We start from the raw sequence: 72,089 nt of genomic DNA, 5'->3' as shown, positions 1-72,089 counted from the left end.
CTTTCACACCCTTCTTAGCACCTCCACATGACCCCAGCTTCCCAGTAAGCCATGAGAGGGCACGGCTATAGGAGGTTGAAAGGGTCTAAACAGGCAAACAATAGCAGCACATTTCTGGAGATCATCCTTGTCATCCAGTGTAAACAATACACCAGAGAAACTTTTCCTGCTTTCCCACTACATGCTGTGGGTGGCTGAGGAAGATATCGGTAGAGCAGAGGTCTTCAAACTGTGGGGCGCGCCCCCTTGGGGGGACGTGGATAGGTTCCCAGGGGGGCGCAAATGCCTCTGCAATTGCATGTAAATGAAGATGGCCTGGAAGTATGGCAATGTTTATTTGCTGCATTTCCCGGCTGTCTCCATTTACTTCGAGACCTTGTGAGAACTGTGATCAAAGTGCCTTGGGGGCGGGGATCAGGAAGTGTGCTAGCAGGGTCAAAAAGGTTGCTAAGAAAACACAATCATTTACAATGCAATTGGTCTGGCATTTGTGAGAGTTAACGCTATTCCATTGTAAATGATGTTTCTTGACGAATTGCTGAAAGCAAAAGACATTTATGTATTTTTATTTTTGCCCCATTTCAATTCCTGACCTATGTGAGGATTGCTCAAGAATATATTTAACTAACATCCTGCTAACAGCAAGAGTACCAAAATAAGTGCTTCAAAACCCATTGAATATCATTGAGTTAACAACTGGCTGTATTTAATGTGATGCATAAACATCAATAGTTAGGCCTTTATTACAGAAATTTCCATAGTCCTGAATATTGTAGAAGCTGTTTTTTTCTGCTTGAATGATGATTATAAGACATGTGGTAATTACAGAACCACACAGTATTGGTAAATTCAATTGTTATTTCCTATGAAGTTTAAATGCACACCACACACTGAGGGACTTGCAGGGCAATGGGTGGATTGGTAGGTACTGCCCTATGCACCCCGGGAGATTTGGGAGTGGTAATTGTTTCACAGCACTGAATTCACAACTGAGCAGTTACTCTAGGGAAGCACTGAGCCTACCAGTCCACTCTGGAATATTGGAGTCAGGAGAAAGGGCAAAAAGGTTCGCCACTAACGGAAGTTGTCAAGTTAAATAAGAAATTGTTAAAGGGGGTGGGAATCGTTTAGCGGCAAAGGGAATAGTTAATGTTTCTTCAAGTGCTGTGAGGACATATTAATCTGCGCAGCAATAAGCAGATGGTTGGTTTTATGTACCTGAGCTCAAGCGGCCTTATGACAACAGCAACAAGGTGTCTGTGGTGATCGTATCTCAAAGTAGTTTTGGGATCCTGAATGACTGCTGAATCCATGCTCAACATATTTAAAAAACAATGGCAGAAGACCAAAAAAGAAGGGAATTGTGCAGCAAAATAAACCGCAACATACATAGAACTAGGTTCACTTAAAAACATAAGTGTGCAACAAGAACGCATTTGTCTTCCTGTACTGCACAATAAAGCAGAATTATCGAAAATACATATATCTGTCCTCCAGAATAGAATGTTTGTAAGTACTAGTTTACAGCACTGAAGAATTGGATATGCATTACTATGCAGCAGATGATGGATTATGTAGCAAATGCGGTAATATAAGTGGCCTTTTCCCCCCCTTTTTTTACTTTAAAAGCAGGTACTGCAGTCAGATATGTAAGTGGTCACTACTGGTTATCAATATTTAAGCAGATGCAGCAAGACTGGAGCCCATCGGTCTGAGGGGCGCACTGCATCACAGTTATCACTGTCTACCTTTAAAAAAGGGCCATGGGAGCTTATTTTTCTTTTTAGCATTAGCAGAAAAAAAGGTAAACAATGTGTGGGAGCTTTATTTTTTTCTGAAAGGGACAGAGAACCTGATTCAAAATCGGAGTGATGGTCCGGGCATGGTTAGGAAGAGGTGAAAGATGCAGAGGAGATAGCCTGCTACTCAGGACTGCTGTTATCAATAATACAGCAGATGTAGTTGCATTGGGGTCCAAAAGTGTGAGAGGGTTACAACACCCTAATTATGGGGAGCAGTATTTTTGAGACCATGCATGTTTTTGTTTGATGCATTTGCTGTTTTACAAGTATCAGACATAGGGCCTCATGTAGGTACCTCAATACCGGTCGGTAACGGCCGAAAATCGGTAAATATCCCGTTACCGACCGGTATTGAGGCACTTGAGATGTAGGTGGCTGATTTCTGGGTTCGGTATTTACCGAATCAGAATTTTAAGAAATCGGTAAAATACCAATTCAGTAAATACCGAATCCAGAAATGCAATGTAGGGGGCACTCAAGTGAGTGCATTATTGGTGTCTGGATTCGTTATTTACCACCAACTACAAGTTGATGGTAAATGACGAATACCTTACAAAAAGCATTTTTGGGCTATTTGTAAAGTGCCATGTGGCAGACATACATGCCCTTAGGGCATGTATGTGCGCCACATGTGCACACATGCACGAATCAGGGGTGCAACAGGGTGTCAATGTGACACCCTGCCACCCATGATAATGCCTCCCCTATTACCGATTCGGTATTTACCGAATCGGTAATAGTAACTGGCTTCCCATTCATTCCTATGGGCCTCCAGGCCCATAGGAATGAATGGGAAGGGATGCATTATTACCGATTCGGTAAATACCGATTCATAAATACCGATATTTACCGAATCGGTAATAATTACCGATTATTTACCTACATACTATTTACCGATTCATAAATACCGAATCGGTAAAATTCGGTATTTATGAATCGGTAAATAGTATGTTACCTACATATGGCCCATAGTGTGGTTTATGAGCTATAGAAAAAGTACTCCTGAAATCGTCTCAAAAGCCCCTTCCCTTGCACACAGCCATGTCCCTCCCGCTCCCCCAATCATTGCCTTAAAGTTTTGTAGGGGGGCCCGACCTCAAAACATTTTGCTATGGGGGGCTCAGAGCAAAAAGGTTTGAAGACCTCTGCCGTAGAGGATGGTGCATGAAGGAAGGTAGAGCTGTACCACTGACGGGGAAGAAGGAGTGTCGTGCCCAGCAATCCTCAGGCTCCGGCAAGCGTAGTCCAATTCAGGGGGATGGGCAAGTGAACAGCGTTCACCTGGCTTCCTGTAAGTGACCCACACAGCTTACTGAAGAAATCTCAGTTTAACGTTTGATACAAAGATCAGCAACTCCTACCCTGATTGTAGCCTTGTACTCAAATTATGCCAGCTCACAGCTTGCACCCACACTAAAGAGGACCTGACTGTGCCAGGGGACTCTGTGACACTCTCCATCCCTTTGCCTCATACTCAAGGATTCCCAACTTCAAATTCTGTGGCGAGACTCAGTGAGATCTTCCCTGGAAGAGGAAGATGCATAGCTCATACTTCCCATACTCAAGCGTCCCCTGAGTGTCTGCGCCCACACTCTCTTAGTTCCTCTCTCTGCTAGGTGTGGCCGAGCAATACTCCGCCCGAACGCGGAACTCTGCAGAATTCCACAGAGTTTTTCGGTGACTTCTCAGATTTCCACAGGGTAAAACTCTGCGAACTCTGCCCAGCCCTAGACACTACTGGGATTTGGGTGACCTCTTTTTTAAATAGCGGTATTACAATACTTCTTTTCAATAAGCTTGGCATATAGCCAGGTTTGTAGCAGTACAAGTGTAGGGGAGTTATGATGTTTCCCCATGCCTCTGGATCATCATTCAAGGCTAGGACTGGAATTTGATCTGGGTCCAGTGTGCCAGAATGTCTGGCTCTTTTTACATAGGTGGCTAATTGCTTGCATGCAGGTGGATAAACTTGTGAATACGTAATCAATTATTGAGCATGTATAAGCTTCGTGGTTTCTTGGGAATAGTGATCTGGGAATATTCCATATTCTATCACTTTGTTTCTGTAGTTGTTCAGGGTGATATTTTTGCTTTAAAGTCACTATTAAAATCTGAGATCAATTCAAATGTACTAATAAGTATCAAGGTATTTCGCCGCCCTGGAGGTAAATAAACATTAAACAAGAGGAGAATATTTTTCTGGTAATAATAATGTTTCAATAATTGTATTTTGATACATTGTACGTTATTGCTGGGAGGTGATAGAATCTCATAGTTCCAAATGTAGTCCATTAATGTGACTAAGCCTCCTTTTGCGTGACCTTTAATTGAACAAAGCACAGGGTTGTTAATTATGTACCAGGTATCTGAGAGAAATATTTTGTAGACCATGTCTCTTGCAATCAAATGATTGATGATCTTACATGTTTTCAAGACAGAAGGAGCAAACTTTTTTTAAAAGGGCAACTTAAAATCTCTCTTCGACTTATTTTATTTTATCTTTCCAGATAGCCAAGACCAATATATCTATTTATCTGTTATTTTCTGGGATGTTTGTTCACAGACATTTACTTTTCAGCCTTCCAAAATGACTTGGATGATCACTGAATTTCTAGACTCACAAGAATTTGGTGTGTGGGTTAACTTGGCACTGTATGATATATCATTTATTTCTGTTGATACAAGTACTCCAGGTTTTACTTGTTTGAATTGTTCTAACACAGGAGAAATAGCATATCCTCTCCGGTAAAGGAGGTCACAGTCATTTAAAATTATTGTTGAAACCAACATACACCAACATTACATTCTTGCAATAGATTATCATGTTTTCAGAAATATTTATTAATTGCTGTGGGTGGTAAATGCGTAGGACCCGATTCACAAAGCTAAACTTACACTTTTGTGTAAGTTTACTACTTTTCGGTATTCACAAAGCTAAACTTAGCCCAAAAGTCTAAGTTTGCTACTTTTTAGTATTCACAAAGGAAAACTTAGATCAAACTTCTAACTTAACTACTTTTTGGTATTCACAAAGGTGTACTTAGACCAAAAGTCTAACTTTACTCCTTTTTGGCAATAATGAAGATAAACTTAGTCCGAAAGTCTAACTTTACTAGTAGTAACTTACCTTTGTGAATACTGTAAAGTGGTAAAGTTAGACTTTTGGTCTAAGTTTATATTTGTGAATACTGAAAAGTAGTAAACTTACACAAACGTTTATGCTTACCTTTGTGAATCATGCCTATAATAGTTATACACATTTGTGTATGTTTAATAGACTACTGTGAAAGAGATCAATCTTCTGATCGAAATAATGGTGCTTAACGATTTAATCCTTGAGTAGTTTCTTCTTCAAACTGCCTTGTTAAGGCTCTAGGAAGTTGTGTAATTTGATGTGGACTTGACTGAGATATTTTGTCTGAGCCAATACTAGTTCTGGTACCTTCAGTTGTTTTAGGGAATTTGGCTACCATCAACTCCGAGTTAAATTTAATGTGTCATGGTATTTTTTTTCTGAATCTTTATTAACATAAAAATAAGAATAATAATAATAAAGGCATTTATTGAGTGCACAGCTACCCCAAACGGGGTGTCCCGGCGCTGTAGCAGACAGAGGGCAGGGCAAAGAATTGCGCAGAGGCTAATCATTCTGACTAAAGAGCCAGGTTTTCAGAGACTTGCGGAATTCCTGTTCAGACTGTACCATACATAAATGGGAGGATAAGTTATTCCAACATTTGGTGGTGCCCACCTCAAATGATCTGCCTCCCAATCTAACTTTCGAAAACCGAGGGGGGGCAAGGAAGTGTTTATTGTTAGACCTTAAAGATCTGGATTGTTGATAGGGTCGGAGTCTCCTCCTTAGATATGCCGGGCCTCTTCCTTATCTGCCCGAAATGCGAATGTCAGAGCCTTGAATTCGATTCGTTTGGCAATTGGCAGCCAATTAAGTTTTCGAAGGTACGGGGAAATGCGGTGTCGGAGCAGGACACCGCAGACTAAGCGGGCTGCGGCGTTTTGAATGATCTGGAGTCTATGGAGCAGGCCCAGCGGAAGACCCAAGTATAAGCCATTAGCATAATCAAGGAGAGAGGTTATCAAAGCATGGACCTCGGTTTTACGAGTTGCATTAGGCAGATAGGTGATGAATTTCCTAATCATTTTAATTTTACCAACGCAGGCAGCCGAAACCATTTGATCCTGCGTCGTGAGGGACAGATCTTTGTCCCATCTTACGCCCAAATTCTTGACAGAGTCCTTAGGTGAAGGGGCATTGCCCAATTCATAAGGCCACCATAAATTTGAAGGGGGGGAGGGTTGGGTGAAAAACAAGACTTCGGTCTTATCCACGTTAGGTCTTAAAAAATTGCGGTCCATCCAGGCGGCAATGTTCTTGAGGCACTCTTTTAGCGGGTCAAAGGTGGAGGCAGCCACCTGACTAAAGGTGAACAGTAATTGGGTATCATCGATGTAAGATGTTACTTTGATCACAGTTTTGGAGATAAGCTCTGCGAGGGGTGTTAAATAAACATTAAAAAGGAGCGGGATCAAGGCTGAGCCCTGGGGAACACCCCACTTAAGAGGTTTGACGGGAGAGGTGAAAGGATGGGTCTGGACCTGTTGTTTACGGTCAGATAAGAAGGATGATAGCCAGTTCAAAACAGTTATCTGGATACCTATGCCCTTAAGGCGATTTAAGAGGATGGGGGAGAGACTGTGTCAAATGCTGCAGATGAATCTAACAGCACTATTATAGCCTTGGAGCCTCCATCTACAGCTCGTCGTATCGAATCAGCCATTTCAATAAAAACTGATTCCGTACTGAAACCAGGGCGGAAGCCAGATTGGGATTCGTGGAGAAGGCTGTTGGTCTCAATGAACCCAGCCAGTTGCTGATGCACTCGTTTCTCTAAGACCCTCGCAGGAGAAGGAAGTAGAGAAATGGGTCTGTAGTTACTAGTGATTTCCGTGTCGGCGTTGGCTTTTTTTAATATGGGTAAGAGAAAGGCATGTTTCCAAGCTGCGAGGTACGTACCCTGTCTGAGTGAAGAATTCTAAATGACGTTTAGATGGGGATTAAGACACTCCGCTAGGACGCTATATTGTTTGGCAGGCCATGGATCGCCAGGGGATCCTGATTTACAATTCTGTAATTCAGTCAATGAGGCTTCAACTGAGATCTCAGCAAATTCTGAGACAACTGGCCTCGGTGTCTGCTCCAGATCGGGATCATTAATCGTCTGGGAGACGTCGAGTGAGTCAGGAAAAGAAGCATAAATCAAAGCGATTTTCTCCTTGAAGAAATTGGAGATTTTGTTGCATAGTATCTGTGAAGGAGGATGGTTGTGGGTAAGTGCAAGTGGATTGGTGAAAGATTTCACAATTTTAAAGATTTCCCTGGAGGAGTTCCTAGCACTATTAATCAGTTCGGCCAGAAAGTCTCTTTTTTTCTCAGTACGTTACTTGCGGTACTATTTGAGTGCCGCGCTGTAGCATGTTCTACTTTCCACAGAATATGCAAGTCTCCAGCTACGTTCTAATTTTTTACATTCAGACTTTTTTGTTCTAATCTCTTCCGAATACCAAGGTGCGGAGGGGGGACGATCTAGGTGACTTTACTGGTTTACAGGGGGCAAGGGAATCAAGAGCATCACTAATCCATTTATTTAAATTTGAGATGCTAGCCTCAAGATTATTAGAAAAAGAGGGCTTGGAGTCCGTTAAATGTTGCGAGAGAGACTCAGAGGTAACCCTCCTCCAATTCCTTCTAAAATCTTTGGGGATAGAGGTGGCTCTTGCCGTGCTTATCAGATGAAAATGGAAGGGGATCAAGAAGTGATCTGACCAAATCACTGGCACAGGGGGATGGACTATGATGTCGGGAAGGTTGGAACAAATCAGGTCCAGAGTATGGGCTGCCTTGTGAGTTGGATGGGATACATATTGTATTACATTGCAACCGGCTAGTGTGGAAATAAAGTTGCAACGATGCGGGCAGTTAAAATCGTCCACATGTAGGTTCGGATCGCCTAGGATCGTATAGTTGGAATATCGTGTGCTAGCCTCGGAAATGCAGTCCGCGAGGGTGGGCATAAGTTTGAGACAGGAGTTAGGGGGTCTATAGAGCAGAAGCCCTGAGCAGGAAGAGGAAGCCGAGAGTTTAATACAAAAGGGCAATCCTTCGATGTACCATAGTACAATAAGATTATGTGTGTGTGGGTAGATTTTATGTGTTCTTCTAAGAAAAGTTTTCCTACGAGGAAAACGTCCTTCTTATCAGATTGTATTAGCTTCTTACTCTCACTTACATATGATTTGTCAGCTTGGGCTACCTTGTTTCTTTGGTCGGCTTTAGTATAATGAGTTAATTATGCACCCTTCGATTGTTGAGCACTGAGTTCCATATTTCACTTCTTGCTTGAATCTTGTACACATTGTAGAATCACTGAGGGGGAATTCTTGCTAATGGTGGATTTTATTATGGTTTTTAACATTTCTAGAAAGTAGTACGAGTTTGCTGTTGTGTTTTCCAGCAGCAACTGAATTAACAGTAAGATTTTCAGTAGAATTTTCATGGCCTCAAAAGGCACAACATAATCCCCTGCAGGATGCAAGGAGAAATTTACAGGGTACCAAGTTGTATTTGAAAGTTCATTTATATTTATATTTATATTTGGTGTGGTCTTAAAGGGTTGTGGTGTATCCCTTACCCCTTTTTTATTTGTAAGGGGGGTTAGACGACCCATGTCGATGTTGGATAGGGGATAATCCATTGGTATTAGTGCCAAGGACTTGTCATTGTGTATTTTAATGTCAATTAGCTACCTTTCATTGGATACAGGGGAAACTCATATTTTTTCGTACTGGTGCCCATCTCAATTTTTGTTATATGATGTTCTTGGTTCGTCCCTTATTTTAGTTTATGTTGATGGCTTTATTTCTAAGCCACTTAATTTCTGAAAGAATGTTGAAATAGAGGGAAAGACCACAAGCGATCGTACATGAAGTGATATTTCCCCCTGCCTTTTACTGTTTGCAATGTTGGTTGCATTTTATTTGAAGCAAGCGGTGCCTTCGTTTCTTAATTGTCATGGTATCAGGGTAACTAAATGCTGAGCAATATTTGTAGAGGGTCGGAGCACAGGAAGTTATATTGAAACAAGCTCCGCACAATAGTGTATGTGTTACAGTTTATAAGATTACTGAACAAAACCAAGGAAATAGTATTGGAGCGAGTGGATCTTATAATTTTTAGAAGGTAATTTGCCAAGGATGATTAGGATAAAATAGGCTAAAATTCTGTGGAAAAATACTCTTCGATGTAATTATAAAGTATTGTTAAAAGTGTGCATGCTAGTAACGATTAATGATGAAATATAGAAAATCAGAAACTGTACTTCCATCTTGTATGTCCATGAATTAAGAAAATGAAAATAAAAACTAAAAATAGGAATGAACTGTAAAAAATAAGAATAAAAATATCCAGATTTTGCTCTCCTCCTTTTTGGCGACCGATGAATCAGTCACCACCTCCAACCAAAGGAAAGCCACCACAAAGGCAAGATGTACATACACAGTGCTTAAACTTTCAAAGAGGAAGTTCAGTTGTTTCAAGTGCAGTTTTCTGGGGGGGAGGCAAAGGTACCCAGCTAAATCCTATTTTCCAGCTATTCACCAAGTTGCCTTCTGACAGCCTCAAACAGGGAACCGCCATCTGCTGTACCGAGTGAAAGGTTTGTGTTACAACCACGGTACGAAGACGTCATACAGTCACACATATATAGAGACTCTTTGCTGTGTGACTGCGTTTTGAATGCCTATTACAGGGTTGAGCACCATCGGGGACTACAAGTCCCAACAAATCACCAGGACACACCCAGACTGCAGCCGCAACTCCCGCTTATATAAGGCACCGCTCTCGGACCGTCAAATGCTTGACAATCCGAGTCGGTGTCAGATGGGGGTCTTGGGGGTCAGCTGAGCATTGGGAGATCTGCCCCCCGGGATGTTTGGGGAATGGGAGCGGCTCAGGCTTCTGCTCCGCCCCTTTTGGGCTTCTTGGGCTGTTTGGGCTTGGGATATTTATGTCGCTATTTTGGTGCTACCAGCCACCATTATGTGGTATTCCCGGTGGCTGGTCGTAGGCAGGACAGAGTTTTTTCTGGGTAGAAGGGTTGAGAATTCGTTATAGGGATTTGAGATTTATTTTGTGTCAGGTTAAATTGGTTCAGAGGTGGCTAGTGAGTGCTTTTATTCTAGTGGTGAGGAGGTGTGCATGACTTCCCCCTCTGCCGACGAGATCAGGGCTGCGCTCCAGACTTTGGGAGCGGCGGGCCGACATGACCTCCTGCGATCTGGAGTGCTTGACGAAGTGTGAATGGGCATGGCGTGCCCTGCGCACCTGGACGCGAGCGGGGTTGCTGCTGCGGTGGCAGCCTGCCTCCTGGAGGACAGCGGAGCGAGAAATACGGTCGGGCAGCGCAGGCGGGGGAGGGGCGGTAGACGTGGGGACAGCGACGCAAGCAAGGGAGGCTGGCGCTCTTGCCTCCCAGCCTGCATACAACATGCTGACCCTCTCCCCCGGCGCCGGTGACTCTGAGGCAGCAGCGGGTGGGGCTGGGGCCCGGCAGGTGCGTGTCGTAACGCAGCAAGCAAGGTGGAAGCCCAACACGTAATGGTAGGAGGCAGGATGAGCACCCACGTGGTGCAGTCCCGCAGAGAGCAGGAGCAGCGAGACCACCTCCATCCCAGCACAAAAGGGCTGGGGAACAAGGCCCCCCTCAAAAAGCTAAAAGGCCTGGTGGGAAATAACCAGACAGTGTCAGTGGGCCATGGGAGTATGCTGGAGCAGGTGGAGCCGCAGCCATCAATGTTCGGGGACGGAAAGGTAAGCCAATAGATGGGCCCCGGAAGGATATCAAGGCACAGTTAGGGAGCAGTGCCGGCTAGTCCAAGAGACGGAGGCTTGCTGATTCGCTCTGTACAAAGCCTGTGAGAAGGCAGAAGCAGCCAGGGCACAGGTGAAACGAATAAAGGCAGGGGAGGGTATAGATATTAGGCGAGATACTGGGACCAGAGGCCAGGGAGGGTGCCAGTGGCTTTGTGCGCCAGCCGGAGGGAGGGGGGGGCTTAGAGATGACATTGGGAAATAGGAGTATAATTTGGGCAAGCACCCAAGGGGGGTTAAGGTATTTAGGGAGGGGGGTATGTTTCTCCGCACGGTATGCCGGGAAAGAGACATATCGGGATAAAGGCAGGGACCAGCACACCGGACCATATATTTGCGGCGGGTTCTTCTGCAGCGTTCCCGACACGGGAGGGCACTGTACGGCTCCATTACCCCGTGGTGAAGAGAAGGCTGAGCCCAGTACGGCCAGGCTGGAGCGTCGGGGGCCCACAAGATCACTGCCCCACGTAGGCCCCGTACAGCTTCGGCGGTGCACCAGGCCAAGGGGGACGGTACTCCTCCTGGCGAAAATCGACTTGGAAAGCAGCTTCTAGGGTATGGTATGGCTGGAAGGTTGTGGACCACAAGCTCACTGCACCACGTCGGCCCCGTACAGCTTCGGCGGTGCGCCAGGCCAAGGGGACGGTACTCCCCCTGGCGGAAATTGACTCAGACGGCAGTTGTTAGGGTAGGGTATGGCTGGAAGATTGTGGACCACAAGATCACTGCCCCGCGTAGGCCCCGTACGGCTTCGGCGGTGCACCAGGCCAAGGGGGATAGGACTCCCCTTGGCGGCAATTGTCTCGGAAATACAGATAAAGGTGATGCGCTTTAGAGGGAATTATGGCACAAAGGGTAGGTAGTGTGCCGTTTTTGGGTCACAGGTTCAAAGGATAAGAGTTTGTTTCCTGTTGATGCTGTCAAAGTATTTTGAGGATGTGCAGTTAAGTACGGGGGTAGGCGGAAGAGGTTGCCCAGCATGGGGGCAGACACATGGATTGTCAAGACCCGACCTACGAGGGAGTGTTTAGTAGAAGATAATTAGCAGGATGTACTGAAGGGAGGGTGGGGGATCTCACCAATTTGTTCATTACATTTTCCAGGTAAATTCAGCAGGTAAGCGGCAACAGAAAGGACAGTGGCATCAGGACAGCAGTGGAGAACCCGACAGGAGGAGAACAAAGGGGGACAAAGGGCAGGCTACAGAATGGACACCGGTTCTAACACCAGGTCAAAGTGCAACAGCCTACTCTCAGTGTTGGGTGTAATTGAGGCAGGAGCTTCGGTGCGAGAGTTCAGGATGGGGGTTGAGGTATGGAGGAAGGAGAATGCTGAGCTTGGGACCAAAGGACTACACTACGGGAAGGGCCTGTAGCTGTGGGGATATGGCTTAGGCTGGCAATTACAGAGAAAAGCTGATGCTGTTGGTGCTGGTCGGAGCCTTAATACTGGAAGGCGCACCAGGTATTTCTGTATGTAGGCAGGCAGGCTTAAAGGCCCCGGGGGGACACAGTCCCTTACCATTTATTATGGCGGGAGTCTGCAGGGAGAAGGCAACACAAACAGGTGTATGGGCCAGAGGGGGAGGGGTAAGGGTGTGGACAGGGAGCAATTTCTAATACACCTAGTAACTTGGTCCTTTAAATAATTTTGGGTGTGGAGGTATACTACCAAAAACATCGTCAATGACCAGGGGGTTAAGGGAAACTGCTCACCCATAGGCGGGGGATTCTCCAGGGTGGAAGAGTCGGCGTTGGCTTTCCATCCAAGGGTATTCAGCAGGGGGTAGCTCGCTTGGATGTATCGCACTGGAAGAAGAGCCTGTTTTGCTTATTTTTCAAAGTTGAATGTCATGAAGGACAGGACATTTTGAGATAATAGGCCACTAGGGGAAAAGTTGTCATTATGGGGTGGCCAGTTTTCATGGGTGGCTGGATATTTTGGGGCGTTAAGGTGGGTCTTGGGGTTTTTCCGTGTGGCGTCAGAGTCATTGCGATGGATTCGGTGCCCAGTGAGGCCTATTTAACATAGTGTTTCAGCCGACACGATTGGGGTCAGGGGTGATTTAGGTTCATGGGAGCACAATAGCAAACAGCTGGACACATTTTGGGGCTGTAATATTAGGACATTGAGATCTATCCTGTGGCCACAGAGGCCTGGTTATGGTGGTGATAAAACAAACACAAAAGGGATCATAGGTGATTTGGTGTGCATTGGGCACCAGTGCAGACAGCTGGACCCAGGTCGGGGGCTGTCAATACAGGCCGGTGAGATGGAGCCTGAGGCCATGGTGGCCTGGGTACTAATGGTGATAAGAGCGAACAGGTTTAGTTCCATTGGCAACATAAGACAAGTGGCCCAGTACGGCATTGGCATATGCCCGATGAGCTCAGAGTTGACCTTTGGGGTACCAATGGCAAAGTAAATGACGCGTGGCCCAGAACGGCCATAGCACAGGCTTGAGGAGCTCAGAGTTGACCTTTGCGGTAGCATTGGCATCCTAAAAGATACGTGGCCCAGAACGGCCATAGCACAGGCTTGAGGAGCTTGGAGTTGACCTTTGCGGTAGCATTGGCAGCTTCGTAGATACATGACCCAGAACGGCTTTAGCACTGGTTCCAAGGGCTGCCGGAGGTTGCTGGGCAGGCTCGAGGAGCTCAGAGTGGACAATTGGGGTACCAGTAGCAACACAACAGACAGGTGGCTCAGAACGGCAATAGCACATGCCGGAGGAGTTTGTGTTGATATTTAGGGTACCCCTGGCAACATATAAGTCAAGTAGCCCAGAACAGGGGGGTAGGGGTTGGGAATTTCATACAGGTGAGTTTCGCCAATGGTCAGCGGTGCTAGGTGGGTTGAGTTTTAACCATGCGGGGTGTGGCATGGGGGCTGTACACATGGAGGCAATAGGTAAGGAATGGAGCGTGTCTATGGTGTCAGGACGTCTTTTCACGAAGTTCATGCAGCTGGCTTTATCTTATAACTCGTTAGTATTGGTAAGGGGTTCTCGGGGTTTCCTTTTTCTCATGGGTCGGATTTTGTTAGGTGCAGTTTTCCCTTGCGGAGGCTCTGTCGGTGACTAGGTTTTTAGGGGGCAGAAAAAGGGGTAGTCTCCCCCTTTTTCTGGGTGGCAGTTGGCAGTCAAGTTGGCATATTTTAGCCAAGTTTATTCGTTATTGACAGAGGCAATCCAGGCTGAAAGGGAACAGGAAGACAAGTTCACGAGGTAGGATCTTTAAGGTGCTTTAGGAAGTTAGGTTAGTGACAGGTTAATAGTCGTAAAGGTTAAGGTTGAAAGGTCAAAGGCAAAAGAGTAAAATTCAAAAGTCAAAGTTCAAAGGCAAAGGTTAAAAGGTCACAGTAGGGGTGGAAGGGTAAAGTTCAAAGGTCAAAGTTCAAAGGTCAATAGCTAAAAGGTCACAATAGGGGGTACTGAATTGCAGGTTTTAAATGTTGTGTGGGGGAACCTTAAGGGTGGGGGTAGCATAACATAGGTAGCAGCTTGTATAGTGAGGTTGTAGTTTTGCAAGGCATCAGGCCAAGGCATGCTCCTCTTTTCATGCTCAGGAGGAGTAAGCTGTGTCACGGTCTCCAACTCTCCCGGAGGTGCATTTCCTTGGAGCCATTGGGCTATCAGTGCACGCTCAGGAGAGCGGTGCACTCTTTGGTTTTAATGTTTTTTGTAGAGGAGTTCCTCTAACCCCGTAAGAGCGCGTACAGCTTATCCTTTTATGTTGGGCTATTTCTTTGGAACCGCGCAGGAGCGTGACCTTTTCCCTTTGCTGATTTTGTTTCTTTCTGTATTTGTGCAGGTGCGCAAATCCCTTAAGGCCTCCCACGTAAGTCAAGGCTCTACACGCTACAGCAGGATACCAATCACGCACTCCTGGCCCGGATGTTTGTGGATTCATGCTGTGGCTAAGTACTATTAGCTTCCTATTCTGCTTCTTTAAACCTTGTGTACAAGACCCATCCTGTGGCAGTTGCTATGTATGATGAATGTAAGTACATAGGTGCCGATTCACAGAACTAACTTAAGACAAAATCCTAAACTTACTACCATTTTGGTATTCACAGAAGGCACTTACTCATTTCGGTATTCACAGAAGGCATTTACTCATTTCCGTATTCACAGAAGTTAGGAGTCCTAACTTTAGGACTCCTAAATGCCTTCTATGAATACCGAAAGTTTTAAAGTTAGGATTTGTCTCAGTTTAGGAGTAGTAAAGTTAGGACTCCTAACTTTACTACTTCTAAATGCCTTCTGTGAATACTAAGTTAGTTCTGTGAATCGGGCCCATAGTGAGGTAATGCACACAACTGACACACTGCTATAGTAGACACAAGGTTGTAATCTTTGTATATTTTGTCTTATACAGGGCACATTGTCAGCACTACATATCCCAGACAGAATAGGACCGTGTCTGCCTCATCTAGTGGACGACGCTAGCTGATTTACCAAGGCTGTTTTCTTTTTTGTTTCTCTCATCTCTTTTTCCCCCTGAGTGGTGTCTGTTGAACGAGTTGTGCATCATTCACTCCCAGCAGACACTATCAGGGGGTAAAGGGTTATTGAGCATCATACATTGCCCCTGCTGGTCACTTGCCTCAGGTGAGTGGTTCAGCTCTGACCGTGTGACAGCCTGGCTCCCAAAGTTGGAAGTACGCTGCTCTGTTGAAATTGGAGCAAATGGGAGCTGAATTGAGCCGGATGAGGGATATGCAAGGACCAATTTATCGGTCCCAAAGTAGAGACATAAATTATGCATTAAACAAAATAAAAATTGGGTTCACAGTCTTTTCCCAGCGTGTTTACTACTGTTTTGCTGTCTGTGAGGTCTACACAGTGTTAACGGAGTCTGACGCCGGCCAACAGTTTTGGAAACTTAATCTGTGGTTTATCTGTGACTCCTGTGGTGGGCACGAGCACGGTGATCATCCAAAGGGGCATAAAGGGTCTATACTTTTTTTTTTTCACTGAACAACTCCATAGCTCTTTTTCGCAATCAATGACAGCTGGAGTGAAGTATTCAGTGGTTCAAGTAGTCGCTCCTTTTGCTACAGGGCTTTATTGCTTGTGCCTTGCCTAAATAATCTGTTAGTATTCTTTTCCTATGAACGGTTGTTTGTTGTCTAGCAATTATTGCAAAACCTTTTCATCCAATTGATCACTTGATTATTTGCCTTAGTATTTTGCACACTGCTATTGGGCTATGTTTCAGCTATATTTGTCGATAGGCTACATTTGGTCTACTGATGTCAGCAGCGAGCCTTTAACGCGCTGAGATCATTGCAATGCTCTTTTTGCGACCCTGAACAACAAGATACTGCCCAAAACCGGAAAATCAGCTCACGGATCTGTTCAGGATAGGTTTTTTACTGCGCGCTCACTTTTGGAACGCAGAAAGGCAATTTGTCTAAGATCACGCATCGCCAATTTCCAGTAAACGGCACTTGATTAGAGCAGGCATGTTTTCATGTCCATAGCAAACTCCCATCAATGTCTTTAGCCCCTCGCTGACATTGCTTGTATACGCTGCACCATCCCTGTTTCCCATGTCACAAGCAACCTCGAATTTCCCTGCGGCTTTGTAACCTGCTGGCACCCCCACCTCCATGACGCTAAACTCAGCTGGTAAACACATCAAGCCTTTATCAATGAGCTGATTTTTTCATGTATATGCCCATCCAGGGGCTTATTACAGAAGCTTTCCAAGAGGGCAAATCTGTTTTGCTGCTTGTGCACCATAAACCTACCTGATCAGTACAAACAACAGTGATCCTCAAATGGATAAAATAATGTATGGATAAATATAGTTCAGAATCGATACTATATTCTGGAAGTCCAGCCGGACAACCGATTTAATTATTCAAATTGAAATTGCATACATAAAATACAGTACACGTGGGACACAGTCCTGTGTCCAGAATGAAGATTGACATTAACAAAACAAACAAGGCATTTCAGGCAAGACACTCGGTCACTGTAACCCCCTGGACCAGGCTGGATCCCGTGCATTGCCACGCCGCCTCCATTATCGACAGCCTCGCATGGACGGTTATTAATTTTGGAACTACCCTTGCTCCATTTAGCGGTCGCTCACCGGCAGAAATTGTTTCCCGTGGCTTCGACCTGACCATGCTATTGCTCTCTGGCTCAGACTTGTGACCCGCCGCAGTTGCCCCCGTCACTGTACGGTTCTCGTTCTCCTACGAGTACAGGCAATTTCGTTCACAATCAGGCATGTACACATCAAAGTCCTGATGATGATCCTGGTACTCTTCTAAAAAGGAGCGAAACGTCGTCGACCCCTTAAAATAGCATGCACGTTATTCCTTTGTGTCAAAAAACTGCACTAGCTGTTTTGAAAAAGCTTTTTACACTGGATAACCTAAAAAGCTCCAATTTTTGTCTTGCCTGAAACGCCTTGTTTGTTTTGTTAATGTCAATCTTCATTCTGGACACAGGACTGTGTCCCACGTGTACTGTATTTTAAGTATGCAATTTCAATTTGAATAATTAAATCGGTTGTCCGGCTGGACTTCCAGAATATAGTATCGATTCTGAACTATATTTATCCATACATTATTTTATCCATTTGAGGATCACTGTTGTTTGTACTGAACGATTACCCAAGGTCCTCAACTACCTTTTCGGGTTCCCTTGTTCCATAAAAATATAAACCTACCTGATTGCAAGGTTGCTCAGTGAGTTTATGCTTCTAGAAACCCGGACATCGCACCCATGTCAGTAAAATGTTTATTATTAAATGTTATTTTCAGCACTTTGGAATTGCAAAAATGCTTCATAGAAAACGTATTATTGTAAAAATAGCAATATGCTTTGACACACCTAATACCATAACTGAAACCGGATATTCTCTTTTCGGTGCTTTGGTATTGAATACCATGCGAAATCCGACAATAAATCAAAATGCATCCTTACTCAGAAAATAATATATAAACGTTCAGTTCATCTGAGCTGTTGTAATTTCCTCAAAGTTTTATTGCATTTGTCTGAGGACCTCGTTCCTCGTTCTTTGATCCCTATCACCTTGAACAATATGGTTCCATTCTCTTTAGAGGGAAATGAAACTGTCGTTTGTTATGCTACAACAGCTCGACATCTCAGGCAACACATGGATAATGTTAATATCTGATTTGATCTAATAGTACAATGTAGAGTGCAGACACCCCAACATTATTTACCATCTGCAAACAGGAAGAGATTGCTCGTTTCAATATCGCCCAAACGTGAACAAACACTTCTCTCCAAAACTATTCAAGTGGGCATAGTATTCTTGAAGCTTACTTAGTAAAGGGCAAGGTCGGGGAATAACTTTTCTCTTCCACTATCTTTTATGGAACTCGTCATAGCATGTCCTTTATTGTATTCAGGTCACCTTGACTGATTGTATCAACTGCTGTTGCAAATCCATCTCGACTAAAATGTAGTCAACAGCGACTATGTTTTAATTTATGATTTGTATTATTCTACATTATACGATAAAGCATGCACTTGTGTAAAAATACATGCCAATTGCACAAGCTGGGGTATCTAGTCTATCTGAGGGCAATCATAAATTCTGCATTATGCTTGGTTTTTGGTTTGGAGGCCATGTCTTCATTTTTAGGTCTCGCCTGACCCAGCGCATGCGCTGGTCTGGCAAGACTTATTGAGAGGGCTCCAAAAAGTGCTACCAGGCCAGCCTAGAGCTACAGTGCATGTGCGCGGGCGCGCGCGCCGCGCTTGAAGTGATTACTTTCACTTTCGCGGCCGCTTTGATGTTTACCGCGATCACTTTCGCATGTAGTTTTTTCCCTCGTGTGCCTCTCCCCTCGTACCATGCTGCTCTTTCCTCATGTCTATCTCCCTCAGCACTCTGTGTTGCTGCTCTCTCGTGTGCTGCTTTTCCCTGCTTCCCCCAAATCCAGCTTTGTTTGTTTGATTCCCCCACTTGCTCCTCTTTTGAACATCCGATCCCCAATACCCGTGAACCTATTTTTAAAAATATTTTTTTAATTGGGTGCACGGCAGCTAGCACATGCGCTCTTGCATGTCTTCTTTCATTTCTGGAGGAGGAATCTGCTCGACACATTCTTAGGCCCGGCGCTGAGCTGCTTGTGAGGTGCGTGACCCAGGCAACGGGCAAACATTAGCCCGGGCTTCTCTGCTCCACCTCAGCATTAACCAGACATTTTGCCGTGGTCCCAAGACGTCGTATCCTAAAATAATTGTTTCCCGGATAAACACCTATTTAAATAATCCCGGAACTAATTCTAGCCTATGTAGAAGTAAGCTACACCATAGTTCTGCACTTCTGCTCGCATCTACAACTGTAACACCACATCAGACTTCTCTTACTCAGTAGCAGCCCTCCCTCCACAAGGTCTTAGATGGAGGGAACCGTCACTCAGGTTCACCTAGATCTCAGTAGCCATTCACATAATTGCTCATAATTGTCTTCACATCTATCTGAGAAAAGGTACATTGTTCGAACAGCAGTAAAGTAAACATACTCTGGCTCGGAACTTTAAGTGGGCCGGGTCCTGCCAGCTGTTGAGACGCTCGAGCTCTCTATATTTTCCCTTCCCATTCAGGGTGAAATCTTTACTCGGCAGCGGTTCAACCCTTCCCTGCCTTTGATGTAACTTCAAACAGACTCGCTATAGTTCTTTAACAGCCTCATCATTTCAGAACTGACGCATTTTTAATATTCTATGCAGGGGAGCCATAGGTGTTGCTTATTTATCTTATGCAGTTAACATACATTGGCAAAGCCAATAGTCCTGGCTTGTTGTTGGTGTAATGTTACCTCTTGTCAGGGCTTTAAGTGGGACGGGTCTCACCGGTGCTGAGCACCTGCAGTTTTTTAAAAGGGGCATCGAAACGGGGCTCTATTGGGCTCTGTTTCGTGCCCTGGCACAGGCGGTCCGTTTTTCCCCGGACTGCAGTGACAGCAGGCACATGGATGTGCGCGTCTGCTCACTTCTCACTAGCGGACAAGTTACGGCATTAGGTCATGCCAGGTGAGCCTGGTAGGGGAAGGGAAATCCTTTAAAGAGTAACATTTTTTTTCTATGGTTTTCCCTTCTCTTTTTGAAACTCAGGAGCAGCAACATCGTCGTGGTGTCACCAGGGCTTTAAGTGGAAGCTTTTTCAATATTATATACAAGCCATAGTTGCTGCTTATTTATCTTACGCAGCCAACAACCGTTGACAAAGCCAATAGTCCTAACATGTTGTAGGTATGATGTTACTTGTTGTATCATACATCTGGATGCAATAACAGAAACAGCCAAATACAAGTTGGGCAGCACACTATGCTATGCACAGATTTTTAGCTTACATGTTTTAAGCCATGGCCTTGATTACATTGGCCACGCCCCTTTGAGAGACTCCCCAGTTTTTTCATCCTACTTAATGAGCCGCTTGTCGTGTTAAATATTCAGGATGCAATGACAGAAGCAGCAAAATACACGTCCGGCGGCAGGCCCACTATGCTAAGCACGTTTTTAGCTTACATGTTTTTAAGCCACGCCCCTTTGAGAGGCCATAAGGTTCTACAGGGCAGGTCCCTTAAGTACTTGTGGAAGCTGTTTCTTCCAGATCATCTAGCTAGAATCTTTCGATCTAGGAACCACAGCTTGCTCTCAATTCAGTCATACCACCTCAAGAAGTTTGGTGGCAGGACCTTACACATAAACACCAGGATCATCCCACGGGAGCTCACTCCCAGTGCATCTTTGACTGGAAAATTACTTACTAAAACTCATAAAAACCCAGTTTTTTTTTTAAACCCATTGTTCACTTCCATGCAGGTGGCCACTTGTGTTTACTAAGGCTTGGATTGTTTGGATGCCTAAAAACCAGCAACTACACTCGTGGCGCTTCCGATTCTCAAGAATTTTACAACTTCACTATCGTCTATTCATTATAATTGCTGATGTATACTGATGTCATCTGTTAGTAGTGCTCTGAGGCTACATTAGGTAGGGTGTAGCGCTGTATTACCCCCCCACCCCAAAAAAATGTATTAACATGATAGATAAACTTACTTTGCTGTGAAAGGGGGACACAAAGACCTGTTTGACATTTCCATACTCCCCTAAGAATTCCCCAACGGATGAATCACCCTAAAAATTGCACCAGTACCAATGCCTAGAAATGTTTATGTGAAAACAAGCATACAGTAATCATAAACGTTTTGCTTTTTCCTTGTAACTTTAATGATGAACTTGATGTCAACTTGCAGTCATTGAGACATTTGAGGAATGCTATTCTTATATATTGCTGCCCCCACCAATGGCCCAATTTTTCTGGGGTTTCCATCTTTTGATTTCTCACGATTTCCTGTTTTGGCTCCAATCCCCAGAATGGCACTATTACTTGTGAGTACATCTCGTTCAAGTTCGGTGAAGCCCTGTGCATCTTTTTTTATGTTGGCTGTCTGTGAAGTGTGTCTTGTCCGTGAAGTGTGTCTTGTCCTGTTGTGTTTTTTTTTTTTGTGTGTTATGTCTAATTTAGGACCTTCCCTAGTACTCAGAACGGTCAGTTGTCATTGTCTCCCGTAAGTTTCTAGAGTATATAATTTCATCCTGTTATGTAACTCGCTCCTCCTTCCATTCTGTGCTTTCTGCTTCTGCCCACTCAAGTAGTTTGCCCTTCTAACAGGCAATCCTAGTTGCACCGGCTGTTCTCCAAGACATGGCTAATCTTTTTTGTCAAGTATCAAAAAGGGTGGGACTAGGTAGTTTGCACAGGAGTCTTTTTGAAAAATACATTTTGGTTCCCTGAACAGCTACTTTCGGGCAATAGCTTGTTCCCCACTGACATACTAGTAACTGGTAGCATCATCATTGGGTCTTCCCTCTACCAGGAGGGCATTTCTCAAAGCAAAACGACAGTAGGGTATCCGTAACAAGTAGGTAGTGATCTAAAATTACCTCCTGTCGCAATGCAACAGGAATTTCTTAAAACATAGGCAGGGATAAGGTTTAAAAAGAGAGGACATGTCTAGGGAAATATAAGGTGTCTCACATCAACATACTTATAAGGTCAACATGTATCAGCCTACCTGCGCCCATACAGGTCGATGGCTTTCATCAGGACCATTAGATTGGATGGGTCCCTTTTCTGAGCCAGTCGGGACACTATCCCCTGGCTTGGAATGTATCAGGTATGTTCACTCTGTGAGTGTTGGAGAAAACACTGTTCTCCTCTAGAAAGAGAACAAGCATTGGCATAGCCAATAGGTCTCGCCTTTGGGACCTTATAAGTGCTTAGCCATGCAACAGTTGATGTTGTTGCACAAAGGATATTGTGCTGCATAACTAAATACTTATAAGGTCCCAAAAGCGAGACCTATTGGCTATGCCAATGCTTGTTATTCTTCTGAGGCTATCAGCCCCTTTACTTTAAAAACCGTTTTGTTCCCCTGCCTCTCCCCGTTCCCTTCTACAGTCTGTAACTTCTTGGACCACAACCAGCCCCCCATCCCCTCCCGCTCGTGCCTTCTTTGATGCCTGCACTTCCGTTGAAAATGCTATAGGTCTCCTGTAATTACAAGTCCATTTGGATTTTCAATGGTTATTTGTCCTGTGATTGGTGGATAAATGTGCACTATATTTTGCCTGACGTGTCCTAATCACATTCGAATTACAAACGTCTCTCTAACACATGCGTGGGGAAGCTATGTCGCCATTGTCTGTCGCCGCAACGGTGCTTCGGATCTATTATAACGGAGTAAGAGTTATTTTGCCGCAGCTCTTCAGCCGCGCCCTACCCGTACCAGTTTAGAGACGACTCGCGGGAGGCGGCATTATATCACACAACGCCATTATGGGGAAGAGGGAGGATGGGACGAGGGAGTTGTGCCAGTAATGCTAGCAGTATCGAAGGGCGCTGGCAATAGTGGCACGTCACTCCTGGGCTGTCGTGCAGACATTTTCACTTTCAAGGTTGTGCGAATTATATTTTTCAGAAAGCAGAAGTGTGATGATGTGTACACACTGCTTGCTTATGGTTACACTATGCACAGCAAGAGCAACAATAATAATACTTAGTCATATTACTGTAGTTAACTTTTTGCTACCACACTTTTATTTGTTGTTTTGTAGCATTGCAAACAACAGTTGTTGCTATTACCCAATTTAATGGTGCCTACACGAATGTCTAAGCAGGAATTGAAACTGAGAACTTGATAGAACATGAGTACCTCTCTGCCGCAACAACACATAACACAAGTATTTGCAAGGCAATAGGTCTCATATTTCTGAAAGTTTGAACGTTTGGCGTTCCTAATAATAATGCAACGCCAAGAGCTCAAACATTCAGTAATGCGAGACCGATTGCATTGCAAATGCTTGTTTTCTCAGCGGTCATCTTAAGAGAATTTTTTGTTCTCAAGCTCACTCATTTCTTCATTTACTGTAATATACTCTGAAGGAAATGCTTTCAGTTTTACAGCTTTGATTTCATCAAGATTGTGGCCTGGTCTGCTACACTTTTGCCATTAATGCAGAATGTTAGCACTCCAGTTGCTCTTTAGTACACTGTGGTAAAGCTGCATTTTATCAACAGGGAGTTAACTGACAGGGTGATGCTGCTGTTCAAAGCAGCTGTTTAAGCCTGCATGTTAGAATGGTTTATTGAAATGGATGAGGAAGATATTTGAGAACTCATACAAAAAGTGTCTTAATTTTCCTTTGTACAATACTTATCCTAATTACTATGACAAAACAAACCGCCTCATTTTGCTTATCAGGTATGATTCCATCAAGATGGATTCGGGTGTGCCACATTTCTGTCATAAATACAGAATGTTAGTGCTCAAGTTGTTCATTAGAACACTGCGGTGAAGCTGCTGTAGGACACTGGGGAATACACTCACAGGCTGCTGTTAAATGAACATGTGTTTGACCTAACAGTCTTTGGTGTTTGAGTTTCCCTAAACATTTTGCCTTTTCCTCTACTGTTTGCTGAAATGTTGTTGTTGTTGGCTTTAGATCTCTGTGCATTTTACCACTGCTCAACAGTGGTAAAGAACGTGTTCTCCCTCCTTAAAAATGGTAGAATTAGCTTACACAAATGTGACACATTTAATTTACTCATAAGTCCCTAGTAAAATGGTACTACATGTACATAGGGCCTGTAAATTGTATGCGGATAGTGGGCCTGCAGCACTTATTGTGCCACACACCTATTTAGTCCTTTAATACATGTCTCAGGCCTGCTATTGTTGCCTGTGCGCAGTTTCAAACTGCCAATTTGACCGGGCAAAATAAATATTTTTGCCAGACCTACACCTCGCCGTTCAATACATATAGGTCACTCCTAAACTAGGCCCTAAACAGCCCATAGGGCAGGATGCATTTTATTTAAAAGGTGGTATATGTGGTGTTAAGTTTTATATGTCCTGAAAGTGGACAACTCCCAAATTCTTTCACCACTGTGAGAACTACCTCTCCCGAAGGATAACAATAAAGTCTAACAAGTATTATAATGAACCAGTGAACGTTTATCATACTTTTCAGTCAATTTGTAATTTAAATCAGTCAGTAGCATGTAGTTAAGGATGGAATGCACACTAATGAATCCAACAGAACCAAATATAGTCATGTTCTATGGGAATAAATCATATAAATAAAAGGTCAGACTAATGTGGAGTAATCACCTAAAAGTTGGGAAATAGTGAGCACTCCAACCCCCAGGAAAGGGTGTCCAATATATAAAAAAGATAAGAAGAAATCTATACATGAATACAATTACATTGGAATCCCACACATTGAAACAATTCAGTTAAAGAATGAATGATGCAAAAGTAGCATCAATCAGTGCTGTCCCACAGATTCACATAATGTACTTCCCATATACAGTGATCCTTAGATACCTCAATATTAATATTTAGTACAAATATCATTCAAAAATCATGTTCATGTTCTCATGAAGATCATACTATTCTCCCAATAGGTGAGTCCTTGGGGACCATTCACGTTACTTACACAGCATTCTATGAGACATAGACATAAATGTAACCCTCCCTCTGATAAACGTCCGCTAACACTCATTGTGCAATTGTTATATGGATCGATATAAAACTAAAAATGCCCTATTCTATGTAAGTAAAACACTCAAAATCCTTTCAGAATTATTTTCCACTCACACCAGTACACACACTGTTTCCCATGCACCTGGTTGTTCAAAAGCCTTCTTCTCATGTGTGATGTTAGTGATGTTTAAAATATAACTTTTAATTGGAATACTGATATTAGGCATATTGCTGGGCTTTCAACATATGGAAGACCTCGTCTTCTTTTGCTAATAATATATATAAAGCTAGTTTGTTTTACATAACCATAGTTTGCGGGGCCATTAGCTCCTTGATAATGCTGGATAGCGCACCAGCTGTGTTAGTAGCCAATCGATCCACCACTAGTGACAGTTTTCTAATCTTCACATCTCTCAAAGCTATACCAGCTGCAGGAATCACAGCATCAAATGTATCCTCTACAACATGACCAGAGCTGTGTTACAGTAGCCTCACTGTTTTATCACCCTTCTCACCCAATTCATCACTGGGATAAACACAAGGAAACAATAAGCCTAAATTAAAATTGTATTTTATTTCATGCTTTGGAACTGCTTGGAGGTCCACATAAAACACAGAGATACAAAATGAACAGACAAACCAAGTAGAATAAGTACTTAAAACTTAAATGGGCTCTAAAACATCAACTAAGTCATTCAATATAAAGGCAAGAAACACTTTAAAAAGTTAAAAAACATGAATAAAAAACATTTCATTTGACAGGTTAAGCAACATATATGTAGTCTCAGCAGTCATGCGGACAGAATTTTAAAAGAGGGACCTCAGCCATTTACGACGATATAAAAGAAAGGCTTGGCATATAAATAGAACATTTTTCAAACTCTGGCTTCCATTTTTACAAAAGTGACATGTGCTTGGCGTACCATACCATTTGGATGTTGCAACATTTAATGGAACAATATTTAGGTGGAGTAGTGGCCAGAGGTGTCTAACTCCATGGGCCATATTTCACGACATATAATGCTGTGAATTATTCAAAGCAAAAGGACTGCATTACTGAATCAAATTTACATTGTTGTTAGAAGAGTCCAGATCCAAATGGAAGCTTAACTTAAGAGACGCTTGCTAAGAAAAGCTTTATCTGAACCTGTGACTTGGATGACGTGGATGAGGCCTCAAATATATAAAGATCAAAGTGCTCTAATGAATATTTAAAATTCCTAAAAAATACAGCTCTGTCTCTTTTGAATTAAAAAATCTCTTTAAATATAAGGTGTCATAACGACTGACTGATAGTAATCTCCTTAGTATTTGGCCTTTGGCCTTTGGTTTTATCTAAGGAACTCTACTTTGTCATCTCAATTAATGCAATGGCACATAAAAGGGTAGGCAAAATTTTGGCCTGATACGCTGACAGAAAATGAAAAAATGTCCCTGCCCCACAGCCTTATACAAAGAACCGAGCCCCCTGGCCTGTGATTGTGCTTTACAAACACTATTGTATGAGCATTCTGAAGGATTTAGTGTACTGCACATTATTTTACATTGGAAGGCACAGAATGTAACTGTTTCCAATTTTGGTGTACCAAGCTGCCACCAGTAAGTAGAACAGGTGCGCACTCTAGCACATAGTAGATTTAGATGCAAAGCATTATCCATCGAGTGATGATTCATTTCTGCACAACGTTTCCCTTCCTCACTTCGACATAACCAATGATGAGTTGGTCGTCCACCCGGAACACTTTCATATGGTCAAGGTAGAATGACAACGCTCTTTTTGGGTCCAGTTGGTGGGGTTGCTTCTCTTCCTTAGATGGATGCAGCGGGTCATAAAGCATAGGAAAAGTGATGGACTGGCCTACATGAAAGGGAGTTATAGCTTTCAGTAGGAAGGAAGCTCTAGTGCAAAGAACAAGCTTGTCTGGGAAGATGTTTAGGTACAGAGGCATAAATGACAAAACTGGTCATCACTGACCCTCCGGAAAGATGTTATTGCCACTAGGAAGGCTGTCTCAATCGTAGGAGCCTGAGTGGACAGTTGATCAGTGGCTTAAAAGGAGCACACATCAGAAAACTGAGTACTAGGTTAAAGTCCCACGGAGGCATGATGAAGTTAAAGTGGGAACATATTGTAGACCTTTCTAAAACCTATTGATAAGAGTGGATTTGAACAGGGATAGCTGACCTGGAAACCGCAGCAAGGCTGTGATGGCACAAAGGTAGCCCTTAAAGGTGTTCAAGGCAGAGTCCTGCTGGGCAAGAGAAAGAACAAATAAAAAGACCTGGGAGAAGAGGGCAGAAAGGGGGTCAACTTGCTTTTCTACACACCATGCCACAAACGTGCCCCAGTGGCAGGCTAAACTGTCTTGGTGTAGGGACGTCTGGCTGCCAAGATAACATTGCAGACTTCGAATGGAAGGTCAAAAGCACCGCTCCCTCAAGGCCTTGGGGTGCATGGCACACGATACAGGTGTTTGCATCGTGGCCGCGCTCAAGGCACCAGAGGCAGACAAGATGCGGGTCTGTTACCGATATGCGTTGGTGACAGGCACCACAGGGCTTGAAACCAGCTTTTCTAGTTGACATCCCTGCCACACCAGGAGAAATATCAACAAGCATTTGAAATGCAATAGGTCTCGCATTATAAAAGTGTGAGCAGCTGGCATTGCTAATAATAATGCAACACTAGCTATTGGCTTTGTAAATGATAAATAAATGCCATTATGTGTTTGTTTTATAAAATAGATTTAAAAAGGCATTGTCATGAACAATGCCAATAGCTTAAACTTTTGCAAATGCGAGACCTATTGCATTGCAAATGCTTGTTCTGTGTGCAGCCCTAATTTCCTTTCCTCTGCGTGGGTAAAGACAAGCCAGCCATCTGTTCTGGGAACGTGGTCCTACGTAAACATGTCACCTTGCAGTCAACGTGGCGCTGGCTGGTTCCTGAAGAGCTCTTCTTAGGAAAGCACTCGCTGCTTCTTTAAATGACCAACTTCTTTTCTGCTAATTTTTATAGGTTTAGGGACGTTTCGTAAGAAATACTGTTCTTGTATATTTTTCTCTTTCGAGTTATTGAACCTATTATTATTCAGAGATCTAGGCAAACGTGTACAGACTAATGGAGAATTATGTACTTGGAAGCATCAGTGCTTTAAATGGAAAAAAAAATAAATGCAGGCACTAACTAAATGTAACAGAAGGGGCGAAGCTAAGGGCGTGGCTTGGAGACAAGCAGTTAATTTGATATGTTCTTGGTGTGAAACGGTGCACAATTACGCAGCAACAGTTCTGCTATTTGTAGAGCATTCTTTTTGTCTATGTATTTGTTGTTAAATGCATATAATTGCACAAACATTGCAATGCACACACATTTTTATATTCACTGAATACCAGCGTATGCCCAGGACATTTGACAAACCATGGAAATATTTCTTGATTAAAATATTTTCCCTGATCTTTAAGGTGGAAATGTCCCTGGTTAGCTCAAAAAGGCACACAAACCCACACTCTCAGATATTCACCAAGTGGTATGCAAGCAAAATAAGCATACACAGATAAAAGCACAGATACTCACCCAATTATATGCGTTTCCACACAAGCCGGTACAGAAAAACGAAAGGAACAGAGGGCAGAAAGGCACGAAAAACGAGTGGCACAGAGGGCAGAAGGGCACAAAAAAACGAGTGGAACAGAGGACAGAAAGGCACAAAAAAAGAGTGGAAAACGAGTGGCACAGAGGGCAGAAAGGCACAAAAAAGAGTGGCGCAGAAGGGCACAAAAGACGAGAGGAGCAGAGGGCAGAAAGGCACACAAAAAACGAGTGGAACAGAGGGCAGAAGGGCACAAAAACGAGTGGAACAGAGGGCAGAAGGGCACAAAAACGAGAGAAGCAGAGGGCAGAAAGGAACAAAAAAAGAGGCAAAACGAGTGGAACAGAGGGCAGAAAGGCACCAAAAACGAGGAAAAACGAGTGGCACAGAACAAGAGCGCACTGAAGCTGACGAGGAGGGAGTGGGAGGGGGGAGTGGTGGGCGGGCGCAGTGGTGCGGGCCGCAGTTGTAAAAGGCAGGGAGAGGGTGAGATTGAGGAAGGGAAAGATAGGGATCAAAGGAAAAAACAAGGGGGTGGCAAATGGTGTGCACTTTGATGTCCTCAGTGGCCCCGCGGCTCACTGAGGACATCAAAGCAAGTGATCAGGCAGTGCTTTTCAGGCTGCCAAATGGTGCGCGCGCCCAGGGCACATGCACTGTATTTGGAGGCCTGAAAAGCACTGTTTGCACTTCCAAAACTCGCTTACTGTAAGTCTCGCCAGAGCAGCGCTAAAGCGTTGTCTCAGACGAGACCTAAAAAGGAACTTTGGTAAAAAGTTGAAAAAGTTTAGTACAAAAGTGACTGAGGGTAGCATAGCCGAACAATGCCACCTACAGGCATGCAAGGGTACTACTTGCAAAAAAATTCCAGATCCAGTCTGACGCCTGGGGATAATTCTAAGATAGAAGTCTGTATCGGATACATGATTATGGCAGGATAGAGTACCACAGGATCACATGGGATTACAATTATGTTGCTCTTACTAAGGTGCTTTACTATCCTCACTTTATAAGTTGCTTTTTGATATCTCAAACTAAGTGAGTTGGCCTATCATTAGCTTACTCACAAGAGTCAATTGTGACATTGCCTGTGGAGAAAAAAACACATCTGGTATCAATCTTATTTTACTGGCTCTACACCTTCAAGTAGTGCAATGTCTCTGCGTAATCCTAGACTTGCTCCCTTACTATATATTTAAAATCAGGAGGGTAGTCTTTCTTTGTCAAAACAGAGAACAGAAGTCTGACATTTGTGCTTGTATTTTAAAGTCAAAAGACACACAATTGATGGACAGAATGCAGAGCAAATCAAAACATTCACCCCAGTCATGAGATCTGGGTTAAATCCATCATTCTTTTGCTCACCATGCCACCCCAGTTTAGACCTGGCCATATGCAAATCAGTCTTGACCCTGTGCCTCATGGGAACAGTCCAGCCCGAACTGCCAAGCCAGGTCCTCCCTGGACCGGATACAAGCATCCTAGGACCGGTTTTGGGGTTTCGCTCCTCATCAGCCAGGAAAGCTTGAATCCAGTGGCCCAGTGAGCCCATGACCACGTCTGGGCATACCCAGCGCTGTTAGGGCTAGAAAGCAAAATACACACAATTGATGGACGGAATGCAGAACAAATCAAAAGATTCACATCCAGTCATGAGATCTCGGTTAAATCCATCATTCCTTTGATCACCATGCCACCCCAGTTTAGACCTGGCCATACGCAAATCAGTCTTGGCCCTGTGCCTCATGGGAACAGTTCAGCCCAAACTGCCAAGCCAGGTCCTCCCTGGACCGGAAACACACATCCTTGGATCAATTTCGGGGTCTCACCAAGTGCACTAACAGGTCAAACATTTCACTAAACATCAGCCGTGGAAAACTGGGGACTTGGTATGTGTAAAGAACGAGAGTTATGATGAACCAGTCTGTCCATACTCCAACACCTCCCATTGTCCATACGGCAACATTCTGTTTAGTCGCTGCAATACTCATGGGTTCAAATAATTTAGAGTCTCTTCCTCCTCGACATATCGGTTTTTTCACACATACCAAGTCACTAGCTTTCCACAGCTGATGTTTAGTGCCATGTTTTACCTGATAGTGCACTTGTATATTGCTTAGAATTAGATGTAGCCCTGAATGCTTGGAGAACCTTACATACCATTTTAATGGCAATGTGACTTCAGCGCCTAGTCATAATGCATAAAAACAAATTTTCGTATTGCAAAAAAAAAAAAGAATGTGCGATAAGAGAATAAATCTTTCAAGCTCACTGGATCTCGGGGCTTAGCTTTAGATGGCTATAATAACAAACTGCTAGATTGGAGTCCTCTAAATGAGACTTTGAAGCGCAGCCAGAAATACATTTTGTACACTATGTTGGATGGAAAAAAGCAAAACACATTTCCATTCAGGCTTATTCCCTTAATTTGATGCGTGATGAGTAGACCACAATCAAGGCTAGAGATAGACTTTAGTTTGGTTGTTGTGCCTAAAATCTTTGCTGCCAACCACGGGCAAACATGCTTCGCCAACCTTACAACCTTTTCCACTGTAGCAATTGTGAGACTCCTGAACAGAGGCAAAATCAACAAAAAACAGAGGAAAAAATGGTCAACCTTATTCAGACGTACATATTTCGACAAATGGCACACTATACTAGTCAGCAAAGCTCTGGTGCTTCTGAAAGCAATCTGGGGAAATTATTAGCACACATGTATGTCAATAACACCTGATGAGAATTTTTTTTTTCAAACCACATTGTCCTGTTCTGGATTGGTTTCTCTTCACAGCACTGGCAAGCATAACACTTTGCATGAAAGACAGCACATGGCATAAGGCTATTAACTCATCATTATTAATTTCTCATCTTTTGTACATGGCCTACTGATGTGGAGCTACTCTCCACATGTCCTCTTCTCTCTGCTTCGCTCAATGTAGTGAGAGGTAAAACTAGTACTTCCTGTCTCCACCCAGGAAGCTCCTCTCACTTCTGTCTGGACCAGCTAGACCGCTGACCTACTTATATAACAATATCCTTTCCTGGAGGACATGACACACATAACAAAGGTTTAAATGAAATTTGTAACATCGTTGCAGTACTGAAGTGGAAAAAGCAGAGTATTCCACATCAGTTAGAATTTAACCTTTGGTACGTTCAGCAAGGTGCGTGTGATGGATTTAACTGAGGTGAGTGGGGGACGACAGATCAGCACCAACTGTGTATGCTAATGAAGAATAGAACTGATTGTTGCCAATCCTCTGCAGTGAAATTAACGTAGGCCTTGACAACATTTCCAACTAAATCTGAATATGTCGTATTACAAGAAGAGGAGTAAAATACAGTTCAGACAGATGTATAATTACAAACAAAAGGCCCGGATAGTTTAACTCTTCGAAGTGAAAGTCTCCCTACTCTGTTTCTTCCTAGCCCAGAAAGCAGCCCCTCGCCACTTCAGACTTTGGGTCTGCTGACACCTGCTGGTCAAGTTTAACATTTACACTTCTGTTTCATTTGTCCTTATTGCACAAATGTAAGCCTCTAATGACATAATAACATATGCGTAGTTTTAACAAAACCACTGCTATTTGGAGCCTTTGGCAACATTTTGAAAGCTTATAACAAACAGCAAGTGCAACTGTTGACAGTCAGGTGCTCCAATAAGCAAAGTCGAAACATATATGAACTGTTTATGGACAGTGCCTTGCCCCTTAAAGAGGAGTTTGCATCACAAGCTGCTACTGATAAGCGAAATGGCTGATTATACTTTTACTTTTCGCGGTATATCAAAACTACTTTTATTTACTTCAGTTTCATTAGCTACAAATCCTATGTTGCTTGTTCAAAGCTGACCACCCACAAGTTTACAAACACCGGGCTCTACTGCAGAAAACTCAATATTGTCACTATCATTTCCTCCGGCAAAACCCCAACAGTCGGAAAAATAGCTAAGCTATCGGATGCACATTTCACAGTTGGGCCTTCCGGCTCTTCGGGTAAGGTACCACTTTGTCCTTACGAGTGTGAACATGTTTCAAATGGGGTAGGAAGCCACCACTTCTGCTTGAGATTCTCTTGGTGCCAAGTATTGAGCGTCTACCTGCAGATGGCGCAAATAGTTCTTACTGGTGAAGTACATCTTGGTCTCGGAGGCCTCAATTGTGTGCAGCACAACTGGGTCATTGTTTCCATCTGAGGACCTCGTGGTGTGTCTGCAGGTTGAGATCTATCACAGCCTGTTGGTTTTCAAGTGCTCATTGAATTCTTAAACCCCTAACCTCCACGACCGATATTTGGAAAGTCTTTGAGCAAAGTGGCTGATTGTTGATTGTATTGCAGCAGCCATTTATCCCATGATTCAGGTCCGAATCAATATACAAAGCCTGGCCATCACCACCACCTGTAATGATGCAGTCGATGCCACCCTCTATGATCATGGCACCTATTCTGGTGGGCAGGTTAAAGTGTTGTGTAGAAATAAAAGATGAGAGACGGTCCAACGGGTCCTCCCGGGACTTAGTAACAGCTGTTGTAGTGCTCAAGGCATAAGGCTCAGGTGTCTTGGCCACATTTGGATTCTTGAGCTCCACCCATTCATATCATTCGACTTCTGGCTGCAGCCTGTACATGAAACACTCTCCCTTACCAAAGACACTCAACTGGTTCCCAACTTTTCCCGCTGATCCCAGGCAGTTGACAGGAATGCTCCACAGACCTCTTTGGCCGATGTCCTTATCAGAAGTAGAGTCGGATCATGTTCCTTGCAAAGAGTATAAAACCTGCTTAGAGTCCTGCCATGATCCAGGTTGGTGAACAGTAGAATGGGCTGGAACAATGGGAAGCATCCCGGGACCCAAGACCAAATGTCCCTCCTCTCTTCCACAGAGACAATCTCAGAGCTGAGGCTTTCTGCAGGTACTGCCAGGTGCACAGGCCGCCTCTTCTGTCGGACTGCAATGCCTTTCTGCTTCAAGGCCTTTTCATCGGCATAGCTGCCTTGGTTTGAGATTGCTTATGTGTGACATTTTCATAGTTTCAGTGTACTTATGAGTGACATTCAGCGGCCAAATGTGTGACACTTAAGAGTGACACTTTCTCGTGAGTAAAATCAAGCAAATTAGTCCATGGTAACAGATACATACCAGCAGTTACGCCCATATGAGCAACGGTAAACTGTAAGATCTTCAAACTGCTACAAAGCCTCTGAAATGGAAAGGCACCAATCTCTCTCTTGCATGATTTTTATTTGGTTTTAGTGATCCTCATGCCAGTGCAGGGTGTCGGGGCACAACATCATACACACATTATACAGAGACAACAAGCCATACATGTGTAAACCAGTCTATAGGAAATGTTACATATGGCACTGAGGATTGCAAGTTGTAGGAATCTGATGTCAACATACTAGGAGGCAGTACATTTTGTGTGTTTGGTTCAGAAAAGCTCAAACTCGGGATTTTAAACGTACCACAGTGGTTGGTTTTTTTCTAAAAAGAATATATTTCTATCGGGGGGCGCTAGAGAGCGCGCACGCAGAATGGCCGCACTGCTGTGAGGCTCCTGCAGCCTGGAACTCAAATCCGTAATTTATCCTGTTTAAGCCGCTGCTACCGCGACCGAAACTACCCGTAACTGTTGAGGGTGTTCTGCTGCTGCTTTGGTGAAAGTTTTGGCCCTGTACAACCAGCATCGGCGGAGTAAGCGGCGGCGGTAGCCGGAAGGGGAGCGTGGCGGACGTGGGGCGGAGCGAGCCGCCCGGCGTGTGATCCACGCAAGTCCGAGGCTCACCACGAGGCAGGCAGGCCGTGCTGGGGACCCGCGCTGGCGGCACCTTGACGACTGTGCGGATGGCGGAGAGGTCGCTGCGAGAGGGAGAGGCGCGGCCGGACACTGCCTCCCTGCAGTGAGCCACGTTGCTGCGCGAGGATTATCGGGCTGGCTCGCACATCGGAGATCTGATACGTGCTCCCCCCTCCCCCTGCTGCCGGAGGAGGACGAGACGGGGACCGAGACTGCGCCCACCCGACGGCAGCTGTGTGGTGCCCGGGCCTGTGAGGGGGGCTCGGGGACTCACCGCCTCGGGGCCATCTGCTTAGACTCGACGAGAGCTGGGCTCCTCTCTTGTATGCCGGTGCCTGGCTGGCCTCTCTCCCGTGTGCCGGCCCGCTGTTTGGAGGTCCGAGGAGGGCGCCGCGCTACGGACGCCACGCTACGGACGCCGCGGCCCTGCACCCTGCGACCTGCGGGGCATCTGTGGCTATCGGGGTTCCGGCGGCCGGTCTTCATCTGGGGGCTGTGGCGGTGGATGCCTCTTACCTGCCTTTTGCTCCCTGGTCGGAGGTGGCTGGTTCGGACCCGCCGGTGGCCTGGTACTCACCACTGAGGTCGCGCTGTGTGCTGTCCGGGACTTTTGGGCCCACCTGTGCCCTTGAGGATAGCAGAAGCCGGCGTACTGAGACTTGTGTCAGCACCCACGATGGGCAAGCAGGACAGCCGGCAGCCTAAGCTCACGTTTGACCCCCCGGCGACCAAGAAAGGGGTGCGGGGTGCGCAGGACACGGGAGGCACCCAGGGCTCGCCCGCGCCCGAGGCGGGTTCCTCTGCTCCGGCCACGGACTTACAACACTTGATGCAAGAGATGAAGCAAGGTTTTGCTACAATTGTGGATAAAGTGGACCGGCTATCGTCCAGAATGGACGCCATCGCGCAGAAAATAGATATCCATGAAGAGCGGATTGCGGAAACTGAGCGGAGGATCTCCGATAACGACGATACCACAGCCTCCCACACCACGCAGCTTTCAAGAATGGACAATGTCTTGAGACTTATAGCAGCAAAGAATGAGGAGTTGGAGGCCCGTAGCCGCCGCAATAACATCCGCGTGGTAGGGATTCCGGAGTCCACCAATACGGGGCGCATAGAAGACTACGTGGAAAAGATCCTCCTGGCCGCCGTTGGCTCCGACGCTTTTTCCAAGCACTTTATCGTCGAGAGGGCACACCGCTCTCTTGGGCCGCGGCCGCAACCGGGAGCTCCTCCAAGACCCATCATTGCACGGCTATTAAATTATAGAGACCGGGACACAGCGCTGCGAGCGGCTCGCACGGCTCAGACACTCTCGTGTGACGGGGTCAACTTTACCGTGTACCCTGATTTCACGCCTATCGTGCAAGAACAGAGGCGTAAATTTCTTGATGTTAAAAAGAAACTGCGGGCCCGACAAATTGATTATGCACTACTCTACCCGGCGAAACTGAGAATTACCCACCAAGCACGGCAGCACTTCTTTACAAACCCGCAGCAGGTAGAGGAGTTTCTTAAGGCTCTGAAGAATGGGCGTACAGAGAGGTCTACTGATGGCGAGGAAGATCGGACGATGAACACTAGCTATGTGGATGTGTTTTGTTTTTATTTTTGCTAGATGGATCTGCGAACTCAGGACCTATTGTCATATTGCTTAATACAGATGCAAGCCTACGGGACATGCAAGCATGAAGACGATGTGACTGTTTGGAACTACATTGGTCGGATGTGGGACAGCGGCTGGTAACGTATTCCAGGCGCCACCTCCCCGCGCCTTCCCCCTGTTGTGAGAGGGGATGGGCCTTTGGGGGTGGATATGGGCGCACTCTGGACAGACCCCATGGGGTGTACCCCATTGCTTACATTGACTGTGTTGCTCCTGTTGAGCTTTCGGTGGGGAGTTATGGGTGGGGGGAGGGGAGAGGATTCTGGCAAGTTGGGGCTGCTTCAGTGGGTTGGGGGTGGGGTAGGGATACGCGTGGCGGCCCTGGTCTCTCCCGCTGCCCTCGCTTCTACCGGGGCAACTCTGCCCGGGCGGAGGGATTGGCACTGGCGGGGACCCCTGCTGCACACGCTGTTTGCGACTATGGCCTGCGGCAACGATCAGGTAGGGACGCTCATTGATGGGTCAGGGGTCGTGGGGTGTACGGGGCTATCTGTCCTATATTCAGGGGGTGAATGGGAGGGGGTTGGAGCGAGGGCCCCGGAGCTTACTAGCCCGGGCCGCCCTGATCTGCCCGCGCCTGAGGTCTGTGGTAGGAGTTGGCATGCGCGGACTAATGAGGAATCTCTTATAGATAGCTGCTTGATGACTGGGACAGAACGATTGTGTGTGATGACCCTGGCCCAAACTTTAGGTCAACATGCTTGGGTATGGTGGTTATGCAGGGCGGCTGGCGCCGGGTGGAGCGGGGAGGTGCGCCTTCCAGTGCAGTGTGAGATTGACTTAGATGCGTTGCCGGTGGGCCATGTTCTTCAGAAGATTACGGGAATTCTGTTGGAAATGTTCAAGATGTGGGGTGGGGGGATGGGAATGTTTGAATATGTTATTGCACTGTTGTACGCGACCAACATCAATGTGAGGTTTTTTTTGAAGATTATGGGTGTACTTGTTGGTGGCGGAATGGGGGACCCCCTCCTGGTGCCGGCCCCTCCCACACTTATTCACGTATGGCCTGGCGGAGGTAACTGCAGACATATGAGGCGCGGGTGGTGGCGCTGCTCTGATGCTGGGGTGACACTGCGGTCAAACATGTATATTTATGGCTGCGTGGGGGGCCCTCCCCTATCGCAGCACTATCTTACTCTTTTACTGTCCCCATGACACGAGTAGATTCGGCCTTAAATATCCTGACGTGGAATGTTAGGGGTCTGGGAGACCCGCGAAAGCGGAGGCAGATACTCTCCTATCTAGACCGCCATGTCATACATATTGCCTTTCTCCAAGAGACCCACTTCAAAGTGCAAGCCAACCACCCCTTTGCTGGCAGATGGGCGGCATTTGCTGCCTTCTCCTCCTACTCTTCGTACTCTAGGGGTGTGGCGATATTGATAAAGAAGGGATCGCCCTTCAGTATGGAGGGCACTAAAAGTGACGCTCAGGGGCGATACTGTCTAATGTGGGGTAGGCTGGGACATGTGGCGGTTACCCTGGTCTGTTGTTACGGCCCCAACATAGATGACCCGCATTTCTTTACAGACCTCAATGCGGCAATTGTGGGCGTGGGCCCGAGACAGCTGATTTGGGGGGGGGACTTCAACACTACACTAGATCCGTCTAGGGACAGATCCCACCCGGCCCCGCACCATTACACTAAGGCGCGTGCGAACCTGTTGGACGTATTGGCTGATCATAACTTAATAGACACGTGGCGACACCTGCATGCGGACGCGCGTGAAGGTACACACTTCACGGCGCAAGCAAAATCATGGGCACGACTTGACTATGTTTTTATCTCACCTCATTTTCATGCAGCGCTTGAACATGCACACCATCTCCCACGCACGTTCTCTGATCATTCGCCGACCCGCGTCACATTGCGGGCGGAGGACCTAGGCCCCCCTGTGACCTCTTGGCGCTTGCAGCCCATGATGCTGCTGGATACTGTATTTCAGGAGGAGCTACGGGAGGAATGTTTGGAGTTCTTTGAGCGCAATAAAGATTCCGTGTCCGAGGTCGGTACCATATGGGACGCTTTTAAAGTTACCATACGGGGAGTGTGCATCGCTAAGGGGTCAGGCGTTCTCAAAACCATATTAGCTCGCCTGCGTACTCTGGAGGGTGAACTTGGGGCGCTTGAGGTGTCGCTGGCCGACAACCCTGAGGATGCCACGCTCGCTCGTATCCGTGAAAAGATAGCGGAATATATGACTGAAGCCGATCGTGAAGTGAAATTTAGGGGTAAACACTGGGTAGCTCGCCGCTATGGCGAAGGCGAACGGCCAGGGAAAGCCCTGGCAGCGACGATGCGACTGACGCGCCCGCCAAATACTATAATGGAAATTGAAGGCAGGAACGGTGCAGTGTACAGAGACACCACGCTCATTCTTAACGCATTTGTTGAGCATTATCACCACTTATATACGTCGACCAGGGCTGGGGATCTGCACCTACAGGACTATTTGGGGGATGTCTCCTTGGGGTGGCTTAGTGATACACAAAGGGCGTTTTTAAGCTCCCCTTTTGAATTGGATGAGGTACGGGAGGCTATTATGCACATGCAATCGGGCAAGGCCACTGGCCTTGATGGGATCCCAATCGAATTCTACAAGACCTACATCGATTTTATGGCGCCGGTCCTCCGCGAAGTGTATGAAGATGCTCTGGAGGTGGGCCGTCTGCCCCCCTCGCTGCGTATGGCCCTCATTACATCTCTCCTCAAGCCTGGTAAAGCAGCTGACCAATGTGATTCATATCGGCCCCTCTCACTGCTCAATTGCGACGTAAAAATACTTGCTAAACTGATTGCCACCCGCATTAACTTACTCCTCCCTAACTTAATCCTCCCCGACCAAGCGGGGTTCGTGCCCGGAAGAGCAACATCCCATAACCTACGTACTTTTTTCTCGATTCTGAATGCCGTGCATGACGATCTCCCGATGGCTGCCGTCTTCCTTGATGCCTCGAAAGCTTTCGACTCGCTTGAATGGGATTATGTATTTCGGGTTCTGGATTTGATGGGGTTTCCCCTCATCTTTATTTCTTGGATTAGGCTCTTGTACATATCCCCTAGGGCCCGAGTGCTGGTGAACGGGAAACTGTCTGAGGCGTTTCATATCACCAGGGGCACTAGGCAGGGTTGCCCCCTGTCGCCCCTGTTGTTCGCTATCGCCATGGAGCCGCTCGCGGCGCGGCTCAGACAGCATCATAAGGATAAGGCGATGCGGTGTTTCCAAAGACAGATATTGATCTCTATGTATGCGGACGACATCACTCTATATATTCGTGATCCCTGTGTTAACCTTCATCCGATTCTTAGGGAGTTCATCAGGTTTGGCAGGCTCTCGGGAATTCAGATCAATTGGAGCAAGTCTCGGGTTTTCCCGCTTACGGCGTCTACTAGACGATTTACGCTGGAATACCCTCTAGCCTGGTGCGAGGGGGACTTCACCTATTTAGGTATACACATTGAGAAAAACAGGGAGGAACTGATGAGGGCCAATTATGGCACGAAGATGACCCGTATTACCGACTGCATCACTCGATGGATTACGCTCCCCCTTTCTATGGCAGGTCGGGTGTCGTTGGTTAAAATGGTAATCCTGCCGCAGCTGCTGTATCTCTTCCTGAACATCCCCTTTTACCCGGGCAGTTTCTTTTTCCGGACCCTTCGCTCGGAGCTTATTCGCTTAGTTTGGGGCGGGAAGTCTCCTCGACTCAAATGGGAAGTCCTCACTAGGCCGTTTGTGCAGGGCGGGTTTGGCGTCCCGGACTTTGAGTTGTACTTTCAAGCGGCGCAGGCGCATTACGCCTATTTCTGGATACAGCAGCCCCGATATATGCCCCAGCTTGCGGCCGAACACTGGTTGGCGCATCCGATCCCCATAGAAGGCGCATTGTACGCTCCAGTAGCGGGGGCAGATGCACCCCCCACGACAGTGGCAAGTACAGTGACGGCCTGGAAGCGAATAACAGCTAAGCTGGGACTAAATATGTTATACGCGCCGCTCTTGCCGCTTGTCTACCACCCTGCCATGCCCCTGCTGCAGGAGACAGGGTTTCAGAAATTGGCCCATGCTATCCACGTTAAGACATGGGGAGACCTGTACCATGATGGCACGTTCCGTTCTATGGAGCACCTCTATGGAGGCATCCAGCCTTCTCCCCTTGAGGTCTTTCTGTATCTTCGGCTCCGGCAGGGGCTTAAGGCACTCACGCCCGATTTCCCACGAGAGCCACCAGAGGTGACACCGTTACAGCGTGCCCTTCGTGACGAGACCCCTGCCAAGTTGGTCTCCAAGATTTATGGGTCGGTGCGATCACTGGTGGACGCGCCGCCTCTTGCTGCTCGGGAGAAATGGGATCTGGAACTGCAGATCCCACTGACGGACAAACAGTGGGAGTTCTGCCTTCAACAAACGGAGCGTATTTCTTCTAGTAGCAGATTCAGAATGATACATTATAAATATATTCACAGGCTGTATTACACACCTGTCAAGTTGCACAAATACCGACTCCGGGAGGATGATAGGTGCGACCGGTGTCATGCTCCTGGGGCAGACTTCCTCCACTTGGCGTGGGCATGTGAGGCGGTGCAGCGTTATTGGCGTCAGATCTTTACAGCGGTATCCAAAATGATCAATTCGGAGATAGAGCCTTCCCCTGTCCTTGCACTCTTAGGGTATGTGGAGCCCATACAAGCCGCGCACCGCAAATTCATTGCACTGGCCTTCTTACTGGCTAAAAGACGAGTTGCATGTAAATGGGGCAGAGGCAGGGCCCCCAAATTTAAGGATTGGATGCGGGATATTGTTTATTGCCAAGAACAAATTAACACGTACTCTGAACTCTTACCACTCGCTTCAAGACCAACTGACATTTGGGCTCCACTGACTTGCTACTTGTTAGAAGGGGAGAATGCTGGGGGGGATGAGGCGATCCCATAGCAACATATAGGACTATCCCTTATGACATGCAGAGAGCCTGTGGTGAATGGTGTGCTCCAATGCTGACGCGAATGGCTGGTCGTTAAGTGCAGAGGCCCCTGGGCTCGCGGAGAGTGTCTTCCATTTGGCCGGTGCTGAGGCGTGAGGGATTAGAACTGCGGCTCCGCCAGGGGGGAGTCTGAGTTGCAGCGCAATGTACAATTATTATGGACTTAAAATGCGATACTGATTTATTGATATCTTCTGTTATTGATGATTGCTGTGCTGCTCCTTGTCACTTTTGTACTGCTTCCCGCTGCCATATGACCCCATTGATGTAACTTGCTTATGATGTATGGTCGCTCAAATTTCATAAATAAAGTTTAAAAAAAAAAAGAATATATTTCTATCCACACTACCCATTTTAGCAACATTAGGATAATGAAAGACTGGGGGGGGGGGGGGGAATTACGTTCTAACCTATACCACAGAGTTTGAATGAAGCTCCTTGATTGCAGTTCAGATGTAATTGTGTTATGTTAGGATTGTAACTTATGAACTGCAAGTAACAAAAGGATCTCTGTGACAAGAGCAGCAACCCACTGAGCTCGCTCTATAAAATGCAGTGCAGTGATCTCTCTGGCACACATTCTATGCAGCAGGAACATTAACCCTAGACTGAGCTATTTCGTGATGGTTGAAAACGGAAACTAACCAAAACACTCATCTGGCTCCGGCAGGAACATTATTCACAAAAGTTATCTTGACATTTTAATTGTTGCCTGAAAACTCTTGGATACACAAGGAATCCGGCAGAAGGTGGTTTTTTTTTCGGGGTACACAGCACCTGAGGGGAGAGGGTGTTCCCACATCATTGTACTTAGAAGAGCCAAATCCCAAGTGGCCTGATTGCTAACAGAGAGAGAAATTGGCAGTGGCGCCATTACCCGCTGTTTCCATGCAGATAGCTAAGGGAAGAGAGATAACATAAGCCAAGGCAGGGTCCTTCTCACTTGCAGGTGGAGCCACAAAAACAAAAGTAAGTGGGCCAAGCGCTGCAACCGCGTATAATACACAGAACTCACAGGCCTCTCCACTCTGCCTGAAATAAAGTAAAGGTAACCTGAAACACAGTCAGGAAAGGGAAACCTGGCGTACAAAACATGCGCCTGGCACCTGCACCATAACAGCTGAAACAAACAATACTCTTTTGATATTAAATCAAAAAACAAACAATACCATCTGCCTATTGACGCCTGCCTCTACTTTTGCCCCCCAAATTGCTACCTCACCAGCTGAGTTTCACCGGCACAGCCAAGAACAGACACCGCCGAGCCGCGCTGATTTGCTGCGCTGTTTTGCGGCTCTGTGTGGCCCTGTGCGGCTCCCGCGAGCCGCTCCCATACATCCTCGGTCTCGGCGTGCAGCTGCTGTGCGGTTGCTGTGCGCGGGTCGCGGCTCCCGCGGCGCACCTCCCACACCGCACCCCCCCGCACCTCACCGGAGAGATTGTTAGGAGGCGGCGGAGGTGAGCAGTGGGCTGGTGAGCTGTTGGAGGAGCGGCGGAGGGCGCTGGTCGCGTGGTGGAGACTAGTACAAAAGCATAAAGGCACAAAGGCATACAGATAAAGAGCCTGGTCCCCCCCATTGAGAGGAGTGCGTCAACCGATAGTGACCAGCAGCTGTACCAGCTGCAGCAGCAGGATTGGGTGACAAACAATCTAAACTTTGGACTGTCTGGTGCAAAAAAACTTTTAAAAACTGACATTTCTGGTCATATTTTCTACTGCTACAGATCTCAGTTACGGAGTTCCAGTTCCAGTCCGGGTCTTGTGGAGTAAACCTGTGATCACGTGAGACGAAGCAGCATTGGCGCTAGCAGCGGCGGTGGGAGCAAAGAGGCAGCGGGAGGCCAGCAGGAGGCCAGGAGAAACGCGAAATTACGAGAAACCGCGAACCGCGAGCCGCACCAGCCGCTACTGGCTGCTGCATCAGATCAAGGATTAAGGATTAAGAATTGTGGCTCAACAGCAGTATTGCTGCAGTGTTGTGGTATTGTGGTAAGCAGCGGTTCCCGCAAACTACAATAAGACTACAGCATAGAGGTTGCAGCGGGGAGTCGTGGGAACCGCAGGAGGCAGGAGGTTGCGAGGGGGTTATAGTGGTCCACAACAAGGGAGCAGAGCCCTGCAACGGTGATGGAATGCGCATGACTGGGCAGTGGAGCAGTAGCAGTGGACCAGTAGCGGTAGCGGCAGAGATAGAGGCAGAGGGACCCCACCGTTGAACTGCGAAGTGTACTGCACCGGAGATATAGCATTACTGCGCAATCTAAGGAGGCGGCATAAGGCGAGAAACCGCGAGCCACATCTGGTATTACGCAAAAACCAAAGGAAATGATGGACGGAGTATTGAACATTGCAAGCACTCACCCCCAGTCAACTGATCTGGGTTTAATCCATCACCGTTCTTTAGCCCACTCTGCCACCCCAGTTCAGACATGGCCATATGCAAATCAGTCTGACCCTGTGCCTCATGGGAACAGTCCAGCCCGAACTGCCAAGCCATGTCTTCCCTGGACCGGAAACAAGCTTCCTAGGACCGGTTTCTGGCATTTCAGCCGTCTTCAGCCAGACTTGCCTGAATCCAGTGGCAAAGTGAGCAAGGGACTCCCGTCTGAGCATACCCTGCCAACTTATGGCGAACAAAGCAAATCCAAAGGAAATGACGGACGGAGTGTTGAACATTGCAAGCACTCACCCCCAGTCAACTGATCTGGGTTTAATCCATCACCGTTCTTTAGCCCACTCTGCCACCCCAGTTCAGACATGGCCATATGCAAATCAGTCTGACCCTGTGCCTCATGGGAACAGTCCAGCCCGAACTGCCAAGCCATGTCTTCCCTGGACCGGAAACAAACTTCCTAGATCTTCCAGATCTCTTGACTGGGGGAGAATGTCGGCATTGTCAGCATTCCGTCCATCAATTGTTTGTTGTAATGCTTTTCGCCCTAAGTGGGATGGGTATTCCCAGTCGTGGGACCCGTGCTCACTACGCCACCGGAGTCAAGCTATCCTGGCTGATGACGGCTGATAGCCAGAAACCGGTCCTAGGATGCTTGATTCCGGTCCAGGGAAGACATGGCTTGGCAGTTCGGGCTGGACTGTTCCCATGAGGCACAGGGTCAAGACTGATTTGCATATGGCCATGTCTAAACTGGGGTGGTGTAGTGGGCAAAAGAACGATGGATTTAACCCAGATCTCTTGACTGGGGGAGAATGTCTGCATTGTCAGCATTCCGTCCATTAATTGTTTGTTGTAACGCTTTTCGCCCTAAGTGGGATGGGTATTCCCAGACGTGGGACCCGTGCTCACTACGCCACTGGAGTCAAGCTATCCTGGCTGATGATGGCTGATAGCCAGAAACTGGTCCTAGGATGCTTGATTCCGGTCCAGGGAAGACATGGCTTGGCAGTTCGGGCTGGACTGTTCCCATGAGGCACAGGGTCAAGACTGATTTGCATATGGCCATGTCTAAACTGGGGTGGTGTAGTGGGCAAAAGAACGATGGATTTAACCCAGATCTCTTGACTGGGGGAGAATGTCTGCATTGTCAGCATTCCGTCCATCAATTGTTTGTTGTAACGCTTTTCGCCCTAAGTGGGATGGGTATTCCCAGACGTGGGACCCGTGCTCACTACGCCACTGGAGTCAAGCTATCCTGGCTGATGACGGCTGATAGCCAGAAACCGGTCCTAGGATGCTTGATTCCTGTCCAGGGAAGACATGGCTTGGCAGTTCGGGCTGGACTGTTCCCATGAGGCACAGGGTCAAGACTGATTTGCATATGGCCATGTCTAAAATGGGGTGGTGTAGTGGGCAAAAGAACGATGGATTTAACCCAGATCTCTTGACTGGGGGACAATGTCTGCATTGTCAGCATTCCGTCCATCAATTGTTTGTTGTAACGCTTTTCGCCATAAGTGGGATGGGTATTCCCAGACGTGGGACCCGTGCTCACTACGCCACTGGAGTCAAGCTATCCTGGCTGATGACGGCTGATAGCCAGAAACCGGTCCTAGGATGCTTGATTCCGGTCCAGGGAAGACATGGCTTGGCAGTTCGTTCTGGACTGTTCCCATGAGGCACAGGGTCAAGACTGATTTGCATATGCCCATGTCTAAACTGGGGTGGTGTAGTGGGCAAAAGAACGATGGATTTAACCCAGATCTCTTGACTGGGGGAGAATGTCTGCATTGTCAGCATTCCGTCCATCAATTGTTTGTTGTAACGCTTTTCGCCCTAAGTGGGATGGGTATTCCCAGACGTGGGACCCGTGCTCACTACGCCACTGGAGTCAAGCTATCCTGGCTGATGACGGCTGATAGCCAGAAACCGGTCCTAGGATGCTTGATTCCGGTCCAGGGAAGACATGGCTTGGCAGTTCGGGCTGGACTGTTCCCATGAGGCACAGGGTCAAGACTGATTTGCATATGGCCATGTCTAAACTGGGGGGGTGTAGTGGGCAAAAGAACGATGGATTTAACCCAGATCTCTTGACTGGGGGAGAATGTCTGCATTGTCAGCATTCCGTCCATCAATTGTTTGTTGTAACGCTTTTCGCCCTAAGTGGGATGGGTATTCCCAGACGTGGGACCCGTGCTCACTACGCCACTGGAGTCAAGCTATCCTGGCTGATCACGGCTGATAGCCAGAAACCGGTCCTAGGATGCTTGATTCCGGTCCAGGGAAGACATGGCTTGGCAGTTCGGGCTGGACTGTTCCCATGAGGCACAGGGTCAAGACTGATTTGCATATGGCCATGTCTAAACTGGGGTGGTGTAGTGGGCAAAAGAACGATGGATTTAACCCAGATCTCTTGACTGGGGGAGAATGTCTGCATTGTCAGCATTCCGTCCATCAATTGTTTGTTGTAACGCTTTTCGCCCTAAGTGGGATGGGTATTCCCAGACGTGGGACCCGTGCTCACTACGCCACTGGAGTCAAGCTATCCTGGCTGATGACGGCTGATAGCCAGAAACAGGTCCTAGGATGCTTGATTCCGGTCCAGGGAAGACATGGCTTGGCAGTTCGGGCTGGACTGTTCCCATGAGGCACTGGGTCAAGACTGATTTGCATATGGCCAGGTCTAAACTGGGGTGGTGTAGTGGGCAAAAGAACGATGGATTTAACCCAGATCTCTTGACTGGGGGAGAATGTCTGCATTGTCAGCATTCCGTCCATCAATTGTTTGTTGTAACGCTTTTCACCCTAAGTGGGATGGGTATTCCCAGACGTGGGACCCATGCTCACTACGCCACTGGAGTCAAGCTATCCTGGCTGATGAGGGCTGATAGCCAGAAACCGGTCCTAGTATTGCTTGATTCCGGTCCATGGAAGACATGGCTTGGCAGTTCGGGCTGGACTTTTCCCATGAGGCACAGGGTCAAGACTGATTTGCATATGGCCATGTCTAAACTGGGGTGGTGTAGTGGGCAAAAGAACGATGGATTTAACCCAGATCTCTTGACTGGGGGAGAATGTCTGCATTGTCAGCATTCCGTCCATCAATTGTTTGTTGTAACGCTTTTCGCCCTAAGTGGGATGGGTATTCCCAGACGTGGGACCCGTGCTCACTACGCCACTGGAGTCAAGCTATCCTGGCTGATGACGGCTGATAGCCAGAAACCGGTCCTAGGATGCTTTATTCCGGTCCAGGGAAGACATGGCTTGGCAGTTCGGGCTGGACTGTTCCCATGAGGCACAGGGTCAAGACTGATTTGCATATGGCCATGTCTAAACTGGGGTGGTGTAGTGGACAAAAGAACGATGGATTTAACCCAGATCTCTTGACTGGGGGAGAATGTCTGCATTGTCAGCATTCCGTCCATCAATTGTTTGTTGAAACATCTGGTATTACAGCATCGCAGTGCCACAGAGAAGCATTATATCAGGAGTAGGAGGAGGAGTTGGCCCGCACTACTGATGTGGTAAGCGAACTGTAGCAGGTCTGCCGCTCAGGCTTACATAGAGCTACTTAGGGGTTGTATATAGAGGCTACAGAGCGGAAAAAGGAGCTGCGGGAGTTGTAAGGAGCTAACAAGGGGAGTTTACCAAGCTTCACTTTAGATTGGAACAAGAAATAACTAGGAATAACTTTGAAACCTTTCAAACGCACGCTCAACCTCCTGGCCACTAAAGGAGCCGACAAACTTGTGGAGTAACTCCAGGGTCGAATTGTTTTGGGTGGATCATATTGAGTTGTGTCGGGCTGGGCTGTGCTGAGTGGGGTGTGTCCAAGCAGGCTCCCAACGTGAACCCATAAAGAGGTTGATATTATTTTGAGAAATTGTAAACGATACCAAGAATGCGCTCAGGAAGGGAGAGGGCATCTGGCCCTCCGATACGACGGTCACGGGAAACTCAGGTACCAAGAGTATTAAAAAAAGTCAAAGCTCAAACAAAAGATGTGAACCAGATGCTAATAGCGCCAATATCGCGGATGTTTGAAAAGTCTTTAAAAGTCCCTCATAAATGTGATTTTTTGAAAGATCCGATGGGGGCTATGATGTCAAGTTAAATCAAACCTGAAATAAAAATCTACAGGCACCAATCAAGCCCTCTAGCAACTTGAGAGTAATTACCCAACCTTTTGGACAAAAGCAAGAATTTGACAAAAAAACATATAATGTGGATGTAGAGGCTAATATGCCAGTGCAATCAATGCAATCAATAGCTCAAACATCTACCCAAATTAGCGACCTTGAATTATTATGTATAACATCACCATGCCAAAAGGATTTAAACTTAGGGAATACTGGTGAGAGATCACAAATTGAGTTGTCACTTGAAGAAATGACCGTGAAACCTTGAAATATAATAATATCACCTAGGTTACCTATAGAGGTCAAAGTTGAAATAAGAAAAAATATTGTCCAAAGTAGGGTCGTGACATCTGATAATCAGAAGATAGTAGGCGATAAAAGTGAAAATCTAGATGAATCTACCCAGGAATGCCAACTTAGAAAAAAAGGATGTGCCTCTTCCCCGTTAGAAGCAATAATGTTCTTAGAAAACGATGAAATTATAAATTTGGAAACATACTGTTCAGATCAGAACACACAAAGAAAAGACTCACCCAAATTATTACCCAGCCAACAAGTTAGGCAACACAAAACACTAAAATCAAATGAAGAAATAACACAAGTCCCAGGAACTAGTATAAGAACTAGTATAGGAAAAAAATCAGAATCAACACAACCTGATTGGGACAATAGGAATTATCAAAAAAAATTAGTTAACACCAAGCAGGAACTTCAGTGGGACAAAAACATTAAAACCATAGAAAATCAGGATTTGGGATCTATTTGGGATATTTTTTTACCAAACCTCTTCACTTACTATTGAAGCATTGACACTTCAATCGAACAAAATGGATGTTCAAATTGAAATACTGGGAACAATGGCAAATGTGGTGGCAGGAATAGATCACAAACTAGCTGAACTAAATAGTCTGATAACTAGAGCTCAAACAGATACATCAACCACCTATCTGGAATGTTCTTGTGCACCAATAATCAATAAATTAACATCAATACTCGAGGTTATTAACACTATATTGGAAGATGTCAAGGTAAGCCTTCAATTGAATGAAAATAAGAAACTAACAGATAAGGAAGTATGGGCCAAATAGCGGAAAATAAGCCTAAAAAAATGGAGGATTTAACCGCTCAAATCGATTTAGATGCTAAGGGCCAAGCATGCCCCCCAATAATGCAGAATAACCAATGAGAGAATAACAAACAGATAGAAGGCGTACCATCTGATCAGTTTGTGGTAGAGATACATGATGAACAAGAGGATAAAGAAGTGGACTTGACATCGTTTATAATGACAAAAAGACATAGAAAAAAACTAAGAAAAGCAAGAAATAAAGCTAAGCAGGAGCATTTAATAAAGTCACTCTCTCAAGAGGGAATGCCACTTAATACGTCTTATAGGGAAAAAATCCACTTGGACGAATCAACTGGAAAACATAGGTAGGGACCAGTCGAAATCAATTAAAGCAACAAATACTCAGTATTTTGATATCTTTGCTAAATCAGGCAACCACTTGAAATCTCAGAAAGTTAAAAAAAGGAACATTCAAATAGGTGAAGTAACCTTAAGCGATACTGTTGAACTTTTCACTGATGAACCTGCTTAGGTGAGGAAAAATATCCCATTAGAGGAGATTATTCATGACAAACAGGGAAATGGTTGCGTGGGAAAAGGGGCCAGGGAGGACACCGAAAGAAGATCACAAATAAAGGGGGAGCAAATAATGAGTTTGCAAAACTCTGAAAAAAGTAAAGTTCCTGTAGTGAAAACGGATGTAAAACAAATAAATAGTGGCATCGTAGCGCAAAACTCGTCTCAAGGGGATTATAATATAGCTTCAAATCCAGATTTGAATTTAATACAATTACCATGCCATCAAGCCTTTTCAAGTTCGGTACAACCAAACAATAAAGTTAACCAAGACCCTGGGGTACAAACAGAAGTAATAGACCAAATGGAGGACAATACCCATATACTAAAATGGGACCATTTAGTTATAGTAAAATGTGGTAAGAACAAACAAATTATAAATAAAGTTCAGTAAGAACCAGCAAATTATATCGAAAAGGAGCTGCTAGTTCAAAGGACAGAACAACTAATCTTTAAACCACTATATGAGTCCCGAGGGCAGCAAGATATGTTGAACAGGGGCAATCTTCTTTGCCTCTTTAAATCAGTTCCATCATTAGCTAATTTGTCAACCAATGACATCAAATGTGTTGGTTTCTTACAAAACCCTGAAGGTTCTCTACCATTAACAATAATAACTGTAACATCTCCACCTGTCATGGAACAAATTATGAAAGAACAAGAAATTTTTCGAAGATGGGGAATAGTAATTAGTAAAGTTGCTCCAAAAAAATACCCAACGCCACTGATAAAAGCAGAAAAAATGCTAGTATGTGAAAAGGAAAAAAAGAGCACCCCAGCCTTCTCTGTACTAAAGAATCTGTTAGGAAAAATAGACATACATGTAGAAAACCTATTGGTCGATAAAGAAATAGAGAAGTCTAGAGGGATAAATGAGAAATGGATAACAATGTCTTTGCATGGGAATGAAAACCAGTGACCAAATAGTCAAGAAAATACATTGAAAAAACGATGTACTGACAGAGAAACTATAACAATCTGTTCATGGAATATAAACGGATTAGGTAATAAGCTAGAAAACATAACTCAAATAATTAAGCCCTATCAGATCATATTTCTGCAAGAGACATGGGTAATGGATCCTTTTATTATGAATGGATATAAAGGATCCTTTAGACCTGCGATTAAACAAAACAAATACGGTCGCCCATGTGGCGGCTTAGCAATATTTATATCAATTGATCTAAAAATAGAACAGAAGCAATTGGTTACGAACAATTGTAATGTTCAAACAGTAGCGTTAAGATATAAAATGGATGATCATGTAAAATCTTTAAAGCTGGTTGACATATATATTCCCCCTACAGCTAATTCAAGGAAGACTATTTGTGCTACTCTTACCAGTTACCTACTGGAACAGATCGTTGATGACCCCTTTGTGGACTTTATAGTTTCAGGAGACTATAATTTAAATCTGTTAGTACCATTCACAAGAGACGATATCACTCAGTCACAAGACCAACAATGGCTTATTCCCGCACAAGCAATGGAAACAACAACTAAGTCCAGACAAACTAAAACAGGCCTAAATCTCGTGAAGGATATTGAAGCCTTGGGATTACGAATACTCCATGGGAAACTCTTGACGGATTCACCTCCAGCATGGTCATTCTACACCCATAATGCAAAATCACGAATTGATTATATGATGGTATCACTGAACATCTTTAACAACATTACCTCGTATTATCTAAGGAAGCTCCCGGAGAGCAATCACAGCCAGCAAATAATCACAACAGCATTTACAAAAACAAAACATCAACGGCATTTGTCAATGCAAGGCCAGGTCGGAACCATCAACTATAGGAAATTAATTCGGAAACCAAATAATAAAGAACAAACCAGTGCACTAGTACAAAAGCTGGTTACTGAATGCTTCTTGGAAAAAACCTCTATATCTGTAACTGATCAGTGGGTAAGCTTTACACGCAAATTCGTTAACCAACATGACCCCCCAATTGAAGCTAAAAATAAATATGTAACGAGGCCAGGTAAAAAGGAAACAAAAATCAACGTAACATATACGGTACGGAAAATGAAATAGTCGCGAAATAAACTCAGGAAAGAGCTGAACAAGTTTCCTAATAAAAAAGAAATAATAGTCAACATAAAAACTTTAAATCAAAATCTGAGGAAATTAATCTGGAATGAGAAAACCAAAGCTCAAAATGATCTTTGGACAAAAAAAATTTAAGCTAGTAACCAAACTAATTCAAGGGAGTTCTGGAAAATGATAAATAGTGTCACAAGACCAGATAAAATCATAGTAGCATCAGTTCTAACTGAGACTGAATGGGTGAATTTTCTGGTACACCATTTAAACCTGGATTGCAGTATAACTAAAAGTGCGATCAGTTATAAAAAGAAGGAAACATCAAACCCAGAACAGGATAATGAATTTGAAATAACACAAGAACAAGTGTCTAAGGTAATAAAACAAAAAGATGGGGCACCAGGCCCAAATGGTATCCCTTTTGCACTTTATAAGGAGGATCCAGTTATATGGGCAAAACATCTAACCAAGGTTTTTAATGAAGTAATTCAGATAGGGGCTATACGCGAATCTTGGAGAAGGTCACTCATATCCCCAATCTTCAAAAACGGAAATTGGGTCCTGCCTGAGAATTACCGTTTAATAACACTACAGGATACAGATGCAAAACTGTTCGCAGGGATTCTGTTGTCAAGTTTATCTGACTGGGTAAAGGATAATCACATTCTCCCCCCAAACCAAACAGGTTTTATTAAAGGTCTAGGAACAACTACTAACATCCTAGCCTTATCGGTACTAATGGACAAAGCAAACTTAAGAAAACAACCTTTGCACTTATGCTTTGTTGATTTTAAATCAGCTTTTGATTGCGTGGATAGAGAACGATTGTGGGAAAAGTTACGAATGCAAGGAATCCCATCTCTATTATTACAGCTGATTCGTCTTTTATATACCGATACTTGGGTCAGAGTGCGCATCGGAGATGGTCGGTCACTTACCAACAAAATACCGACAACAGGTGGTTTAAAGCAAGGGTGCGTACTGGCCCCATTATTATTTAACCTGTTCTTAGTAGATTTGACGGAGGCATTGAATAATATAAACGCTCATCCACCCAAACTAGCAGATAAACATATATCAAATTTATTATACGCAGATGATGTTGTTCTTTTAAGCAATACAACGTTTAATAGCACGAATATTTGAATATTCAAAAGAAAATAGGATGGTAATAAATGAAACAAAATCTAAAGTTTTGGTGATCTCAAAATACGCAAGATGAAAATATAAATCTAAATGGTATTTGGGAAAGCAGCAATTAGAACAAGTCGATACCTATAGATATTTGGGTGTTATATTCAACGATAATGGACATTTTCTCCCTCAGAAGCTTGAAATTTATAGGAAAGCAAATGCTTTGATAGCTGCATTTAGGTCTATCCAAGAATCAATTAGCGACCTAACTTACCGTCCCTTCCTAAAGGTAATATCGGCCAAACTGCTACCCTCTTTAACATACGGCAGTGAGGCCTTAAATGGAAAAGACACAGTTATTATTAACAATGCTATCTCAAAAACATTTAAAATTCTTTTTCATCTGCCGAATAATGCATCGCAAGCTCAAGTAAGGCTGGAATTCGGTCTCAATAACCAGCTGTATGCACGAAAAGGTCATGCAATTAAAGTCTGGAACAGAATAAAAAATGACCAAGAAAATGTAATGTCCCAGTTACTGTGGAAATAAACTGATGGAAATAGTAAATCATCCACCAGGAAATATTTGGAAGCGGCTTTAGAAGAATTTGAGGTTAGGCAGATATGGGACTCGACCATAACTCGGGAATCATTTAAGAAAGTTACTAATAAAATTACAGATCACTTATCGATAATAAGTGACAAAGCCGCCTTAGATAAAAGAAAACATGCTTGGCCTATCAAAAATGGTTTCTCAAAAAAGATGGTACAGCAATACCTGGATACGGCATGGTCGCAGAAAAACAAACAAATCTTTATCAAAGCAAGATTTGGCGTACTCCCGGGCTTTTCCCTTGCACCACCTTGGAAAAAACTAGAAAATTACACTCTATGTAGGCTGTGTAAATCTGGGGAGGAAAACATTTTTCATCTATTATGTCTCTGTCCTGAATTAAAAAATGAAAGAGTAATTATTTTAAAGAGATTATTTAACGAAAGAGGGATAAGGACATGCAGACAGATATTGATTCAATGTCTTTCCTCAGATGATATAGTCATGAACTCCGCTTTGGTAAATAAATTTATAAAAGTATGGAAAAAACTCGAAGAGCAAGAAACAGGACACTAAGATTGACTATTTTTTTTTAAAGGCTTAAATGTATGAATTTTTATCGTAAACACTAAAAGATGTATTGAATTTTAAGGATTTGTTACTATTTAAAGTGTATATAATGGATTATTGTATGAATTTGTTTTATTGTAAGATTTTAATTAATCAAACAATAAAGATATCTATCTATCTACCTTAGCTTTCAAAGCAACAAAAAACTATTCTGAAAAGTAGGCCCCTGCACTTGTAGACGAGGGAAACCATCAACAATCTTCCTGGAAAGCCCATAGACTTGCAACTCGAGGTTAATGGAGCACAGACAAACTCTGACCGGCAGAAGCATTTCCTGGGGGCTCAGGTCCATCGGCAGGAAATTGAAAACGCATCCTACTACCGCAGCCAGCGCCGACTCTGGACCCTGCAAGGTAGTGAGACAGTCTTATCACATATAAGCAACTGCTGTCGCTTGAATTTCCTACAGGATATCAAGCCTTTCCCGGAGGAGAAAAAGAGCAGTAAGCCTGGTCCCTTTATAGTATATAGATATCCCTTGTCTGAACTTCGGGTGGTGGGGTATCCAAAGATATTGGAGTAGACGCCTCACTCACTTATCGTGACATGCTTCATCATAGGCGTCTATCCACACCCAGGTTAGATGGTACTACCTAGGCGGACTCAACCAAAGATGTGATGGGAGTTCTTATATAAAGCAGAAGCTGGTCATGCAGGGAACAAGATGAGTGATCATAAAAATACCTCCAGGAATACCCCAACGATATGTTTATTAGGAGGGTAGCTGGGGTATGATAAAAACATACAAAATTCAGGATTATATTGAATGTAATCATTCAGTTGTATCCCTTTCAAGGTACCAACATGTTTCGGCCCACGCTCTGAGCCCACGTGGGTCTGGGGCCTTCTTCAGGGCTAGTTATCTATTATTAAGTGTCCCTGCTTGTGATTGGTGCACAGTTTTCATGCACTAGAGTGAGGCCTAATGCGCTCACCTGTCTTCACTGTGCCATCGAGTAGATATTCTACTGGATATTTATCACTAGGCAACATGCGGATCAAGTGGTTGGTGCTGTCTTGTAGTCACACTTTTGTCAAAGATCAAGCACCACCTGTGTACCTCTGTATCACACTGTCTCCGCCGACAGCCGGCCCACGTGCACAGACCCGAGGGCACTGATTAAAGATAGAACAATCAGCGAGCACTGTGATCCTCTGCAGATAATCCCACCCTAGGCCGCCAAAAGGTGTCAATGGCACTAACGGGGGCTATGGGGGGGGGGTGCCAATTGCTGAAATACAGCAACTTAGGGAAGGCGCCACACCTGGTGAATTCATTTGTATGGCTCTGCTCTCACTAGTAGTAGCAGGATGGAATTGCAGGCCACATTATTGGTACCACCTCTGAGGCAGCCACAGCGGGTCTCAGCTGTTAACAAATCAATGGAGTCAGCTGAGTCCAGCCCGCCGGGGTAGTTGGTGCCCACGGTGAGATGAGACTGCTAATGTTTAAAGTTACTTTACCAAGACTCTCTGAATGAATTAAACAGTACGATTCTTGCAGCACAGACTGCACTACACTCGACGGCCGCACACTGCTGTTAATGCAGCTCCTGTCTGACGCTCGCGATCACTTGTATCGTCTCCCTCACTCACCATTGGTGTTAACAAGCATTTGCAATGCAATTGGTCTCGCCTTTGGGACCTTATAAGTATTTAGCGATGCAGCACATTATCTCATATTACTGTTTACAGGTATCTTTTAGGAGTTGGCACATAAATGGATTCCTCATACCATATATAACAAGGTAGAAATACATCTTTCATTGTATCACCAATGGGGTGGGGCTGTTTAAGAAGGCCTAGCACTTAAACTCAGATGTTGGAGCCTACTTTTAGTCAAGAAGATGGATAAAACTTCCTATGAGATTTACCAAGGGGTGGCAATATCCGAACCTCTCTGTGAATTTTGAAAGGTGGATAGTTGCATAAAACTGTGTTCATGTTTGGCAGATGAGTGGAGTCTTAGAAGCAGTCCTATACAGCAATTTAACACAACTGCTTTAAAAACGTAAAACTTGTTTTTTTTATATCCAGATTCTGCTACAAATGAGAATGCATATTTGGTTTTAAACATCAAAAACAATCGAGCAACGATATAAACGTTAACTGGATTTGTCTCTTAAGGGTCCTGAACTCCCTCACACTGCCTATAGTAATTAGGTTGCTACTAGACAGTCAAGTGTACCTCCATCAATCCCGGCCTGGTGCCTAATTCGCACAAAAAAAAGAATGCTGCCCAGAAAGTAACTGAGGGGACAGCCTTTGTCAGCAATTTATGCATAAAGCCGTAAAATTAAGGTGGTTTACTACAAATACACAGCATTTTTCCAGCGTATTATTAGTAACTCAGGACCACCATACCACTGTCAGTTGATTCAAGTTTGACACGTCCCGGTTCCTAAAATGTAAATAATAAGTGGATACTGGTGCCATAATAACTGCTTCTTTCTCCTTACGCTCTACGACTTCCTTTAGTTCCCCTGGCTGCAGTAACAGGGCGGCCTTGCAAGTAAGGACACAACCCTGTAGCCCGCCAGCCATCGACGAGCTGGCTAACTGCCCAAAGTGCGATCAGACACAGCGTTTCCGTGTCAGGCAGCTGCCAAACAAGAGGAGCTGTAAACCCTGGCACATCGCCCTCTAGAGCAGAGTCCTCTGCACTGGCGGCATCTCGCATTCAGAGCAGAGATGTGCCCACCTCCATCCACCCCAGTCCCAAGCCGAGGTTTCAACCTCATCAAGTTGAAACGCGTCTGCCATCCTGCGGCACCGCGCAGTGATGCAAAAATCAAAATGTACCTTTGTGGTGCACCAGTATACAACCCTGTCCCAAAACAACTTGACACAAATGCACAGCCCTCCCCATCCCTGCTTTCCCCTGCACCGCTGAGGGCACTGCAAATAGCAGGCACCCATCGCATCACAACGCCACACGATCCCAACCCCCAAAATAAATGCTGCGCCACTGCATCGGGATATTCCAGCCAGACTGTCAACATGAGGAGATGAGCAAGTGTTTATGTTCATATTCCTACACTGCCACCATCTGCTCGCCATGAAACTGAAAGGGCAGCTTAAACAAGTGACGGGCTGCATGGAAAATGAAAGCAGGCATCACACACTGAATGTTGCAGGAAAGGATGTTGTGCCTGCAGCAGTAAAAACTCATTAAAGAAAGTAGTACTTACAGACGTACCATTTAACAACGAAGTAAAAGGGCCAGTAGCCTTGGGAGGTTACACATGAAGACAAAGCCATTCTAAGGAGTGACTAACAAGCCAATTACTGAATCAGAAGCCAGCATTTACGATGGACAAAGACAAAAGACAATGACAAATGTGGGTGGGGCTTCTCTTCCATACTCCAGTACAGTAAGTCTTGCAGAGCCGCGGATGTGCGCTGACTCTAGGCCCGACCTAACAGTGCGTGACTAATGCATTTTAGTGCTGCTGTGATGCGGATCACCACCCAAAAATGCACTAGTCTAACCTGTGATGCGTAGTACTAGGCAGGATTGCATTGGCAATGTGAAGAAGTTGAATCTCCTTCCGCGAAAACAGTCTGATGGCAAAGACTTTGTCAAGGAGTTTCTGGGGTGACACTGACTTGGCAATGTCTGGTAAAAAGGCCTGGATATCCTCTTTCACATTACCAGACTCTGTGAGAAGCCCAGCTCTCTGCTTGTGGAAGAGCTTGAGAAGAGACATGGCTACTCTGTACAGGACCTTGTAACCTTTAACAAGAAATACATCAAAGAGCCTTATTATGCAAGTGAAGGGCAGATCACCAAAAATCCAGCGCTGCCAGTAAGAATACACTACAAAGAACATCTTCTGACACAGCCACCATCATTTTATGTGCCCCTATCCAATACTTGTTTACCTGGTCGCCAAAGGTCATGCATGAGGATTCAAATGCAACAAAGTGTTGGTTAATCAGCTTCTTTCTGGGATAGTTGGAGGCAAGGAAACGAGAAACCTGCTCAAAACATGCTGCCTCATCTTTGTTTTAATGAAGTAACGATGCCACTAAAGAGGGCAGAATCGGGCAAAGCGATACATTGGGAAACTGGCTTTCAATGCAGATGATGATCCTTCTCACTGCCAACATGCCCTCACTGTTAAAAAAAAAATAGGTAGATATCAGACGATCATCCACAAACCCAGGAAGCAAGATCATGCTATCAGTTTTTTTTCCAACGATCTTTCAAACAATATCCCGGTACACATTTACATCATGTGTCACAGTACAGCACAGGATGTCCTTGAAAAGCTGCTTGTACACTTTATCTGTCAGTGGATGACATTTGGACCAGTAACCTTGACAAACCAAATTCTTCAGTTCCTGGAAGTCAGTTGTCTGCAGTTCCTTGCAAGCTTGAACTTGGCTGCCAGGTTTGATCTTTTCGCAATCCACACAGTGACTGTTCTCAATATCATCCATTGTCAAAGAGAAACTGACAGAAAAGGCTCAGTGATCACCTCTAAAAGAAGAGTGCAGTTTCTTCCTGCACACTAGGCCGCCTCCTGTTGTCTGTGAGCCGAAACTAGCGGTGTCTTCTTCCTCTTTCCTTGCAGTTCTGTGCTCCTCCTCTTGGGGGCGGTTTCATATTGTCGCATGGAAAAAAAGTAAGGGGAAAAAAATCTACTATGCTCTAGCCTTGCTAGTTTTGAGGGTGCGCACACCTCTTTATGTTGTGCATCAGTCTTCTCCACCATGGTGACGTTTACCACTTTTCAACTTCCACCACGTTCACCCTCGATTCTTGCACAAACTCGGACATATTGTTTGGACCTTTTCCTATGGAGGTTGTTCTTACAAGTGTGACCAGCTTTAGCATTTATGTTCATGATCTTTGCACACTCACAGACACTGTAGTTTGCTATTTCTGTGAAATATATCCAACCTGTGTCTGTATTGCTTATGGTGTTCTTTCTTATGTTTTACTTTTACAGGAGTAATTTACCCTTGCTGGTTTTCTTGTGCATTTGTTTCTTTATGAAAATCGTGCATGCATATATATTTATACAGCCTTAGCCCTATCTATTTATGTTATAGTTTCATAACAGTTTGCTATGCTGTTTGTTCTTAACACTTTTGCACTCTTATTGTCATCCTTTTGGGGATTTTAATCCTTTCTACTTCCGTCCTTCTGGTTAAGGTATTTATTTCTGTTTTGTAATGGCACCAGGAGGGATGTCTCAGACTGTCCCATTTTTAGGTCGAGCCTGAACCAGCGCACAAGCGCTGCTCTGGCGATGATCTGTTGTAGTTCAGTACAGGAGAGAAGCCCCGCCCTCTCCCCGCCCATATTTTTCATTGGCTTGTGTCTTTGTCCTTTGTAAATGCTAGCATCTGATTCCTTAATAGGCTTGTTAGTCCCTCCTTAGTACAGCAATGTCGTCATTTGTAAACTCCCATGACTACTGGCCCCTTTACTTTTTTGTTACATGGTACGTGAACTATTTCCTTTATTGAATTTTTCCTATGTTAGGCACGATGACGTGCTTCACTTACATTCGCGGGCGAGGCCCGCTTTCACTTTTGCAGCAGCCGGGAAAATGGGGGCCATTTGTTTCCAATGCCATAGGTCTAACATTTAAATGCGAGACCTATAGCATTGCAAATACGTTTTCTAAATGTTTAGTTTCCAAAGATGCCGGCGCTCGTTTTATTTATTATTCCACGGCATGTTTTGATTTAGTATACCACATTTCTTCATTCTACCACATCGTTTATTTATCTTCCACAACACCCCCCCACAAATTTCTCTGCTTTGTTCCTTTCCCCCTTCACTCAGGGTCTCTCTCTTCGCTGCGTCTCTCTAACCTCGCCCACTGCTCCGCTCTCCCGTCTACATGTCCCCCTCTCACTCGCACATCTTCCATCTCTCGCCCATCCCCCATATCTTCTTGGCACGGACCTCAGGTTTTTACCACAACGCGCAGGGGCAGGATTGGAATTTTCCAATAATGCCTCAGACAAGGTCGAGCTTCCTAACTGGACGCGCGCCAGGGGCATCATCTGGCAATGGGTTGGACTGAAAGGGTCGAAGATTGAGTTTCAATAGGCTCGACACGGCAGCCATTGTCCTCAGTGAAGGCCGTAGAATGACAATAGCCAGAACAATCCACGTAACTCGATCAAGATGCCTGCAGTGTTGGGGAAAAGGCATAGCGCAGACCCTGATGTAATATCAGAGCTGCGCATGCCTGCAATGATTCTTTGTGATGAGGGATTTTTCAGCATGAGCAAACATATACATTGTGTAGTGCAAAGCCCCATCATTGTGGTTCTTAATTATATAGAAGTACAGAAAACCACTAAAATATAAATGGGAAAAGATACAATAATGCTCACAAAGGAGAATGCAAAAAAAAACAATATTCAAAAGTGAAAAAACATATATAAATAGTCATAGCTGTTGGAGCCCTGAAGTGTGACAGAATAGAACATTACAAGGAATTGTCTACTGCAAAAATAAGTAAATGGAGCAAGAACTCCAGGTGGAGTTTTCACAGATAACATAAGACGTGTATACCTCCCTTCACTAAGGACTAACCTAGGTTGAAATAAAGGTATAGGGGCCAAGGTTATGGACAGGTACCCAAAACTCATATGGGTGTAGGGTACCTTCGATGTAGTGGTATGTGTTCATTCTTAGATTTTAATTTCGGACGAAGGGATCTCATTGTTTAGTCCAGTGGTGTAAGTCTTGAGCTTAAAGACCCATCACTTTGTTCTTTTTACAAACAGCCTGTTCGGGATGTTCTCCCCTTGGATGGTCTCTAGAACCATCCATCTCATGTAATCAGTAGTGTGGTTAACCATGATTAAATGTGTACTCAATTTACCTGCAAAACAGCAGCATATGATATTGCTGCAGTGTTCATTGATTCTTGTTTTTATAGGTCTAGTTATCATTCCTATGTATTGGAAGCCGCAAGGGCATGAAATATGGTAAATGCAGATCTTGGACTGGCAATTTATGTGTTTAGGTAATTTCTATTTCTCTCTCAAGCTAAGATCAATCTCTTTAGTGGTTTGTGTCAGATGGCATAGGCTGCAATGGCCACATGGAAAGTGTTTGGTCAGTGGGGGTAAGCCCCAAGTAATTGTTAAGCTGTCAAGGGCACCCATATTTCATACACATCATGGTTGTGTATGTATACTAGATCTTGAACGTTGCTGGTACTTTTGAAAGCAAAGAGAAGTTTTGCCATCTTTGTGTCACTACTTTTTAAAATCGACCACCGTTTGTTGATAACCTTTTTAACAAGGAAAAATGTGGGGGTGAATGTGGTGACACATGTAAATTTAGCTTGGTCTCTTTTTTGGCAGTGTGACAGAATTGATTCCCTATGATTAATGCAGGCCCATTTGTGGGCAATGCTCACAATATGTCTGGGATAATTGTGATTCTCCAGTTTCTTTGCTAGCACAGCTGATTAGTTTTTAAAAGTAGCCACCTCACTACAATTATGCTGCAATGAGAGGAATTGTCCGAAGGGCTGGTTGGTGCTGAGGGCATGTGTATGGTGACTGTCAAACAGGAAGAACCTGTTTCTGTCAGTGGCTTTATACAAAGTTCTGGTTTTCAGGTATACCCCATCTAGTAATATCTTTAGATCAAGAAAGGGTAATTCCTTGTTCCAATTCTTTGTTGTAAACATGAAGAATGGATCACACCCATTAATCCAGGTGGTGAATACAGGAATATCCATAGTATCACCTCTCAAAATAGGACGTTGTCATCAATATATCATCAATATATCTGCGCCACCCTTGGATCCTTGAGAAGATATTCTAAAATGAATTTCTTCTTAAAACTATACATGTAGAGACATTCAAGCCTTGTGGCAAAGGTGCTGCCCATTGATGAACCTTGGCATTGGAGGTACAGCTGATTTTAAAATTGGAAAATGTTTTCCTTTAATGCTAATGTTGCACATTCTATAATTAAGTCAATTGGTGTTGAGGAAATGCATGTCTCTTCCCTCAGTGTCTCTTCTACCGCCAGTAAGGTGGCATCCTGGGGTATGTGGTATAGGGAGCTTTTAAGCTGAGAGTAATTAGAAGATCAATGTTCCCAACAACATTTATAGTTTCAATGAGGTTGAGTATGTTCTTGGTGTCCCTCAGAAGTGTTGGTGTCTTCTCCGGCAAAGGGCTCAGGAAGTGATCACAAAACTTCTACAGTGGTTTGAGGAGTGATCCAGGCCCGGAGACAATAGGTCTCCCAGGAGGTAGTCTTGACTCCTTGTGGGTTTTGAATAATGAGTAAAAATAAGGTATCCAGGGACTTAGATTGAGAAGGAATTGTGCCTCTTTTCTGGTAATCCATGTGTTAGTTTCTGCCTCATTGACCAACATATGGAATTTTTTCGGGAGTCTAGGTGTCGGACCAAGAGAGAGAGGCTTGTAGTGATTTGCACTGGCCAATAGTCTCAAGCATTCTTTTCTATAATCCGAAGTGGAGAGGATAACAATTGCTCCACCCTTGTCCACTGGTTTTATGATGATTGTCTCATTGCTTGCTAGGGTCTTAATAGCAACACTTTCATCTCTCGTCAGATTTTGGAAAAAGCATTTAGGAAGTATCTTTTGCATGACAATCTCACAGGGCATGGAGCTTTGTGGGGGATGAATGAAGATGGATTTCTGAGTCCTGAATCTGTGTTGGGAGGATATGTTTTTTTGTCTTGGAAAAAGACCTGCAGTCTGATTTTCCTGAAAAATTGAGCTAGTTCGCAGTTCAGCTGGAAAAAAACCTTCCCTTGGGGTAGGTACAAAACACAGGCCTCATTCAAGGCACATGATTCAACCTAGCTGAGGGATTTATTTGATAGATTGACCACTAAGTTATCTTGTCTGATCTTTTCCTCTGCTCCTCGTCACCATTTTGAGTTCCTCTTTCTCTCTTTGTACTTGCTTACCTCTTCCTCTGTTTTTGCCTCTTCCCTTCCCTGCCCTCTTCCTAAAAAAGAGGGGTTGAAAGGTGTTGTCAACCTAGGTTGGAAAAAGAGGAAGTAAGGTTGCCACATTGGGGGTTGCTGATATGGGAAAGGACCCACTGGAAAGTTTGGTGGCCCTGGGGGTCTTCTCCAGTCTTCATCACTGCTCCAAACATCTGCCCCTGAGCTGTCACTGTAGATGGTATATTTATTTTTGGTAATCACTGCCTCATCTGAGAATTTTGATTGAGCTTCTTCCTGATAGTTTTCCTTAGTATACGCTAATACCTTTTCCGGGTTGAATTTGTTTATATCCATTTGCAGTTTAGTGATTTTAGAAGAATAGGCATGTAGGTCCTGAAGAAATGCCACTTGATCATTCCATGACATATAGAGGCATGAAACATGTTGACCAATAACACAGATCAATGTGAATCCACTTGATCTTATACCAACTAATATACCTCTATATCTGTTTTTCCCTTGAGAGACTTCGATCATTGTGTATATGAGTTTCTCATACTGTTTTTAATTCAACATAGACCTGGATTCCTATTAAATTTATAGCTTCAGCAGGTATAAAGTTGATTTTGAGTCACTTTTTCAAATCTTCTTACTCACTGACTGGGACACACTTATTTTTCAAGACCTCCTTTGGCGATTATAATTCCTCGTTTGCGTCTATAAAAAGATCTCTGGTAAAGTGCCTGCTCGCGAGGCTTATTTGGCAAAACAGCTCCAGCCCAACGAGGAGCAATCTACAAGCAAATGCTCTCATTAACTACTACCAGACCCCAATCGAGAGCCTGATTTATGCTACACGATTTAAGAGGAGTCTATATACTGGACCAGAATTCTCCTCGTCCACCCAAGTTTATAGGACCACTCTGGTGTACCTCAATGACTGCACCATGCATGTGATTGTCCTCCCCTGTCAGGTACAGTCATTGCAATTGATTGAGACCAAGTCCAGAGGGACTTTCAGAAACAGCTAAAAAGTGGTGGAAACTGTCATTTAACAGCTTTCTGGAAACTTGGGAAATTAAACCCTTTATTGATTGCAGCACCATTGGGGCTTGTGGTATTTTAATATTTTATGAACTCCGATTTTAAATATTCTGCATAGTTGGACTGGGACTGCAGACTACATCGCCGTTCTGAGACATCAAATCCACGTTCTCAAACTGATGATTCACTTGGGCATCATTTTATACTTTCTAATCCTCAAAATTTAATTGACAGATTTATCTGCCAAACCATCACACTCTGCTCTATTTGATAAATAAACTCTAGGCATACACCATGCATAAATGCCAAAACTAAACCACTGTGACCCTCACATGATGCGTTTTTTATTCTGCTGTTCTGGCTCTAAATCTATGTTAGTCTCTCATAATAAACATGTACTGATTCCTTGGGCTCTTGTGTTGTCCTCTAAATTTTGGACTGGTTCACCTATTTCTGAATGATGTTCAGTTTTAGGCCCTCAATTACCTTCCTGTATTTGGTCATAACATCGGGACATGGACCATTCTGTTCTCTGGGGCTCTTGTGTGGGCTAATTCACAACCCCTTTGCATTCCATCCACAAATATCTAGGAAAAACCACCCTAAACAACATATCCAAATCTTCCCGAAAGCATTTTTGACAGAGTTACAATCCTTTCTACTTCATCGTACCACTTCCTCCGGCTCTTCTCTGAGTTTGGGAAAACTCTTTGTAAAGGAAAGAAGATCTGATTGACTCCCTGGCAGATGCACATATGTTCTTCCATATACTTATCTCAGAGAGAAACCAGTGATCACTCTAGGCTCAAACTCACTTGTTTCCCTCTCAACTTCACTTGCTGGCTTTTTCATAGGCCCCTTCTTTCTTTGGCCGTCTATCCTTAAACCTTTACTTCTCTCCATTCCTTGAAGCAATTTATTTACTCCTTAATGTGCACTCTCAAACTTGGGGGAGGGCCTCTTTATTTTTATCTCGTAATCACTCATTACCATTCTGAAATTCTTTCACAAATTGTTCTTCTGACTCAAGTCAATCTTGTGGTTTTTAGACAAATGTTACAGTTTCGCATTTGCTTCATGAGAAAGGCTAGACGTTTTTTGCTCAAATATCTACATTCAACATCATTATATGTGTTCAATGTTTCTATGCCAATCATACCCCTCAGAATTTCTTTAATTACCGTCTTTAATTGTAATTCAATATTTTATTTGCCACTGTTTCTCTGGGTGGAGAATGTAATTCTATGACTACAGCAGTGGTAATAGTAGGTGTAATAGTTGCATCAGTGGATGCACCTGATACAATGGGAGGTATTTATGCTCCTACTGCAGTCAGTACAATGAACACACTTGCACCCTCGGTTACACTTGCTCCTGGTCTTCTATCCCCTGGCTCCTCTGGTGTTGGCTCTCCAGGAAGGGACACATCATGATATGGGGTGGTCTTAAAATAAAAATAAATTCTAGGAACCCCTATTCTACATCATCATCTTACCCTGTGTCTTCCACTTTCTCTCGATCTTCAGCATGACTCGTTTTCTTTCCTGTTGTCTCATTCTCATTCTCTCTCTCAACTGGAGTGTAAACCCCTACACCTTTAACCATACCTTCATGCCAGGCTCGCTGTTTTGAATTCCATCTTGCATCTAACCAATTACTAACAGAATGTCTAATCTGATTCTTCATTCTTTTGCGTACTTCCTCATGTGTGGCATGCTCTCATGCATTTAATGTGTTAAACTACTGTGCAGGTTTGGGTTGGAGATTTCATGTCATACATTACTCACCTCACATTCTCAAACTTTTTCACGTTAAAGGTACCATGAGGAAGAAATTCACGTTCTTGTCATTGGAAGTGATCTTGCTTCAGTCACTAGCCCACTAACAAGAGTATAAGCCCATATTGAGGGCCAAGTATTAGGCAGGTCTGCCTTCAGGTGGTATTGTCTCTCCCCTACAGCTGGGAATGGCAGGTTTCTTAAGCACAATTTCTGTTTTCATGTACTGAATGATCTTGATACAATTAATAAAATCTTCCAAACAATAGCAATCCACCAATCTAAATCAGCACTCAATAATAACTAACAATTCCTAGCATGGCACTTGCCACCAACCAACCTATTTAAGTGTGGCACCCACTGTCATAATCAATAAATTACAGCGCTGCTCACAGCACAGACAACCAATTGCAGCATGTCCAGTTCATCAAAGGTTAAGCAATCACATTGTGTCTCTGTGTCTCACCACACAACAACCACCATCATGATGTGTATGTAGCACCAAGTTTCAATAACAGGTTTATATCTCAAAATCTTGATTTTCAATCAAATCAGATAAACCAAACCTTAAACTTTAACTATTTCGATGCTATGCCTTTCCCCCCTATGCTAAGCCTTTTATGGCTAATTGGGATAGTTTGTGCTTAGGCCTCAATAACCTTTTGCCCACATAAGCTATTCATTCCAAATGTGCATCCTTTTTTTCCAACATCTTGGGGATTGAAAGGTTCCAGGGGTTTGTGAATTCCCCTAGAGGAGACTGAGAAAATAACCTAAATATAGTTTGATTTTGAGGTTTTGGGGAAAAATAGGAAAACGCACCCTGGATAAAAGTGTATGATTGTTTTCTACAAATATGGCATCAACAAATGGCTTGATGCACTAAAGTCACCATCTTTCCAGCTTTCAGGAACATGCAGAGTTGAATCATAAGACCTAATTTTTTATGACAGTTTTGGCATTTTTCAATGAGGTAGACCAGGTTTCTTGAAAAAACTTTGAAATAGAGAAATACTGAAAACGAGTAGGAAAAAACTGCCATTTGTGACAAAGTTTTTATCTGTAACTTTTTGCTATGATGGCCGATTTACAAAAGCAATGTACTATTACTTTTGTTAGACCCTTTTGTTTGTGGGGATATATAGAGTTTGAAGGTTCTCCAAGACTCCAAGGTACCTAGAGCCAACAACTGAGCTGCACCATAAAATGGTGTTTCATTGTGTACTGAGTATAAATCAATTCATATGGTGAAATATGGTGAGTGAAAAATAGGTATCAATGTTACCTATGTATTTCTGAAATGCACAAAAAGGTATGGAGTTTAAGCTCAGTCGTTATTTGTATACATCTCTGACTTTTTGCCACATGAGCATATGATTTAGAGGGTATTTTTCAAAATGTTTTCTTTCTGACAAGCTGGCTTGAATTTGGAAGGTGTAAATGCAGTGAAATCCAATGGGTAATAATAAATAGCCTAGTATTCTATGCTTCCACATGTCTTCCGATAAAAACGGTACCTTACTTGTGTGGGTAGCCATAGTGCCTGTGACAGGAAATGGCCCAAAACACAACATGGATACATCACATTTGTTGAATCAAAACTGACCCATGTTTTGAAAAGTGGGTAGCTGTGGATTGAGCCCAACCTCAGCAGCACCTACAGAAACCTAGCAAACCTGAACATTTATTGATGGCCCACATTTATTCTCCATTTTAGATTCAACTCTTTTAGCTGTCATCCAGGGCCGGACTGGGAACTGAAACCAGCCCTGGCAAATTTTGCCAGACCAGCCCCCGTCCGGCGCGTAGCGAGCGCGCGCAGCGAGCAAGCCCCACCGCTTCTAAGGGGGTTTGGGGAATTCTCCCCCCAAAAAGATTTTGGAAAACGACAGACCAAAATGGTGAATTTTACAGCACATTTTTCATTACATATTCAATTGTATCAACTTTCAAAGCACAGTAAATAGTAGATGATGACCTTAAAGACTATGGGGAATCAAGGCATTCTGAGGCTGCTGCGTTTTGCGCATTCATTATGGATTTGCTGCATTTCACAAAAGACCCATCAATTGCAGATTTTAAAAACAACAAAAAAATTAAGTTCCCACGGAACTAAAGTTACTAAAAATTCAGAAAGGCATTGCAGCACAGTGGAGGGTCCTTCCTAAAGTTTGACTGGTCCCCTCTATGTTCCTTATTTCTGTATTTGGAGTGTTAAACTGGTAATAATGAGGTCCAACATTTGAAAAAAAGTGTTTACATGTGTTAAAAAGCAAAAATAATAAGCTTATGCTAACACAACATGTGCAGCATTATTTGCCTTTTGCTGCCACATAATTTAGTCAACCTACTGCATAAGTTGGTCCTCCCCTACGTATAATTCCATTGGCCCTGGCTATAATATAACAGTTGTACAGATTGGGTACAAGTAAGGGGACACTACGAGTTCCAGTTTCTTATTAAAAGAATTACATTTCCGACTCAAGCTGATGGGGGCAGTGTCCGCTCTCCAAAATTAGTGAGGGGACTCACTCCATCCACCCAGGTCCTCCCCGCACCTGTACTTTGATTCAGGCAATGCCAGCATGTAAGTCAACGAAGACTAACTAAGCGTCCTATGATTCCAAGATTTGTAAACTTAATAACAGCGAACAGGGTAAAAGCAATAACTGCTACTGAAAACACTAAGAAAGAGAAAAGTGTGGTAGGAAGCACTATATAAAACAAGCATTGGCATAGCCAATAGGTCTCGCCTTTGGGACCTTATAAGTGTTTAGCCATGCAACAGTTAATGTTGTTCCACCAAGGATATTGTGCTGCGTAACTAAATACTTATAAGGTCCCAAAAGCGAGACCTATTTGCTATGCCAATGCTTGTTGTTACGTTGTATTTTGGGGGAAGTGAGGGGGGGGATTGGATGGGCTGCTCTCTGGTGCCCACATTAACCAAATACAGGAAACGTCAACTAGCCGCAAAACCAGCCATGTCCCTACCTCTTGTTGTCAACAAGCTATAAAGCCACGCTGCCTCCCTGTTTGTGTGTGTCTGTTTACGCGCGTCAGGGAGAGTGTTGTTTGGCACATGGCTGCCAAGTGCCAACTCGCTAGCCAAGCGGAACTGATTGGGGCCGTTTCTGTTCCCTCACAGCAAAAGAGCAGCCCCTAGCAGGAGGCAGCGCCACCACCCCCGCACTGAACACACAAGTGCGCATTTTAACAGCGCAAACTCCTTTCTTAGAAAGGAGCTTTCTTGTGAAATAAATCCGAACTGAAATCCGGACAATTAAAAAAAAATATAGGTCACAACACGAACTGAGCCAGCGTCAACTTGTCTGCTTAAAATATATTTTTCAGCACAAGCCCCAAGTTGGGGCTTGTGCTGAAAAATATATTTTAAGCATTCTTGCTGACCCCAACCTTCGCCCCAGTTACTTACAACAGCATCACACTCACAACCTCACCCCTGGACATTTGGTCCACGAACACGGAAGTGCGGTCTTATTTTATTTCTATCACTACTGTATAACTCCACTGTTAATTTATCATTTGCACATTTCTATTTGGTGATATAACTGAGGGGTCTCCTTATTTTCAATTACATGGTTGTCGCTAATGGGTGATGGTGTAGGTTGCTATGCAGAAAGAATGGTTTATGCCTATAAATGTCTTGTGATTGCTCCTTCACAGCCTGGCGAAAGCTCTGTGATAAATGCCAGCGTGAAACACGTGTTGCCTGCTGTTTTCCTCCAAGGATGAGTTGCAAAATCAATTTGGTCAATACTTCAATTACCAACTTTTTAGGCAGTACTGAGTAGAGGGCTACAAGTCTTCATACCTAAAATGTCACACATTCTGGGTTTGAGGGGCAACGATCAAAGACATCACATGAGGTGTTCGAGCACATCGATTTAGGAATTCAGTGAACAGTCAGCTTAAACTTAAAAATATACATTCATATACAATGCACGTATAGGTGCATGGATGGTTGGATGGGCAAATAGATAGCTGGATTGGGGTGTGGTGGGATACACAATAGGCGCAGAGAAGTTGGCTTATTTTTTAGACCCCCTGCAGAGGAAGTAGTATTTTAGGTAGATAAAGGAATGGTGTGTCTAGTCCCACTGTCTTTTCCACGTCTTGAAAAAATAGCTTCTATTGAGTTCTAAGAGACATACACGCACCAGCACACAGCTTAGCCAGCATACCTTGATAAATGGGCACACAGGCATTTGTTCATGCAGATCAGCAAGCAGACAGAACCCGTGCACACACCTACAGACAAAGACGTACTCTGTTACTGACAGAAAAACACACATACAGAGACACATTGCAATATACAATGTGCATCTAATCACAAACACGATATTAAAGCATACATGGATTGACAGTTGAACAAACGGAGAGGGGGTTGATGGTGATAACACATCTACAGGCACCTTATGCACACATGCAGATACCTCTGCACACAGACCAACAAACAGTCAGACAGGCACCTGGACACACAACTACATGTACATACGTATACCAGTGAAAAAAGACCAATCAACAGAAAAGTACCTATGTGCAGAGGCAAACATGCAGGAGCTTAACCACACACAGAAGCCAACAGATAATCAAGAAGACATCCATTCATGACGTATGGGTACTTATTCCCACAAACAGTACATGTACCTACACGTATAATCAGACACACGTCATGCACCCATGCACGGAGGCCAAGCCAACAAGTATAGAGGAATTTTTGCCCACATGCTAACAGGCATAAATGTACCTATGCACACAGAGAGAACAAAATATAGTGGCAACACAACATCCTTAGATAGAACACATGAAGGTACACTTTCGCTCATTTAAAGCACTAATAAGGGCCCACATACAGGCACCCATGGATGGTGTGACGGAACACAAAGAGCGATACCACGGATGGAAACATGAATGGACAGCTCAATGGATGTATACAATATTGCTGCAGGGCTGATGGAAAATGGAATTCAAGGTGGAGAAAAGAGTGAATTTTCAACACCCATTCACTCTTTGTATAGTCACTGGTGAACATACTTCTACAGGGAAATGGAATGCTTCGGTCTCCATGCCCTTCCATGCCTCACACACCCTGAAATTATCACCTGTAAGCAACAAACCTCGCTGTGCCCATTCAATCCCTGGTGTACCTGGTGTAAGCGTGTTCAAGTAGCACTGGTATTCAGTGTCTGTATCTCTTTAATAGTAACCCACAGGGATTCCATATCACTCCATGTACCCAGAGAGGAGCTTTCACAGACCATTGTTATTAGATGAGTTGAGTCGATTCAAACAAAGACTACAACCCCCAGAGTGCAATGAATTTTTAAATGAAAGCACATACTTGAAGCATTGTGCTTCTATGAGGGGCTATCTGGCGATCAGGCGGTCATAGTTACAATGCGTTCTGCATGCATCAACTTCTTTTTTGATTGCAAAGTATTTTATTAAATTTTTATACATACAGTTATCATCGCTTTACCATTACAGAGTAACAGCCCAACTGGCTGCCTTTGTCAAGGGTACAGGTAAGTGGTATTTATGTTTGGCTGTTCCCTTTTCCACTGTCTTGCTAGAAGAATAAGAACAGGCTTAATTTTCTACTTAGAAGATATGTTTGGGGTGTAAAATATTGACCATTTCACATGTTTTCGTTTTCTGACCTTAAAGGAATTAAGTTCATTTTCCAGTGGCAGATGAAAAAAGTTAATTTGCTCCACGAACTGTTTCCCTTTGCTCTTTTCTAAAACGTTCTGATCACCCCGCATGTACATTTCCTTACAGACGAGATGGGTGTGATGGAATAAATCTTTGCAGTGAGACAGAATAGACAAGGTGTGCCAATTTAAAACAGATTTACTCCAATCATCAGTGGCATGCACTGCGGTCAGCTCCTTGAATTACTTTGCCTAGGAAAACAGCGAATGCCACAACAGCACAGCACATCTAAACTCCATGCATTATGCCTGGCCTTCTGTTCCACTCTATAGCAAAACATATAATCCTACAATGCAAAACAAGTCATTTGTCTTCTATCTTCAAAAGAGGTACCATGGATGCTGCAAATATAATTTGTTAAGCTACAACTAAATGATGTACTCAGCTATAGCAATATAGATGACTTTTCTCTGCAGTCAGGAAAGAGAGAGAGAGAGAGAGTCGACAGTTCCAGCCAAGGAAATGAACTTTTAATAATGTCTTTCCCTTCTCAAGGCTAAGAGACCTGAACTCGCAGCCTCGCACCAAAAACTCATTAATGCAGGTTTTTTGTCAGACACTAATTGCGTAGATAACACTAGACACAGGTTGTTAATGTTTAATAACCGCTCTTCCCTTCACGACACATCCTCGCCTTTGACTCAGCGTGCGTAGCTCAGTGAGTTGGAAGGCTGTCCTAAATTAACGAAGATTCCATGAATATGTCTCTGAAAGATGCACAGATTGCAATATACAATGTCTATACAGGGTGGTCAGCCCCCAAGAGTCAAGCAGCACAGCGCCACCAAAAGAAGAACAAGTATTCTGCTTGCTGGCTCGTAACATTACGACAGCAGGCCCTGCTCGGACAGAGTCGGACACATGCGAACAGACAGTGAGACAGACAACACCTGACCCTGACGAAAAGAAAGCCTTTTTAGAGAATCTGACCTGAGCTCATGTTTGAGGTCAGTGCTGCACTGCTGGGGCCCGTAGCAGGAGGAACCAAAGGGCTGCCTGCAAAAGAGGGGGGTAGGAGGAGGACTAGGGCTCGGAGTGGCTTTTAAATCATTCTGTGCTCCACCAGTGTGTTTCTCGGCTCGGGGAGTCGGGGCCGGCCAGGCCTGCAGGCACCGCGGCCCGCCGCCCGAGCCGAGACCAGGAGCGCAACTCAACCAGGCAGGCAGCCACCACCACCTCGCTATACCTTTGTTTAATCCCAGCCTGG

General features: G+C 44.5%; 1 pseudogene; it reads right to left on the bottom strand.

The window, feature by feature from the left end:
* Positions 1-32,638: 32,638 nt before the first annotated feature.
* On the bottom strand, positions 32,639-57,846 carry LOC146802155 (TBC1 domain family member 24-like; annotated as a pseudogene).
* Positions 57,847-72,089: the final 14,243 nt, after the last annotated feature.

This window comes from Triturus cristatus, chromosome 8, assembly GCF_964204655.1.
Source record: "Triturus cristatus chromosome 8, aTriCri1.1, whole genome shotgun sequence".
Classification (NCBI taxonomy): Eukaryota; Metazoa; Chordata; class Amphibia; order Caudata; family Salamandridae; genus Triturus; species Triturus cristatus.
Note: the sequence above shows the minus strand (reverse complement) of the source record. Positions and strands in the feature narration are given on the sequence as shown.